Here is a 72,089-nt window from a genome sequence, read left to right on the forward strand (position 1 = left end):
ATTTGTGAAAATTCTGTGCTTCCATTTGTCAAAATGGTACATTTTTATTTGTCCAGATAGTATGTTTTCAAAACTGCCTTTCCTTTCTGTATTTTAAGGCTGCTTCTCTTCACTATAGCATGCTTCCTATACATTGGTTCTCTAGACTCCTTATTGTCACTGATTTGATATTGCTGAGGGACTTCCTTCATGTTTATATGCAAATGGGAACTTCATTCATGATTTGCCTTGAATAAGATGTCAGTTACTTACAGGCTGGGACATATTGAATGACCATCCCCCATTGGAGTAGACTGATCTAATACCTATCCTATCCTTAAGACCAAAAATTGAGTGTTTCTTTATTCAATTAAGTATTACCATCACCAGAAAATAATAATAATAATTTAAAAAGTGAAACAGTGTCTTAGATGTACCAGTTTCTCAACAAAATAAAGAACATCTTTCATTTTTACTACAGTACAATTTTGTGACCAATAATTAAGAAACTATGGTTTCTTTCATCTAATAATCCTGTTGTACTCTAGTTTGCAATTCCTCTTCCCAATGGGAGCCATTAAATCAGTAAGCATCCCCAAATATTGTCTTTTAACATTACCTAAAAGGACATATACACTATGTTTATGGTTTATTTTGTTCACTGATAGACTTCAATCAAGTTGAATATAATTGTGTTGTTCATTTTGATAGATCTCTGCTTTTCCTTCATGTGAAATTTACAGTTAATGTTACAATTTTTATTTGATAAGTGTTTGCTATCATGAAGGTTGCTAAAATAAACATTCTTAGAGGGTTCCCAGCACCCATGTGTATGTAATTCTGCTGGATTCGTACTTAAGAGGAGAATTCTGTAGATGAAGGCAGATTACTCTAAATGGGGTAACAATTCACATGCTAGCATCAGAAGAGTTTCTATGGCTCGGCATACTATGATCAGTTTTCTTGTTTTACTTTAATCATTTTATTTTATTTTTTTCATCATGATAAATATACTCTTTAATCCCAATTCCCTGTTTCACACATCCCCCACCTACCACCCCTCTGGTAATCATTGGTTTACTCTTTATTAGTTAAAAGTCTGTTTCTTAATTTGTCTCTATCTCTATTTTCCCCCTACTTATTTGTTTTGTTTCTTAAATTTTACCTATTAGTGATATCATATGATATTTGTCTTTCTCTGACTGTCTTATTCCACTTAGCATTGTACTCTCTAGCTCCATCCATGTCATTGCAAATGGTAAGATTTCATTCTTCTTGATGGCTGAGTAATATCCCATTGTATATTTATACCACATCTTCTTTATCCAATTGTCAGCCAATGCACATTTGGGCTCTTTCGACAATTTGACTATTACAAATAATACTACAAGAAATATAGGGGTACATGTGCCTCTTTGAATCAGTATTTTGCTCTCTTTTGGATATATACCTAGTAGTGTAATTACTGGGTCATAACATAGTCTATTTTCTTTAAAGCTTTATTATGTTGCATTTCATATTTAGGTTTGCAAACTATCTGGATTTTTTTTTTATAAATGTGAGGTATGGGTATATTTTTAAAAATACATTCACTTCTAATTAAATTAGTACAATTTATAAAAACTCATCTTTTCTATATTACTCTGTGGTTTTTATATATTCAAGTGAGACCAGGAGCTTGGTATGTACTGGGCTCTCTATTTTGTGCCACTGGTCTCTTTATCTATTGTTGAACTCTTTCCTCTGGTCTGAATTCCCAGTTTATAATGTCCTGATGCCCAGCAGAGTGAGTGCTCCCTCTCTACTTCTCTCCAGCAGTGGTTTGGCTATTGCTGGCTATCTTCATTTCCACAACAGTTTTAGAATCAGGTTGGTACATTACAAACACACATCTTGTACACATACAGATGGGATTTTTTTGTATTGTATTGAATTTGTGGTTCATACTGAGGAAAACTGACACCTGAAAATTATTATTAATATTTTCAATTATTGAAAAATACTGAGTTTTAATCCATGAACATGTCCTTGCAATCCATTTACTTTACCTCTCTAAAACTTTCCTCAAATTATCTTATAGTTTACTGGGTAGACTTCCTGCATGTTTTTTTTTTTTTTTAACTAGATTTCTCTTAAGAATTTGATATATTCGATCCTATTTACATAGTGCTTTAATGTTAACTTATGTTTGCTTCTTTTGTGTGGAAATACATTGACTTTGTTTATTGATTATACATTCAGCACATATATAGGATTAATTTATTAACTCTAGTAATTTCAATGTAGATTCTGGAATATTTCTACATCTACATTTATATATGTTGCCAATAATTACTTTAATACTTATCTTTCCAATTCTCACATTATTTCTTTGTCACTACAGAATCTAGTATTGCCAGTAAAATGATGAATACAAACTGTAAGACACAATCTTTTTCTTGGTCTCAATTGCAGAAAGACACATTTCAATATTTTTACACATAATTGTGTTTATTAGCTCATATTCTAACACGTCTCTTTCTTATTGCCATGTATATGTGTCGTACCTTATGTAAACTAGTGAATGTGGGACCCTTCCTCTCCTCTTTTCATTTATCATTTCTTCATTGTTTTCCCTTATCATTTTTAACTTAATAATATGTAAATTTTTTTTTTTTCTGTAGGTGAGTCCTATGGGTGAGATTAAAAAAAAGAAACCCCAGTGCCTGTCCTGATGGAAAATATTCCTTAACCTCTGATTACCAAAGTAAATTAAAAAGTGTTCTATTACAAATGCAATCTCAGACAGTTTACTGTACATGATTTACATCATACTTTTAGACTATCTTATTAATGTATTTTTTAAAAGATTTAGTTATTTATTTACTTTGGAGAGAGAGGGATTGAGCACGTGTGAGGGGAAGGACAAAGGGAGAGAATCCTCAAGCAGACTCTCCACCAAGTGTAGAGTCCTAAACCAGAGATCATGACCTGAGCTGAAACCAAGTTGGATATTCTCAACTGACTGAGGCAACCAGGCTCTCTTCTTACTAATGTATTTCTCTAAGTATTTAACTGCTTCTTCCATTGTATATGTAAGTTACATAACAACCAGATTTTTTTTTCCCTCTGAAATCCACGATTGTAACGATATCATATGGTAACACAACGTATTATATAGTGATACAAAGCTATTTTAGACATCACAGATCAGACCAGTTACCATGTGAATACTCCTTTAGTGACCACAGTGTCACATGGAGCAGAAGAATCACTCAGTGGGTCCTGCCCCAATTCCTGACCCTTGTTCTAAGCTACAAACCTAGGGTGTGATTTGTTATGCAACAGTAAAAAACTGAAACGGGACACTTCCAAATGGTTATGAAATCAACATTCTTACCTTTCCTTCCATTATTTCTCTAGATGGTTAATATGTTTTAGTCACAGTTATTCTAGGAACATTCTCTTTTCTGAAAGGAGTACCTTAATTGTTCTGTATTTTTAGATGTTATTATTGATGCCATGATAACTCTCTAAATAAGAGAACTAACTGATTTATAAATTATGGATATTATTTAAATGTATAGAGAAGAGATACAATAAATAAATACCTTAAAACAATAAAAAAACTGTATACAAACTACATTATTTTCCAATCAAGTTTGATTGAAAATATATCCAAATGGGTTTTCTGTATTTTAATGGGAAGCATCTAAAGAAGTATAAGACTTTTGCTTCTTAACGGTAACTTTTGTCGGTTTAGTATAATGATTCTCTTTTCTCACTTATCCTCCTTTCATCCAGAAGGACTTGACAAAATAATGCAAAAATATCAGAAACGCTGCTATAGTAATCTCAATTCTATGTTCCACCAAAAGAATAAAAAAATTAAGTCAAGTAATCTTAGAGAATGGGTGAATCCTTTTGGGAACAAAGGAGTCCAATCCCATACATATAGTATGTCTGAAAAGCACAGTACACTCACTTTTTGCATTAATAAAATCTAAGTTAAGAAATTATCAAAACATCACTGGTCATGATGCAGCCATATAGCAAAAGCATATGTCAAAGAGAAATCAGGCTGACTATAGAAAAAAAAAAAAGCAGATTGTGAAAGTTGCATTGCCGTCTTACCAATTTCTAAATATCCATAATCAAAGAGCTTTTTTTGTTTTAGTCTTTCCTTTGGTGTTCTCAAAATCATAACAAAGAAAATTCAGTTTGATGAGTGGTAAAATGTCTCATAAAAGTATAATCATGTAGATATTTAGCAAATATTCTCCAAAGGCTTACCATATTTACAATCGAATAATTTCATGAGAAGAAAAAAAGACTGTTACATAAAAGGAAGAGTATCAAAGACATTCAGTAGACCATCTTTTAATTGCAAGTTCCTGAAATAAAGCCCATTTGCTCTAAGAAAAAAAAATAAAATAAAGACTATAATTTTTAGGTGGAAAAAAAGTATATGGCAACAAATACTAGATAAGAAAAATTACATTTTTTCAGTAAAACATAACAAGTAGTTACTAGTAATATTGAAGGAGAAGTAGAGTGGTGGCCTGAATATGGAATTGGCTGGATACTTAGTTTCTTAATTTCTTAATTGGCATGACCACCTTGTGGATATAATCCTGATATTAGAGTCCAGCAAAAAATAACAAGTTCAACAATGAGTACAGGTAATTATTGTATAGTTAGGTAGGAAAACAAAATGAATACTAATTTTTGATTGCACAATGGCAGAATTAAATAAGAAAACTGACAATGAGTTCAAATCAGCAACTAATACATTAAACTTCAAGGCAACAATTTCCTCAAGGCTATCATGACATCCTTATTTCTCAGAGTGTATATCATGGGATTAAACATTGGGGTGACGATGGTATAGAAAAGAGAGAGAAACTTGTCTGTTTTGGAGGAATGTTTAGCTTTGGGCCGTAAATATGTAATAATTGCAGATCCAAAAAACATGGCCACAATTATGACATGAGATGAGCAGGTGGAGAAAGCTTTGGTTCGTCCTGTTGCTGATGGCAACCTCAGGATGGTAGAGATGATTTTACTGTAGGATCCAAGAATCAATAGAAAAGGGATCATAACAAAAAGCATAGCAACTGTGAAGACTAACATCTCATTCAGGAAAGTGTTCCCACAAGCCAGACTGAGTAGTGGGGGAATGTCACAGAAGAAGTGATTGATTTGGTTGGACCCACAATATGGCAGAGAGAAAATCTGGCATGTCTGTCCTATCTCAACCAGAACGCCTGTGATCCAGCAGGCTGCCACCAGCTGGACACAGACCTTGTGGTTCATGACGAGAGGGTAGTGCAGAGGGTTACAAATGGCAATGTAGCGGTCATAGGCCATCACCATCAGAAGGAGGCACTCTACGTTTCCAAGCATAAGCACAAAACTCATTTGTGTTGCACAGGCAAACAAAGAGATACTTCTTTTTTGAGTCCAAAGATTTGTGAGCATTCTGGGAAGAGTGGCAGATACAAAACAGACTTCCAAGAAGGAAAAATTACTAAGGAAAAAATACATGGGAGTCTGGAGAGCCTGGTCAACCCTGGTTATGAGAACAATAATGCCATTTCCCATCAGAATTATCACGTAGACAAAGAAGAATATTATGAAAAGAAACATTTGAAGATTGGGATAATCAGAAAATCCCAAAAGAATAAATTCCATCATTGAAGTGAGATTTACTTCTGCTGGGTTTTTTTCCATCTGTGAAAACAATAAAATTAGCCAGTTATCTTTTGAGGGCTGTTTTCCAGTTTTTTGTTTGTTTGTTTGTTTTGATTTATTTATTTATTTATTTATTTTAATTTCTAATGGACTAAAGGGACTTGGGGGAATTAGCACATACAATTTCTATTGTTTACTAATTTCCAACTTTTTACATCCTGGGCTCTAAGAACACAACTGAAGTATAATAGAGAATACATGCTAAATTCTAAATATATCAATGTATTTGATATTTAAGGCTAGGTTTGGATTTGGAAGAAAGTGATATGTTCTAGAATTATTAATTTTGAATTTTTGTATGTTTGTGTGTAGACCAAATTAGTCCATTTTTTTCTTCGTATCAACAAGCAGAATTCTGAGGCAGAAACTTTTACATCACATTTTCTCATTGGTATATTACCATCATATTTCAAATTATTATTTTTTTTCTTGTAATTTCTCCACTCTTCCAAGTATAAGGCATGCCTTTCTTTTCACACGGTACAGTTGTAACTGTTACTATTCATGTATGCATGTTATTTGAAACCATCTGGTTTCATTTATTTATCAAAATAAATAGTCTTCAGGTATTACAAAGCAAGATCTTTTATTTATCTTACTCAAAGATGCAGTAAATGTTTTAGTGTTTTTTGAGCTATTGATTACTTAATTAATAATGACAATATTAAAGGAATTACATTGATGATATGGTTTCTAAAACTCTGCCTAGTAAATTTATCTTTCAGTGACTTGCTATCTGCCATTGGCTATTTTCATCTAACAATTTTCATTGTAATAATATTTCAGAGGTGAAAAACATAAAAATCATAATGGAATGCTATAAAATATTTTAAAATATCATTATTAGTTTCCAGAAATACCAAAGACAGAGAATATATATTTTAACCAGAGAGTGAGCAAGTGTATTTGATCATGAGTAATTAATTAATAAAACTTACAGAGACTCAATAATTTCATATATTGAGATATAGGTGGACAATATAGAAATTTAAACAAGAAAGACAATTACATTATACCATCAAACAATATCTGAGAAAACAAAGGACAAAAGTAATTTTAACTAAGTGACCATTGTGTTAGCCAAGAACGTGCAATAAGATCTCTCATGTATTCTAAAATGATCTTGAATTCTATGTTGGTGTCTTCATGGTATATTATAGGTGGAAGTACTTAAGCTCAAACAGTTGTATGACTAACCTAAAAACCCTTCTATTTGGGTCCCAAGATTCATGAGCATTCTGGGAGGGTAATGGATACATAGCAGATTTCCAAGAAGGAAAAGAAAATTCAAAGATTTTATTACAAAAAACTTAAAAAACAAAATCTGCATGGTAACCTGGACAATGGGGCCCAGTTCTTCATTTTTTAGAAATAATGGCACCATTTTCCATCAGCATAAGGATATAGACAACTAAATCCTGTGGATTATCACTGTAAAATCCCCCCTGAAAGTTCCTTGAGGGTCATTCCATTACACTTTCTGAAAACAACCTAGGATAAAGAAACTATATCCCATTCAGCAGAGGCTCTGGAATGTTGGCTGTTGTGGAGACAGACTCTAAGCTTTGCCATATGACCTTACTTTCTTAATTGACTGCACTTTTTGACAATCCTATTATACTTTTCCATGCAGTTTTTTGTTTAGTAACACTTCTTTTTTTTAGATTTTATTTATTTATTTGACAGAGAAAGAGATCGCAAGTAGGCAGAGAGGCATGTGGAGGTGGTTGGAAGCAGGCTCCCCGATGAGCAGAGAGCCTGATGTGGGATTCCATCCCAGGACTCTGAGATCAGGACCTGAGCCGGAGGCAGAGGTTTAACCCACTGAGCCACCCTGGCGCCCCCAGTAGCACTTTTTCATAAAGTGTCTTTTCACATATATTTTCAGACGCCAATTTCAGTCCTTCATTCCTCTGTCTTCACTTGTTGACCTTGAGCTTAAATGCCCCTATTATTAGGCTCAAATTATTAGATTTCTTTAATTGTTAGAACTGTTATCATCTCATGAAAATATCTTTTAGAAGACTTATCGGTGGAAAACATAAGAGGGTTTTATTCAAAAATATTAACTAGAGAACACTGATTCAGATAAAAAAAAAAAACAAAAAACTAAAGGAGATCGAACTTGGGGAAACAAGGATAGCCAGAAATGTGTTCACTACCAGCGGTCTGTACATGTGTGGGTGCAGGGAGAAAAGATGTCTACGTCTGGTTTAACCCTGTACAATATGCACCCTCCATTGCCTTTGTTGGTCCTCCAAACATACTCCCTCAACACCATTTCTAAACTCACCATTCTTTAAACATAAGGATATGGGGCCTCACAAAATGTGGGTCCTTGACCAGTTGCACATGTTCATAACTGCAAACTAGTGGGTTTTTTTTTTTTTTTTCATCTTTGAATCCTTTTTCCAGGATTTATCATTTGTGTAATGTTAAATAATCATTTAAACTTTCTAAATTTTGCTTCTTCATTTGTGAGAAATGAATGGGAGATTATTGATAACATTATTACCTATCAAATTTAAGCTGATTACTTATTAGCTGGGATTAAATAATTACAATTAGGATTATATTTTGTTCTTTGTATTCTCCAGTGTCACAGTTCATTGCCAGCAGAATTTCATGTCATAGAGTTATTGTATCCTCTTGTGGGTGATCACTCTTTTCCACTCTTCTCTTTCTCAGGGCCAGACTAGTGAGGAGAAGGAGGCTCTGGAGAGTGATTTTAAGGGGGAAAGGGGGGAAATCATGCTCACGTCTGCTCTCGGGCCTGTATCTCCGTCTGAGTCCCTCCTTGATTGTTGCGTGCCCATGTCTTTTGGCTGACCGCAAGGTCCACCCAGCCTGTCCCTCATCTCTCCATCTCTCCATCTTGATGGGATTGGACATGGTTCATGAAACTTAGCCCCTGTGCAATGTCATAGGTGAGGAGTACAGTCCTCCACTGGTGGACGGAACTGAAGCCTGGCCACTCCACTGCTAGATTGAGACCTGGTGCAAGTTACTCTGTTCTCTCGGTCAAAAGTGATCCTGCTGTTGTTCCAATGCTTTGTGTCATTATGTGAATTAAATCATTTAATATACGCAAAAAAACTGGAAGAAGCCTTGGCATTTATAAAAGTTAACACATATGCTAGTTATGACCATTATAACTAAAAAATAGGTTTTATTCTTCTGCATTATATTCAGAGTTCTACACAACTTGGAAAAATGCCCTGCAAAAAACTTTTCTTTGTGTCACACAATTATTAGAGAAATGCAGTGAGATTTTAAAGTGATCACCAAATGTTATAGAAATCCCAAACAATTGGGGTGCCTGGGTGGCTCAGTAGGTTAAAGCCTCTGCCTTCGGCTCAGGTCATGATCCCAGGGTCCTGGGATCAAGCCCCACGTCGGGCTCTCTGCTCCGCAGGGAGCCTGCTTCCTCCCCTCTCTCTCTCTGCCTGCCTCTCTGCCTACTTGTGATTTCTCTCTCTCTGTCAAATAAATAAAATCTTTAGAAATAAATAAATAAAATAAAATAAAAATTAAAAAAAAAAAGAAATCCCAAACAATTAAACACTCACGTCGCAAATTCTCCTGAATTCTCTGCCAATATGTAGAGTTTTTAAACTCTTAACCTTGCCTACAGGATGCATAACTGTTCAAGATTTAGTGCTGCAATTTGCTAAATTCCTTTTGTTGTCCTTTCTTTCACCGACACTAAATTATCTGATAGGAAGGACTGTGATCCCTTTCCTATTAGAGATACATACAGATCACAAAAAAAAAAAAGAAGAAAGAAAGAAAAAGAAATACAATATATGTATCAAGATGCTCAATATTCGATTCTACAATGAACCGAAGATGTAGACACTATTTAAGAATCTTCACTCTTAAAAGGGATAAAAGAATTAATGCAAGAAAGAACAAGAGTCTAATGTTTGTGCATCACTTTAAAGAATGGCAGCATTTGGTTTAAATAATTTCACTCTAATTATTTCAATGTAACAGCCTCCAGTGCTGAATAAAATATAATTTCTAGTTGGACAAACCCTACGTTTTCACACTTAAATCATCAAGGTAAAACATGAACCATGTAAGATTTGCATATGCTACTCTCATGAGGCAACAGAGTAGAAAGAGCAAATTTTTACTTTGTGTCTCTCACAAAATTATCTATATTATTCTCCTTTCCTATAAATGTTTAATTATTTACTCATCAAGAAAAAAATAAAAATGTTCTCATATAGCTATTTTTTAAATTCAAGCTTCTACTTTCTGGAAATATCCAAATGATTGAGGGACTGGGCAATATTACTCTAAATCAGTTTGATATTTACCATATTAACATCTCTACTGACTTTACTTATGTTTGTATATTTACTATTGATAAGCAAATGAAACTCTGTAATTAATTATAAGATCATTTTTTCTTTATTTTGAAGAATAAAATATTCCTTGAATTCACATAAAATTATGATTGTATTAGCTGAATTATTTTATTTTAAAATCTTTTAGTACAATGTCATCAAGACTAAAATTATGAAATAAATGTGTATTCATTACCAGATCTTGGCTCAAAATTAAGTTTGACCCTATTATGTGTTTACCATACATATCAGTTATTCAAGTTTTGAGTATTCAAAGAGATTTAATATCAGTATTTAATTATTATTTAACTATAAATTCTATTTAATATCAGAAATATGTAGGACTTGCTTTAATATGACACATTTTCTATATATATTAAATCTTAATTTTTAAACTTAAACGTATTATAAGTGAAGCTTCCAACAGTATGAAATAGTTCATATTTACCTTTCTTAGTAGGGATGATGCTGATTTTTTCTCACTGTAGAGGATTTAAATATTCATATTACTTTAGATGATATCACTTAGTCCATCAAAGACATTCAACTATAAATTGTCCTGTTCTTTCCAAAAATAAAGTGCTCTTTAAATAAAAGGTAGTCATCTTTACACTGTGGGTTCTCTCCAACCAGAAATGCTTAACTCTCTAATTACATGTATCATTTTGGCATTCTGTAATTTGTTACATTTTTTTCCAGATAGCTCTCACTCACTCTACCCAGAATATTTTCTCTTCAGCCTCTCCATGGAATAATGCACACAGTGTGTCTTATTTGTTACTATGAATAGAGTACTGAGCAATATCATTTAAGACCATCCAAAACTGATATACATCCAATTCATCCACTGTTATGAATACTCCATATAGAGCTTCTGTTTCTGTTAGACTCGTTCGCATCACTTTCTTAAACCATTTCTTTTCTTACTATTCTCTATATTTGGGGTTCTGCCTGTGTAATAGTTGTAAATGTCCTGATGACAGATACTGTTTTAACCTGTTCTTTTCTTGACTTCTTCATGAGCACCAAGGCAGCCTGAGAGCTAGCTGTTGGATGTATTATATCTAGTTTAAAAAATTAATTTGGGGGGATGCCTGAATGGCTCAGTCTATTAAGCTCTCAGCCTTTGGCTCAGGTCATGATTCTGGAGTCCCAGGATAAAACCCCACATTGGGATCCCTGCTCAACGGAGTGTGCTTCTCCCTCTGCCCCTCCCTCTGCTCATTCTCCCTCCCTCTCTCTCTCTCTCATAAATAAAGATAATCTTAAAAAATAATTTTGGAACCAATATGACCTTTGGTAGGGGAAAATTCTTTTTCATACAGCATTTTGTCATCTGCCTCTCATTTTATTTCCAGTCTGGACCCACTTGTTTTTTTAAAGATTTTATTTATTTATTTGACAGACAGAAATTACAAACAGGGAAAGAGATGGGCAGAGAGAGAGAGGTGGGGGGAGGCAGACTCCCGACTGAACAGATCAATGCGGGGCTTGATCCCAGGACCCTGGGATCATGACCTGAGCCAAAGGCAGAGGCTTTAACTCACTGAGCCACCCAGGCACCCCCTGAACCCACTTTTAAGTGGAAATACTACCAAACAACATGTAGCATAATTATTATTTTTTTTTTCCCCAGCTGTGTGGGAAAGATGCCAGGCAAAGCATGTCTCTAAGCTTCAATTCTGGAAAAGACAATGACTTCCAACACTTAGATTGTTTAAAAATCATGGCTTGGGTTCAATTCCTCAAAAATAGGATGTTGCTTCTTGTTATTTAATAAATAGTGATTTCTACAAGTTTATGATTAGAAAGAGAAAATATTTCCAAGAGAGAGAACTCCTATGGTAATGTGATAACAGAGAGTGATTAGGAAAACTAATTATGAAATATTAGGAACACATGCAGGGGAACATGGAAGGCAGGGAGGAGGAGGGCGACAGATTTCACAGGGAAGACAGACATGACAGAGCTCAGGAAGTGAGTGAGAGGAGGGCCAGGCAGGTGTTACTGAGAATGTACATCCAACAAGTAGCTCTGCCGAAGGGTTCGAAGCCTCATAATACTAGTACCAGGTGTGGGTATGGAGATCTTCTGATGCCATAGAGTAGAAAGATAGCAAAAGATTCCAATACGAATGAGAATTTATCATTCAATAAAGCTCACCTACCAAATTGGCAAGACGTGGACATTTAAAATACATGTTACTGGGACAGCATGGAAAGCTTTGAAGAAAAAATACAGATTTTCAGTAAAACATCATACTACAGTAAGGAAATCTGAGCCAAAGGTTTAAATATTTTAGAAGATAAGATAATGAAAGAGTTCTAAGTTTTTATAATTTTTAAAGTTTTTGTAATATCGAAGCACAGAAAGATTATGTAGCTTTGGCTCAAGATTAAAAATGCAGGACATAAAAATTGAACAAAAAAGAAAGCAACTACATAAAAATAAGTAATTCTATGTGGTAGAAACAAAGCTGAACCAAAAATAAAATCAAAATACTATTGATAATGTTGATAAAATGTAATATCTCAGATAAGGTGTTATTTGCCATTACAAATAACATCTTCTTAAATATCAAGAATTCTAAAAAGAAAGAAAGAGGGGGAAAAAAAAAGAAGGAAGAAATGAAGGAAGGAAGGAACTAAAGGAAGGAAGGAAGGAAAAAAAAGAAGGAAAACAGGTCAAGTAAATGAAGTAAAACTTTATAGAAAGGGGAGGGAAATCATCCTTTCAACATATGAAAGAATACTCAATTTCATTCAAGAAAAAGGAATACAGTTTTAAAGGACACAGATATTTAGTTTGTAAGAAACCCTAGGACACCTGTCCAATGTAATTGCTTGGAAACACACATTTTATATACTAATGGTGAGTGTGCACAAGCCCTGGGGGGTGGGATGGACACCATCACTTATTCCTTGAACAATACAACTTGCACAGGTATGAATTTGTGCAGTTTTGTCTTTGGAAACATTGTAAGCAATTCTGCTGGATACATACCTAAGAGTAAGTGTCTCTAGATGAAGGCAAACTTCTTCAAATTGGAGTACCCATGTTTTAATATCCTTTTATTTATTTTTCTTTCAATTCCTTCAAATTATTTTATAGTTTATTGGATAGACTTTCCATACATTTTTATTAGAATTTTAATATTCAAGTATTTGACATATTTGATCTTATTTGTTTTGCACAGTGGTTTTTGTACATTTTAAATATCTAATTATGTTTGCTTCTTTTCATAAAAACACATTGATTTTTATTTATTGTCTGTATTCAACAAACATGTTAAAATCACTTATAAACTATAATAATTTCATTGAAGATTCTGGATTGTGTTCTGTGCATACATACATTTATGTCTTATGACAATTGTAGTGAGTATAAAAATTTTTACTCTGCCTTTCTTCACCTTTTACACCCGCACTTAATTATTTTTTTTCTTTTTTAAAGACTTAATCACATGTAGGATTCTACTGTCTAGATGAAAGTGTCATTGGTGAGATAAATGAGATGCATAATGCCAGTTACAATGGGAAAATGTTTTGTAATCTTTGATTACCCAAAATAAATTAAACATCACTAAATACTGCAAATACAGTTGTTATGCACATGATTGTATTTGATTTATTTCATTATTGTATATAATCTTAACAATGTGTTTCTTTTAATTTAACTGGTTTTCCCCAATAGAATATAAGTTACACAAAACTGGATTTTTGTCAAGCCATTTTGTACATTGTAGATTAGACTCATCGCCATCTGAGTACCCCTGAGTGACCACAGTCAGGGCAACATGAGATAGAATGATCATCACCAGCTGTCTCCTGCCTTAATTCCTAACCTCTACATTTATGAGATACAATAAAGTGATAATACTCTAAGTTAAAAAGTCTGTGTTTTTTTTTTTTTTAATGCAGCAATGGAATACTGGAACAGAGGCATTCCATAACTTATAAAACCAACTTTCTTGGTGAATTTTCTTCCATTATTTCTCTAGATTGGCACCATATATAGACATTTGATCATCAGTTACTACTAACATTCTGAGCTCTGAAATCATGGTCTTAATTCATTGGTGTTATATTTGTAAAATGATATTGGAACCATATCTATCTATATATTTATATATTTATTTATTTATTTAATTTATTTTTTGTGGTTTTTTTAAATTTTTTTTTCAGCATAACAGTATTCATTGTTTTTGCACCACACCCAGTGCTCCATACAATCCGTGCCCTCTCTAATACCCACCACCTGGTTCCCCCAACCTCCCACCCCTCACTCCTTCAAAATGCTCAGATTGTTTTTCAGAGTCCACAGTCTCTCATGGTTCACCTCCCCTTCCAATTTCCCTCAACTCCCTTCTCCTCTCTAACTCCCCATGTCCTCCATGCTATTTGTTATGCTCCACAAATAAGTGAAACCATATGATAATTGACTCTCTCTGCTTAACTTATTTCACTTAGCATAATCTCTTCCAGTCCTGTCCATGTTGTTACAAAAGTTGGGTATTTATCCTTTCTGATGGAAGCATAATACTCCATAGTATATATGGACCACATATTCCTTATCCATTCGTCCGTTGAAGGACATCTTGGTTCTTTCTACAGTTTGGTGATCGTGGCCATTGCTGCTATAAACATTGGGGTACAGATGGCCCTTCTTTTCACTACATCTGTATCTTTGGGGTAAATACCCAGTAGTGCAATTGCAGGGTCATAGGGAAGCTCTATTTTTAATTTCTTGAGGAATCTCCACACTGTTCTCCAAAGTGGCTGCACCAACTTGCATTCCCACATTTTGGGACTTCATCAGGATCAAAAGCTTTTGCACAGCAAAGGAAACAGTCAACAAAACAAAGAGGCAACCCACAGAGAGACAACCCATATCTTCTTCTCCCAAGAAGATATTTACAAATGACAGTACAGACAAAAGATTGATATCCAGGATCTATAAAGAACTCCTCAAACTCAACACACATAAAACAGATAATCATATCAAAAAATGGGCAGAAGATATGAATAGACACTTCTTCAATGAAGACATACAAATGGCTATCACACACATGAAAAAATGTTCATCATCACTAGCCATCAGGGAGATTCAAATTAAAACTACATTGAGATATCACCTTACACCAGTTAGAATGGCCAAAATTAACAAGACAGGAAACAACATGTGTTGGAGAGGATGTGGAGAAAGGGGAACCCTCTTACACTGTTGTTAGGAATGTAAGTTGGTGCAGCCACTTTGGAGAACAGTATAGAGATTCCTCAAGAAATTAAAAATAGAGCTTCCTTATGACCCTGCAGTTGATGTATTTTTTGAAACAAATATAAAGTACATGACAGAGGGGGAAGGAACAAGGATATCCACAATAATTTTTCTTAGGGAAATACTATTGGGACATCAACTATTAAATAAGAAAGACGAATTACCAGTGAATTTTTTGTTGTGGAGAAAAGACTAGCTCACTAAATATGAGATTTGATGAAAAAAATTAGTTTCTTATGGGCAGCAAAAATACTGTGAATATATCAGAAATCCAGCACAAAGCTACAAGCTCAGGTATGAGTAAGGATAATGGATGTACACAGTTTTCCCATTCACTAGTTATGGATATTTGTATCATTTCTAGCATTGGAATAAAGTGAATAAAGCTGTTATAAATATTGCAATAAGGACTTTGTGTGAACTATGTTTTCTTTTGTCTTGGGTGTGATGTTAAAGCACACAAAATAAAAATCTGCAGTGGCTTGTAGATCAACTAGCTAACTAATAAAATAAATTTTAAGTTGATTTATGATCCCCAAGTGGCATATACTCAAAGGCTGGCTGATAATTAATTTTTCCACTTAATAAATTTCCCAAATTATAAATATAGTCATTTATTTCTATTATCTTCATTCTCACTGTTACCTCCCATCAAATAAATTAAAGCAATTTTCTAATATATAGCTCTAGTGACCTAAGTATAATGGAAGCATTATACTGGAAGCAGTATATGGAAGCAGTTCCCCTACTATGTTCCCTGGAATACCCTCATTCAATTCTTAATTCAACACTGAGTTGACTAGAATTTTCTATCTCAGATCTATATTTAAAATGTAGAATCTAGTTTGACGTTTAAGGTCATAGCTTCTAAAAATATTTTATAAGTGATAAAAATCCTTTCCTCTTACCTGTGGAAGTGAACTGCTCACTTGGCTAAGGTACTCTATAAATATTAGGCTTTTGGACTTGTATGCCAGGTTCTCAAGCTTTTCTTGAAGTCCACAACAATGCCCCGAGGACAAAACACAGTAGTTCTCTTTTTATTGTTTATTTTTTTTTTATTTTCATCTGATTGAGTTATTAGGATCTTTATATCTTCTGGATGTATCCAGATATATACCCGCTCTTTATCAGGTAGCTGTCTAGCAAATGTTTTGTACAAGTATGTGGTTGGCTCATTCCCAGGACAGTGTCTTTTACTAAGCTAAGATTTTAATTACAATGGACAGTTCATCATTTTTTCTTCTCCTTTGATTCCTTTTGTGTTTCATATACAGAGTTGTGTCTAACCCATGGTCACACAAATATCTTTTCCTCTCTCTACAAATGTTATAAATAAGGTTTTATATTAAGGTCTAAGATCCATTTTGAGATGAGGTTTTTTTATATGGTGCAAGGAATGAGTCACTGTCTTTTTTTTTATGTGTAAAGTTATTCTTCATATCCAAAATGATTTTTTTAAGATTATTTATTTATTTATTTGACAGAGAGCACAAGTAGGCAGAGAGGCAGGCAGAGAGAGGGAGAGAGGAGGAAGCAGACTCCCTGCTGAGCAGAGAGCCCAATGCGGAACTTGATCCCAGGACCCCGAGATCATGACCTGAGCCGAAGGCAGCGGCTTAACCCACTGAGCCACCCAGGAGCCCCAAAATGATTTTTTTAAGACTATCTTTCTCCATGGATTTCCTTAGAAACTGTCAAAAGTTAATTGATTATATTCTGTGAATGAAATTTTGAAGACCTAACTTTTCACCCATGCCATACTCTTTATTATTTTAGTTTTGTAATAAATCTTGATGAACTCATGTGAATCCTTCTAACACTATTGTACTATTTCAAAATTGTCTTGACTACCTTATTTCCTTTGAAATTATATATGAATTACCCTGTCGTACTATATAAAATATAAAATGGTCTTTACGATGCACCATATCTCCTGTCCATACTTTCTATTCATGTATTTATATCCTATATCCTCTGTTATACTTTCAATGAACTTAACTTCATCTCTTGTACCAATTAGATGTATAGCCCTTTAAAAGTTAAATAAGTATGGTAAGCTTTATTAAGTGATTTTGAAGAGTGTTCTAGGTTACACTTTTCATATTATTTCATTATGTACATGCTTACAGAATTTTAAAGAATTAAACAGGTGTTATTCCCAGGAAGAGGAAGCTGGATTTTCAGAGAATTTAAGTCATCAACCCAATGGTACTTATTAATATCAGAATTATTAATGGTACTTATTTAATATCAGAACCAAGATACGTTGTGCTGCATTAGATTTCTATTCCAGCCTTATGCATATTTTTTTTCCATTAAGGATCAGTTTATTCCAGAAGCCAAAGTGCACCATGTAACCATTTTTCTCATGTAGTTAATTACTCCAGAACTAGTCACTTACTCATTATGGAAAAGAATTAAGTCATCTTGTTACTTCTCTGTCCCAGAAGAGAACTACTGTGTTTTGTCCTCGGGGCATTGTTGTGGACTTCAAGAAAAGCTTGAGAACCTGGCATACAAGTCCAAAAGCCTAATATTTATAGAGTACCTTAGCCAAGTGAGCAGTTCACTTCCACAGGTAAGAGGAAAGGATTTTTATCACTTATAAAATATTTTTAGAAGCTATGACCTTAAACATCAAACTAGATCCTACATTTTAAATATAGATCTGAGATAGAAAATTCTAGTCAACTCAGTGTTGAATTAAGAATTGAATGAGGGTATTCCAGGGAACATAGTAGGGGAACTGCTTCCATATACTGCTTCCAGTATAATGCTTCCATTATACTTAGGTCACTAGAGCTATATATTAGAAAATTGCTTTAATTTATTTGATGGGAGGTAACAGTGAGAATGAAGATAATAGAAATAAATGACTATATTTATAATTTGGGAAATTTATTAAGTGGAAAAATTAATTATCAGCCAGCCTTTGAGTATATGCCACTTGGGGATCATAAATCAACTTAAAATTTATTTTATTAGTTAGCTAGTTGATCTACAAGCCACTGCAGATTTTTATTTTGTGTGCTTTAACATCACAGTGTACTCAAGCTTGCTGATTTCTTAAAGAAATTAAAATACATGTAGATGTTATATTGTATTGATTCTAGGGGATAGCATTTCCGGAATTAGAACATGTCACAAAGAGTCTGTAAAATGGACAAGTGGAAGTAGGTTAAAATGTGTGACCAAGACTCCTAGACTTTAATCCTCCTTCTATTAGTAATTTATTGTGTGGGTTACATTAATTTACAGTTCTCACCGGTCCATAGTGTTCTCATCTATAAAAGGATCCAAATTATTTACTTTGTAGGTTGTATAAGATGAAATACACAAAATCACTAACCTCTTTTGACCACTTTATAATTTGTGGTAGCTGCCATCATAGTTTGGTTTCTTCTCAAGCTTAGTGTTTATAGTAGAGTTCTCATTGGTGTCCATACGGTCTGTTTCTAACTGTGTTAGGGCTGAGGAACTCATTTGACTTTAGTTTGGGATCTATATTTTTGCCTTTCAAGCTTCTGTCTCAAAGCAAAATCAGCTAGATAAAAACAATGAGTTTTAATTTCTTTAAATATTTGACAGAAAGTCCTGTTTAAAGAGCCATCTTGGATGAAATTAATTAACCTCATATTTTGTGTCTACATAATTTCTCTAATGGGGCATTATTTAGCATAACATTTACCTTCATTCATAAACTACCTTCCTGTCCTACACATATGATCAGATATCAAGAGTTATGGGAAATTATTATGGATAAAATGATGAGGAGGATTTAAATAAACATACCATTATTTTATTGAAATGCCCAAAGTCATGCAGTGACCTAGATGCATTTTTAAGATATATGATACCATAGAATATTGGGATCCACTGGATTTAGTCTCATGAGAATGGTATTTTAATATGTAAGTGTCATATAACACACATATGACTAATAAAAGAAGAAACACTTGGGATCTTTCATTGTTCAATGCTTGGATGATAAATTGATTTTATAACTCCCTATTTATTTTGCTGTAGTTAAATAAAATCTGGAAGTAATATATCATATGTATGTATCCCTCACATATAACAATCCCTTTACTAAAACATATTTCAGTGCATGTCATATAAAGCACTCTGCAATCACATGATATTCATGTAGCTGAACAAGACATGCGCAAAAATTTTGGTCCATCTTACTTATTCTTTGGTTAGGACGATAAAGTTAGTATTCCCCGGTCATATTAGGTGTAAGTCTGAGATTTAAATACAAAGATTTAGACTCGAAGTGTAATGTTCTTTATCTTCCACAGCTGTGCTACCTGAGACACATCAGGTAAGTAAAGATTAGAATTATATTGAGGCTGGAATTTCCCATACGTATGTCAGTCAACATGTATTTTCTTAATGGATTCCTTAAGTAGACCACCTATTAGTCCAGTTTTTAAAATTTTCTTATATATTTTCATTTCTTTTCACTCTGCTTCTTTCTATCTGCTTGATTCCTATTTTGTATCTGATTCTTCTTAGTAAATGTTTTTGTATGCAATACATAAATTCTGGAAAGAGAAAGAGAAAACAAAAAACTTGTTTAAATATAAATGTATGTTTTGATGGTTAAACAAACAATACATTAATATGTTTTAATGTTGCTAGTTGATGGTTTTATAAATTATTTCATTCACATAACCATTTATACTAAGCTACATTTTTTTTAAAAAGCATTTATGTGTGCATGTGTTCTCATGAGTAAAGTATGAATTATCTGAATTGACACAGATGTCAATATTTAGCTTAATTACCTTTTTTTGCTCTGTAATTCTCTGAGGATCAGATAAACTTTTTTTTTTTTTTTTTTTTTGGTTTGGTAATCCCATATTTAAAAAGCTATTTGTTCTATATATTTAGAAAAATTTCCACATGAATCTGGGAGGAATTTTTGAGAGAAAATAAAGAAATGTGGATTTCTTCTCTTTCTAATAATAGTTTTAAGCTGATTTGCTCATTCTATCCTTGATGTACGGTGTCTCAATATTACAAAAATAAACTATGTTTCATGTTAGGAATATAAATCCTTGCTACTCACTGAATTTAACGCAGTCTATGCACTACAGATTTTCCACTCCTTTATAAATACTGGTCTTTGACTTACTGAGGAAAAACAGGATTCACCATGCTAGAGTCTTGTTTCTAAATATGGTAGGTCCAATATTTAATTATGTTTCAGAGTTGGAGGCTTTCAGTTCAGATACTAGTGACACCTCAACATTCTGTTTGTTATACACTTTCCTTTCTTCAAGCTCCATTGAGTAAAAGACAGTCTGACAGCACAGAAAGAGCAATAATTATTACACTATGTTGTGCTTATGTAAGGATTTTATTGTTTTTTTTTTTAAGATTTTATTTATTTATTTGACAGACAGAGATCACAATTAGGCAGAGAGGCAGGCAGAGAGAGAGAGAGAGAGAGAGAGAGAGGGAAGCAGGCTTCCTGCGGAGCAGGGAGCCCGATGCGGGGCTCGATTACAGGACCCTGAGATCATGACCCGAGCCGAAGGCAGCAGCCCAAACCACTGAGCCACCCAGGCGCCCCAGGATTTTATTGTTTTAGTGATCACTTCTATAAGCAGTTTTATTGTCTATTACCAGTTGAAATTTATTTTATAGTAAATATAGAAAGTCTATAAGCAACTGTAACCTAGAAGAGGAGTGACCATGAATTATCTTTCATAGAAATGTATCTGAAAATATACCCAAGGACTTTTCAGGGATGATGACTATATGTGCAGAGAAAAATCTTGAATTAATACTAAGTTAAAATTTGAAAAACAATAACAGTAAAATAAACACTGACAATAATAAACAGGTCAAGCAAGGGCAACTTACTGTTGTGTGTTTTAAGAAATGAGAAGAAAACAAACAAACAAAAAAAAACAGTGCTCTGTTCTTGTTTGCAAACAAGGTACTTCTAGTTTCATAAGGTCTTTGGTTCTGTTAATTACCTTTCTCAAGAAATGTTAATGAAATGACACAATAGCCAGGAAAACAGACATAAAACAGTTTGGTTGGAAAAGGCTGCCCCATATGACAAGTTGAAAACTAAGTCTCTTTTCTTAGCAATCTGGAAAACTTAGAAAATAAATAATTTTCACACTGATTTTTCATGTAAACCCAACCCAATCTTGTGATGTAAGTGTATTTGCTCCCATTTCACCAATTACGGACATTAAGGAAAGGCATTCCATGCACCGTGGAATAGCTAGGATTAGGACTCAGATGTCTATTTTCTATTACATATTTTTGTATTCAAAAACTCCTATATTTAAGTGTCTTTCTGAATGTGAAAATGATGTAATATGAAAACAAGAGGTATTAAATTTAACAGAAAATAAACTGGAAGTTAAATCATGTAAGGTGCCACTATTTTTCAAATAGCAAGTTTGGCCAACAATGAAATCAAATAATGTATTTAATCTGTTCATACAGGGTAATGCATCCACTTGGACCACATGTTTTCATCTCTGCCTATCCCTTCAGGACCAAAGGTATCCACACGTCCTTGTAAGAGACGGTTATGAGGATATGACTGAGTAGATTATATATTCAAAGAAAATTGTTTTTAAAACCTATAAATAAAAATCGAAATGTCGGCCGTGCCGTCAGATTTACATTTTTACAGGATTCAGATGGAAAATGTGACTCAAGTCACCACGTTTATTTTGATGGGCTTCACAGATGATTTTAAGCTGCAAGTTTTCCTATTTTTACTATTTCTAGCAATCTATCTTTTCACTCTGGTAGGAAATTTGGGAATGGTTATACTAGTCATTGGGGATTCGCGGCTCCACAACCCCATGTACTATTTTCTGAGTGTGTTATCATTTCTGGATGCCTGCTATTCCTCAGCTGTTACCCCCAAAATGTTAGTCAATTTCTTATCAGAGGATAAAACCATTTCATTTCTTGGATGTGCAGCAGAGATGTTTCTCTTTATTACTTTTGGGACCACGGAATGCTTTATTTTAGCTGCAATGGCATATGATCGCTACGAGGCAATCTACAACCCTCTCCTGTATTCTGTTAGAATGTCCCCCAGAGTCTACGTGCCCCTCATAATTTCCTGCTATGTTGCTGGTATCCTGCATGGTACTTTACACACTGTGGCTACTTTTACTCTATCCTTCTGTGCATCCAATGAAATTAAGCATGTCTTTTGTGACATCCCTCCTCTCCTGGCCATTTCTTGTTCTGACACCCACATAAACCAGCTTCTGGTCTTCTACTTTGCCGGATCTATTGAGATATCCACAATCGTGATAGTCCTGGTCTCTTATGGTTTCATTCTGTTGGCCATTCTGAGGATGCATTCTGCTGAAGGGCGGCGGAAAGTCTTCTCTACATGTGGCTCTCACCTAACTGGGGTGTCAATTTTTCATGGTACAGTTCTCTTCATGTACGTGAGACCTAATTCCAGCTACGCCTTGGATCATGATATGATAGTATCAGTATTTTACACAATTGTGATTCCCATGCTGAATCCCATCATCTATAGTTTGAGGAACAAAGATGTGAAAGACGCAATGAAAAGAGTATTTGGTAAAAACTGGTTTGCCCATAAAGTCTGCTTTTCACGGTAAGCATCAAATTGAAAGAAATTACGGCTGATGTAATTGTCTTCATATCAAAACACTATGAATAAATTGTTTTGTTTTTATTTATTGGTGTCTTTCTATTCATAATGGACATTTTTAAGTAAAGATCAGAGTCAACTCATTGCCAATGGAGTTTTTACACATGCAGAAATTGTGTCATCCTTTTGCTTCTCTGGACTGAATAAAGGGAAACCCATCTAAGACGGAGTGAGGAGGCCAGGAAGAGGAGCATTACACCCTACCACTTGTGGTCAGCAACAGAACAAATGGGAAGGGATGGGTCTTGTATTCCCAGCAGAAAGAATTCCACCCTTTACTAATCCTAGCAAGAGGAAGAGAGGTTTCCTCCTCCCCTGCAATAGTCCAGCCAATGCAAAACCACTGTTCTTGGAAATCTCAATTTAATCCAATAGACTTTTGCTTATAACAATCCTTCCCAGCTCCCCACTTCCTCTATAAAAGAAGAACTCCTCTCTTTTGTTATCTGGATTTGCCAATGTTTTTACATAGCCTGCATAGCCCAAAGTGCAATTCTCTGCTACTCTTGAATAAACCCATTTTATAAAGTAATCAGCTGTTTTATTTTTATGGTTAGCTCTCCTTAATCATATATGCACATAAACATGCATGCATATAAAATATCATGCTGATGCTGGTAGTACTGGTTTGCTAGGGCCACCATAACAAAGGTACCACAGACAGGTTGCTTAAACAACAAATTTTTTATTTTCTTTCTCTTCTGGATACGAGAAGCCTAAGATCAAGGTGATGCCAGGGTTGATTTCTCCTAAGACCTCCCTTCTACATTTGTAGATGGTAGTCTTCATTCTTTGACTTTAAGTGATCTTTTTTTCTCATGTCAGCATCTTAATCTCTTCTTCTTACAAGGTAAATAGTCATATTGGATACAACATCATTTGAAGTTAATTACTCCTCAAAGACCCTGTCTCCATATACAGTTATATTATGAAGTATTAGGGGATAAGATTTCAACGTACATTTATTAGGTTTATTTACAGGCACATATACACATACATACTCATGGAGACACATATGCATGTCAACTTTACATTAGGTTATATAGTATTATCTTTCATCTCCATATAACTCAGATTGGATAGGCACCCATAGTTGGAATTGTAAGTAAACATTATACTTTTTTCTGACTAACTTGAGCAAATATCACTTCATTCATAGCAAAACCACCCCTCACATAATCCCAATTCACTTTTCAAAGAGTCATTCGCATCTGATTCCAGATCAAACACTCTGCTCTAACCTTGAATCTGTGGTTGGCAGCAATCTGATCCCAGCCTGACTCTGGGTCCACAGAGAATGTGTTCAAGTGCCTGGTGACATTACCATATTCTTTTTTTTTTTTTTAATTTTATTTATTTATTTATTTTACAGACAGAAATCACAAGTAGGCAGAGAGGCAGGCAGAGAGGCAAGCAGAGAGAGAGAGGAAGGGAAGCAGGCTCCAGGCTGAGCAGAGAACCTGATGTGGGGCTCGATCCCAGGGTCCTGGGGTCATGACCTGAGCTGAAGGCAGAGGCTTAACCCACTGAGCCACCCAGGCGCGCCTGACATTACCGTATTCTTTGTGAGAATGTATTTCTCCCACCTTTATTATTTCATTCAGAGGATGGACATTGAATGCACTTTTACTTCTACATAGAACACAGAGACCAGGCTTTAGCATTAATCAAAATTATACTTAACCTCAAGAATAACAAAAGACATGAATAATTCAGGGTGAGATATAACCAGATGACAGACTTGGGTCTTGACACAACCAAGCCTCAACCCATCTTGACAGGTATCTCTACATGCTTGGTTCAGACTCAGCTTTGGCCCTTCTCCACCACGCTGGCATGCCACTACAGATGGCATCACTCCTCAGGGCCTGGGCCTGAGAACCAAGGCACAGAAGACAGTCTCTTCCATACACACCTTTAGCTCTGCTTTTGAAAGGCCTTATTTGCTCTGTAAGGATATATCACCTCCAAAGTTGATTAGAGACACACCTCGGAGACAATGTGGATTTAGTTCCAGACCACTGTAATGAAGAGAATATCACAATTAAGCAAGTCAAATGAGTTTTTTTTTTTTTTTTTTTGAGAGGGGGGAGAGTTCAGTCCTATAAAAGTTATATTTATACTATACTGTAGCTTGAGTGTGCAGTATCATTTGTCTAAAAAACAATGTTCATACCTCAAGTTAAAAATACTTTATTCCTAAAAAAATATGAACCATCATCTCAACTTTCAACAAGTTATAATCTTTTTGCTGGTGGAGGGTCTCGCCTCTGTGTTGACAGCTGCTGACTGATCAGGATAGTGGGTGGTGAAGGAGGGGCGGCGGCTGTGGCAGTATCTTAGAATAAGACAACAGTGAAGTTTGCTGCATTGATTGACTCTTCCTTTCATGACGGATTTCTCTGTAGCAGGTGATGCTGTTTGGTAGCATTTTACCCGCAGTGGACGTTTCCAAATTGGAGTTAATTCTCACAAAAACCTGCTGCTGCTTTATCACTAAAGTTCATGTACTATTCTAAATTCCTTGTTGTCGACTCAACAATCTTTACAGCTTCACCAGGAGTAGCTTCCATTTCCAAAGACCACATTCTTTGTTCATCCACACAAAGCATTTCCTCATCTGTTAGTTTGATCATGAGTTTGTTGCAATTTAATGACATGTTCACGCTGCCCTTCTAATGCTGCCTCTCTTGCTATTTCCACCACAGGTGCGTTCCTTCCTTCACTAAAGTCTTGAATCCTGGTACTTCCTGCACTAAAGGCATTGGGAATGGTGAGTCCTTTCTAGAAGGCTTTTCAGTTTATTTTGTCCAGATCCATCAGAGCAATCACGACGTATGGCAACTTTATCTTTACAAACCACATTTCTTAAATAATAAAACTTGAAAGTTGTCGTTCCTACCTGACCCATGAGCTGCAGAATGGATGTTGTGTTAGCAGGCACAAGAACAACATTAATCTTGCCCATCTCTGTCAGAGCTCCTGGGTGATCAGATGCTTTGACAATGAGCAGTCATGTTTTTTTTTGTTTTTTTTTTTTTTCTTAAAGATTTTATTTATTTATTTGACAGAGAGAAATCACAAGTAGACAGAGAGGCAGGCAGAAAGAGAGGGAGAGGGAAGCAGGCTCCCTGCTGAGCAGAGAGCCCGATGCGGGACTCGATCCCAGGACCCTGAGATCATGACCTGAGCCGAAGGCAGTGGCTTAACCCACTGAGCCACCCAGGTGCCCGAGCAGTCATGTATTGAAAGGAATCTTTTCTTTCTGAATAGTAGGTCTCAACTGTGGGCTTAAAGTATTCAGTAAAAACCATGTTATAAATAGATGTGCTGTCATCTAGGCTTTGTTGTTCCATTTAAAGAGAGGCAAAGTAGATTTAGCATGATTCTTAAGGATCCTAGGACTTTCAGAAGGGTAAAGAGGATTGGCTCAACTTAAAGTCACCAGCTACATTCACCCCGAACAAGAAAGGCAGTCTGCCCTTTGAAGCTTGGAAGCCAGGCATTGACTTTTCTCTAGCCATGAAAGTCCTAGATGGCATCTTCTTTCAATGGAAGGCTGATTCATCTACATTGAAAATCTGTTGTTGGGGCACCTGGGTGGCTCAGTGGGTTAAAGCCTCTGCCTTCGGTTCAGGTCATGATCCCAGGGTCCTGGGATTGAGCCCCACATCGGGCTCTCTGCTCAGCAGGGAGCCTGCTTCCTCCTCTCTCTCTGCCTGCCTTTCTGCCTACTTGTGATCTCTGTGTGTCAAATAAATAAATAAAATTTAAACCAAAAAAAAAAAAGAAAGAAAGAGAATCTGTTGTTGAGTGAGGTCACGGTCATTAACATCATAGCTAGATCTTGTGGATAACTTGCTGCAGCTTCTCTCTCAGCAGCTACCTCTTCACCTTTCACTTTGATGTTATGGAGACATTTTCTTTCGTAGGTCTCATGAACAAGCCTCTACTAGCTTCAGACTTTCCTTCTGCAGCTTCACTTCTCTCAGCCTTCGCAGAATTGAAGAGAGTCAGGGTCTTGCTCTGGGTAAGGGAGTGTTACAGCTGCTTTGATCATCTATCCCGACAAGTCAAACTTTCTCCACGTAGGGAGGAAGGCTCTTTCACTTTTTTATCATTTATTTGTATGTTCGCCAGAGAAGCATTTTTAATTTCCTTCAAGGACTTTTCTTCTGCATTTACAACTCAGCTGTTTGGTGCGAGACGCCTACCCGTCAGCCTATTTTGGCATTGACCATGCCTTCCTCACTGACCTTAATCATTGCTAGCTTATTATTTAAAGTGAGAGTTGGGTGACTCCATCTTTTAAATGAATACTTAGAGGCCATTGTAGGGTTTTTAATTGACCTAATTTCAATATTGCTGTTTCAGGGGATAGGGAGGCCTGAAAGGAGGATGAGAAACAGGGGAACAGCTGGTCAGTGAAGCAGTCTGAGCACACACAACATTTATTTGATGAAGTTCACTGTCTTATATGCATACAGTTCACAGCAAATTACAAATGTAACATCAAAGATCAGATCACAGAGTCCCATAACATTTGTAATAGTGGTGAAAAAAAGTTTAAATATTGCAAGAGTTACTAAACATGATACAGAGACATGAAGTGGACAAAGGCTACTGGAAAAATGGTTCCAAAAGGCTTGCTCAGTACAGGGTGGCCACAAACCTTCAACTGGTATAAAAGCAGTGCCTTGAGAAGCCCAACAAAGCAAAGGACCTAAAGAGAGGTGTGCCTGTACAGGAAGCTTGGTAGGGCACCATGTCCAGAGAGTTCCCGACTTCTTCACTCCAGAAACATGTTCTAAATATTGCCTTCACCAGAGGTATTCCAAAGATAAATGACCACAACCTCCTGACCTGCTTTGACATATTCCATCAGAAAATTTTAAAGGCCTTCCTCAGTTCAAATGCTTCAGATTAGTACTACTTGCTCTGTGGAGTCAGCTGAGATAAAAAATGCCTATAAGTTAATGTTCTGTCTGCCCAAAAATTTGGCAGTATTTTGCAGCTAAAGAGCTCATCCTCACCTGGGACTCCCCTCTGGTCAGGCTGGTCTCCTCATTCAGGAATTCAGGCTGAAGCTAGAAACCCCACCTTTCTCCATGGCGTTCATAGGACTAGGGACATCCTCCAGACCCCACAAGGGTTTTGCTCTTTTCAATAGCTTTTCTAGAATATTCCTATTTCTTTCATCCTTCTCAGACTGGTATTCCATACGTAGTGTCTAATACAACAACATGATAAAGCCACACATTTTAGAAAGAAATGAAATTCTGATGTTCATATATTGACTGAATGCAAAGTTTAGAATACCAGCCCTTTGCACCCCGATACCCATCCTTTCTTCTGCAGCTACAAACATCTTTCAGAATTTTAATATTCCAAACACGATAGACAACTTCAATCTTATTGGGGGAGGAGGCAGTTCTAGAGTTGACATTGATAAAAAATAAAAATGAAAGGTCCTCTGATATTTGTTTTGTTTTGGTAGCACTTTCACATGGAAGTTAAGAACATCTCTAAGATCTATTTTCTTAGGATATGTTTCTCTCTTTCTCAGAGATAACTTTTTTTGTTACAATTGAACACTATTATGACCTTGATAATTATTTCTTAATATATGTGTTTTTTTTTTTTCATTTTTCTATTTTAAGTTGAGGTTTTATGCCAGGGAAAATTGCAGAGAAGTTGTGTTATATGTACTCTCTCTTCCTTCTACAGGACTCTGATGATAAATGTAGCAGGGGGAAGCAGAAGGTGGAGGGGAGTAAAGGTACTCTGTATTTTGAAAGGAATATGATGGGAATCCTGGTGGGAGTACCCAAGGGCCTAGAATCATTGGTGCCAGAAGTTTACAAAATTCAGGATCTTGTAGAAGAAATGGTTGTGGAATGGTATTGTTTTATAAAATTTTGTTTCTTTCTTTTTTTATCTTTTTAAAAGATTGTATTTATTTATCTGAGAGAAAGTGAGAGGCGAGTGAGATCCCAGAGGGAGAGGAAGAGGGAGGAAACAGACCCCCCCACTGAGCAGAGAGCCAGATGCGGGGCTGGATCCTAGGACTCTGAGATCATGACCTGAGCCAAAGGCAGATGCTTAACTAACTAAGCTACTCAGGCACCCCAGATTTTGTTTCTTTAATGTTCAAATTTACTCTTTCCTGTCTTTCTGCACAGTTATTTCTTTGTCATTAAGACACTATAAAATTTATTTTAAAAAAAGGAAAAGAGGGGTACCTGGGTGGCTCAGTTCATAAAGTGGCTGCCTTCAGCACAGGTCATAATCCCCAGAGTCCTGGGATTGAGTCCTACATGGGGCTCCCTGCTCAGTGGAGAGACTCCTCTGAGAAAGAAAGAAAGAGAGAAAGAAAGAAAGAAAGAAAGAAAGAAAGAAAGAAAGAAAGAAAGAAAGAAAGAAAGAGAGAGAGAGAGAGAGAAAGAGAGAGAAAGAAAGAGAGAAAGAAGGGAAATTGCTGATTTTTCCTTCAAGAAGGGAGGAAGAGGTAAGACAAGTAACTTACACAGCCCAGAACAAACATTCTACAAAAAATTTGTTTCAATGACTCAAATACTTTTATCTGCCCCCACTTGTGTCCTCTATATACTTTTACAATCTATATATCTATATTGAATTTACAACCAAGTCTCCTAATTAACATAATAAAATTATAGGGGATTAGCTAGTATTGTAGACTAAGACTGGATTCTGGAACAGAGAGATAATGTGTCCCCCTTTTTCATATGTGAATTTAGTTTTAGGGAATTCGCTAATGAATCACCAATAAAAATCAATTCTGTAACACATCAACCCGACTCACTGCTGTTAGATTCATATCCTTCCTTTCTTTATGTGACGCCACCTGATGATTCTAATGCAATTGTTGTTCATGAGCAGATAAAATATCAGTAGTTTAGCCTTTGTTATTAATCATCCTTTCAATCTAACAAAGTTAATTAGATGTCTGTTATTTTTCATATAGTATGTTGGGGCTGGAGATATAAAAATGAATAATCTTTTTGTGAAACAGAAAATGTTGGCCATATTCTGGAATCCTAAAAAAGAGCAACAATAGCAACTTTTAATAACCTCTATGTGTTATTTTCACTATTTCAATACCAGAAATTAAGTTTAAAATTCATTTAATATTTAAAAATAACAGCCAAATTTATTTCACAGGAGATAAAAAGAATGATAGCACTTACATAAAAGAATTAAGAGTTGTAGCAAAAATTAGAGAAGCACCAGCATGAGTATATGGGGACTGTGATAAATAAGAAACAAGTTTTATAAAGTTATGTTTTTGAGTTATAGTACAATCCATTTCCAAGTGATAGTACAATCCATTTCAGTAGGAATTTTTTGAGTGCCACCATAACATCTTTATTTCTCAGACAATATATCATGGGGTTGAACGTTGGCGTCACAATAGTGTAAAAAAGAGAAAGAAACCTGTCTGTTCCTGTTAAATTACTGGACTTGGGGCTCAAGTACGTTGTGGTGGCTGATCCAAAGAACAAAAGCACAACCATGAGATGTGAGGAACAAGTGGAGAATGCCTTGGCTCGCCCAGCGGCTGATGGCAACTTCAGGATGGTTGAGATTATTTTCCCATAAGATCCAAGAATCAACATAAAAGGAATAGTGACCACTAGAAGAGCAACCGCATAAACCAACATCTCAATTATAAAAGTATCCCCACAGGCAAGCTTAAGTACTGGAGGTATGTCACAGAAGAAGTGATTCAAATGATTAGACCTGCAGAAGGGTAGAGAGAAGATCAGGTAGGTGAACCCTATGTGTACTGGAATTCCAGTGACCCAGCAGCTAACTGCCAGTTGGATGCAGAGCCTGTTGTTCATGATGAGAGGGTAGCGTAAGGGGTTGCAAATAGCAACATACCTGTCGTAAGCCATTGTAGTCAGAATGAGGCACTCAGTGAATCCAAACACCAGAAAGAAATACATTTGAGTAGCACAGGCCAGAACAGAAATACTTCTATTTGGTCTCCAAAGATCTGTTAATAATCTGGGGGCAGTGACTGACACATAGCATATTTCCAAGAAAGAAAAGTTCCTAAGGAAAAAATACATGGGAGTCTGGAGGGAGGGATCGACCTTAGTTATTGTGATAATGAGGCTATTTCCCATCAGAATAATCACATACATGATCAAAAACACTCCAAAAAGAAATCCTTGGAGGTCAGGAACATCAGAAAAGCCAAGCAGGATGAAATCCATTAATGGAGTCTGATTCCCTTGCAGAGGATTTTGTTCTGTGGATTCCATCTATAAACAAAATGATTTTGAGGCTTAGAATTCACTTCAATGGCTGGGCTCAGTTGCAGAATGGGACATATTAAATAGGCGATTTCAAATCCACTGACAAAGGATAGATATTGAGCTTTTTTGTTTTTTTTTTATTTTGTTTTGAATTTTTGATAATAAATGTCAAACATAATACCCTAAATTCCAGTAGATAAAAACAGAAAGTAATCAACTCTAATCTTCCTGCTAATATTAATAGTATATACAAATGAACAACACACCAAAACAGACAATAACAAAACAAAAGCAAAACATGTCAAATAGCCTATTCTCCTGTGTTAGTTAATACAGGACATTCTCTAATGAGAAACGTGTCTCCTTCCTTGTCAATCAGGTATCTAATGCACTTGTATGTTTTTCTACCTATCATCTTTTTTATTTTTTAATTAACCTATAATGTATTATTTGCTTCAGGGCTACAGGTCTGTGATTCATCAGTTTTACACAATTCACAGCACTCACCATAGCACATACCCTCCACAATGTCCATCACCCAATCACGCCATCCCTCCCACCCCCAAATCCTCCAGCAACCCTCATTTTGTTTCCTAAGTTGAAGAGTTTCTTACAGTTTGCCTCCCTCTCTGGTTTCACCTTGTTTCATTTTTCCTCTCTTTTCCTGTGATCCTCTGCCTTATTTATAAAATTCCACATATCAGTGGGATCCTACGATAATTGTCTTTCTCTGAGTGACTTAATTTGCTTCGCATAATAGCCTCTAGTTCCATCCACATTGTTGCAACCAAAAATTTGATTATTTTATGTTTGGTTTGATGTTTCCCCTGTGACCTGCATCTCACATAACCAGAGGTCAAGGTGGTCAGTAAGAATGCATAGCCAGGCCCAGCTCAGACCAGCATGGGATGCTCATTATCTGGGAAAGAGACTGAGACTCTGATCAGGCAAACAGGGAATATTGCCCACTGTCCATGATAGAAAACAATTTCATTTAAGATATCATACACTGTTATATTAGAAATCATGCATCATAGCAAGTCATAAGTTTAGAATGTAAAATAAATCATGTAAGATTTGACTATAATATGTCCTTAAACCTACCATGGCCCCCCAAATCTTAGTAATTCTGCTTATATTCTAAATGGTATGACTTTGGGGATGCCTGGGTGGCCCAGTCGGTTGAGCGTCTGCCTTTGGCTCAGGTCATGATCCCAGGGTCCTGGGATCAAGTCCCACATTGGGGTCCTTATTCGGCAGGGAGCCTTCCTCGAGCCTTCCTCTCCCTCTGCTTGCTATTTCCCCTGCCCTTTCCTTCTCTCCCTCTCAATCTCTCTTTCTCTCTCCCTCTCTATTTCTCTGGCAAATAAATACATCTTTTTTTTTTTTAAGATTCTATTTATTTATTTGACAGACAGAGATCACAGGTAGGTAGAGAGGCAGGCAGAGAGAGAGAGAGAAAGAGAAGCAGGCTCCCTGCTGAGCAGAGAGCCCGATGCGGGGCTCGATCCCAAGACTCTGGGATCATGACCTGAGCCGAAGGCAGAGGCTTTAACCCACTGAGCCACCCAGGTGCCCCAATAAATAAATCTTTAAAGAAAAATAAATGGTATGACTTTAGGAACAATTAGATAAGTTTAGGGTCTTTATAGGATAATTAAATAAGGAAAAGGAAAAATAAATTAGGCAAGAGAATTTGATCTTAGGGATCATATACCTGATGCCAGACAAAATGAAAATCCATTTTTGTGTACCCTTTCTTATCTCTGAGTTGCTGAATATATATAATACATATTATTGATATACACTATATTATTCATTTAAATGTGTATTATGAACATGCCAATTGATATACATTTTGTAGTATACATTACAGCTTCTGGTGGATAAGTAGAGTGTATTATGAATATAAAATATCCAGTTGACCCTTGAGCAATGAATGCACCAATCCCTCTCCAGGCAGTCAAAAGTCTGCATATAACTTTTGACTCCCTCAAAATTTAATTGCTAACATCAATAATCCATTAACTCATTTTTTGTATATGTATTATATGTTATATGTATCATCTACTGTATTCATACAATGAAGTAAGACAGAGAAAAGAAAATGTTGCCAAGAAAATCATAAGGAAGAGAAAACAATTATGGTGTGTACTGTAAATATCTGAGTAGAATGGATCAATGACGTTCAAGCCCATGTTGTTCAAGGACCAAGTGTGTTCTAAATACCTACAGCTGACTAACCACCAGGAATCACAGGGCTAAAGGCAGAGTAGACAGATCCCAGCCAGCTCTTTCAAGAATCAAACTTTTCGTCCGCCTAAGTTAGGTCTCTCTGCCATGCAGTGCACCTTAGACCCCATATTCCTTTTTGTGACCTCCATCTAGTCTTCATTAAGGCTAACCTGTGACCTTTTTCACAGATTGTCACATACTCTGAAACCCAGATTGCCATGGGTTTTGAAGTCTCTTTGTCAGTTTCCCAGGTTCCAAATTGGCCTTCCTTCCTCCACTGTATGGCCGCCCTTTCTTTTAAGACCTGATTCCTTTCACCTGTGACAGATCCCAGATGACCAAAATAATTTGCAATGCCTACTTTATATTTCCTTCTTCTCACTGATCCTAAATGTGTGGTTTATTAAAGGTAAATACTGAGCGTCTTCACTACAAAGTAGACTAAGGACACTAATGACAAATAAATGAGCTCAGTTTCCATCTTTACAGAGATTACAGATGGCTGGGAAAGTGCATGGTCTATGAAGAGAGAATTACAAGGTGTTCTGGGAGCACCAGTCAATTTCTTATGAATATGGTATCTAATCTAGTACTTCATTAGATTTTAAGGTATCAGAGAAATCATTTTGTGATTTTCACTTTTAAGTAAAAATAGTAAAGCATATCCCAGGAACAAAAAGGTCCTTGTGTGCTCCTCAGTTTCATATCCCAATAGCTAATCAATTTCTTGCATGAGTGAATGGTTTTTAAATATTTCTTCACGGGTAATGGCAAAATGAAGTTTTCCTACTGATCTCAGCAGTCATGTTGCATTCAACTAGATTCAAATTCACTGACCAAACAATCTCATGTTGAGTGACTTACAACAGAAATTAGGTATATGGCAATATGTCCTTAGTTTTATGACCAGAGTTCATTTTTCCTTGTTGGAAAGTATATGCTATAAAGATAACATGAAACCCAGGGAGCTGTCTTGAGGACTAAGCAGCTTGGATTGTATTAATCACTTTACTTAGACTCTATTACAAGTATCCTCCTCATTGTGTTTATCATTATGACATAAATTTATATATTTTTTTCTTCTTTTGAATTTTGCTCGTCTTCCAACTTCTCTGGAGTAGAGCTTTCTTAATCCGGGGAGGAGAGGTTGTATGGGGTAGTATTTTACAGGAAAACTAAGATTCACAGTAGACTCTTCTATGCTGGATAGATGCTAACATAGAAATATTAGTAAATAAAGAGTTGAAGATTTCATGTTAAAATTGCAAAAGGCCATTCATTGTTAATAAAGAGAAGAAATCAATTTCAGAAAAGAAAGTAGCCAGAAAAAGTTATTGCTGAGGATGCTTTCATATATTAAATGGGATTTGAGTTAAGCTTTGAAATTTAATTTTGCTTATACATCTATAACAAAGCCTGCTTTTCTTATTTGCTGAAAGTACAATGAAAAAGTACTGATGAGAGGGGGGAAAAAAAAAAACCCTGAAAATAAAAGTCCAGTAAATTAAAGTGGGTTTCCCCAAGATATTGCTGCTAGTTAGTAAGAATGGGAATAGCTGTGGACAGTAGAGAGACCTGATTATTTGAAATTCTTTTTATTATTGTGAGGTTTTGAACATTTATTATGTGTTAACCACCCTGTTAATGACTTTCCCCGTATTAGCTCATGTATTACATTCTGAATGAAGTAGGTACTGTTATTACTCCCATTTTGCATAAAGAAGGAGAGGCATACAGGGATTAAGTTAATGTGCCCAATGTCGGGAAGCTAGGATGTGACCTGACTTCAGACTCAGCCATGTAATATCAAGGTCCATTTTCTTTTCTTTTCTTCCCTTCTTGTCTTTCTTTTCCCTTCTTTCCTTTTTTTTTTCTTTTCTCTTCTTTTCTTTTCTATGTGTTTATTATGATCAGTGATCCAGCATATAGAGCATCATTAGTTTTTGATGTGGTTTTCAATGGTCCATTTTCTTAATCAAAACTTAATGGGCTTCATAGAATGGTGTGGTTGGTGACAGATTGTAGCTACACTTGTGATGAGCACAGAACAATGTATAGAGTTGTTGAATCACTATGTGGTGCATTTACAATTAATGTAATTTGTGTGTTTGTGAATCAACTGTATTAAAAAAAAACCTCAGTGGGTATATTTATTAATATATTTTTTATTAAACAGGGTAAAATAATTAAAGCTTACCTTTTAGTGGTGCCTGGGTGGCTCAGTGGGTTAAAGCCTCTGTCTTCGGCTTGGGTCATGATCCCAGGGTCCTGGGATCAAGCCCCACATTGGGCTCTCTGCTCCACGGAGAGCCTGCTTCCTCCTCTCTCTCTGCCTGCCTCCCTGCCTACTTGTGATCTCTCTCTCTGTCAAATAAACAAACAAAATATTTTTTTAAAAATTAAAAAAAAAATAAAGCCTACCTTTTTGGTTTATGAAAGAAACACTGTGTCACTCTTTTATAGAGACTGTGGTCTTATCTGATGTAACTTTTGGTTTTGAATAATTCAAAGAAAAATTTCCGGCCATCCTTGTTTTTTTGTGAAACTTATACTTTACTTAGCTAGGTCAGTGGAGCTCTGGTAGAAAATAGCTCCTTATTCATTGAAGAACATCTTCTCTCCATGACATGTTGAATTTTTAAGCTCAACAATCTGTCGAGTGGTAACTTAGAGAGTAACCCAGGTTGTCTCTGATTGGATCAGTGCTGCCTTGAAGGTGCTGTCCCTATGGATATGATCTGTGGAACAGTAGCCTCCTGGCCACTCCTCTCTACTTTTCTCCCTAGCTTCTTCATCTTTGGAGAATAGAAGAATTCCCCTACAAGGACATTCAAAGACTTAAAGTTGGTTTATATTTATGCACAAAATCTCAGAATACTAAGTTCGAAATTATTAAAATGCCATTTCTTAAACTCAAATAATGTGAGTGAAATTATCTAGATTCCATGCATCATCTAAATTGTTTACACGTTAAGGTCCTCTCTCTGCACATGCTATAGGTGGAATTTTTTAGTTACATAAACACACATAAGAAAAAAAAAAGTGAATTTTGACAAGAAGACTCATACACTGAATTTCAAGTTTCTCTATATTGTGAAGCTGAAGATGGGAAAATGATATCATGAGGGCTTTAACGCTATTAGGAGAGAAAGATAAATTTTTTTGTTGCTATAATTTTCAACTTTACTATGTTAGAAATGGTGGCTTACTTCTGTTTTTGTTTGAACTGTTTTGGCCAGCAAAAATAATTGTTCATGTTGGCAGAAGTGGAACATTTGCCAGCATGAAAAAGCACTATTTAGAATAATGTTTAGCATAGCATAACATATATTTTCTTAGTTTAAAACACAGGTGACAACAACATTTACATTTGTAAAATGTACACAAATGCCCTGGAATCAAGGAGCTAAGGACAAGAAGAGAAGGTCAAATTCAGAAATAAAAATGATATGGGTCATGTGTCATGGGATATGACACACTAGAGGAACACAGGTTTGGTAGTCTAGAGAGTACAAAGTTTTCTGTGCTTCATGTAATGTATAGCACAACACCTTACGTGGTTAGATACTTATGAATGCTTCCATACATAAAGAAAAGCTGAATGTAGTAGCTAATTATTTTGATAACATCAGTTTTTATAGAGTAAATTCTCCTCACATTGTTTCTAACCTTTGCTTGATATCTAGAGCTCTAAAAATTGATTTAACATTTTTTAGTATATTCTTTGCTTTATTAAAGACATGGTGATTCACAGAGGTCCTTGTCCCCCATTATAGAAGTCCTCTGTAGTCCTTTTATTTCTTCTTTTTTTAATTGAAAAAAAAATAGATCACTTATTAATATCATTCATCATCACATGGATCCGTATATTTTTAATGCTATGGACAGAAAGCTAATTTAGTACTCATCACTAGAAATATCTTCATATATGTATTATTGGTATGAAAGATTTCCTATAAGTCAAATTGGTGGCAAATAAGACAAATGTAAAACATTGCCTTTTTTTTTTTTTTTTTTGATGGTGGTGGAATGTCAAATTTCACCATTGAAGAATCATTGTAAGAATTAGGGATATTTTCACATTAAATACATTATGCTCTGTGCATCTGAACAGATCAATAGTAGATAGCTACTTCATATAGGTCTCATATGAAGTTATCAGCCTATCGTAGGGGATAAATTTAACACACATACATTTTTTAAAGCGAAACATAAAAATTAAGAAATAAGAAAAGAGTGTATGTTACAATTTTGTTTGCATGTTAGAAAAAAAAAATTACTGACCATAGCCACTTAAAAATAAAACTTGTGTCTTGTCACTCTGCTTCTAATCTCTGTTGGTACCATTTTATGAGCCTATGTAGGGTGTCTGTATTGGACCCTACCAGTGAAGGTTAAAGTTTGTGACTGCAATCAGCTGTAGAAATATCTTTAGCATTTGCTTCTTAAATATGAAGTTCCTTTTGACTATTCTCACCAAATCTAGCATTTAGGATAATTCTGACACACAGTTCTCTTCTGCAATACATGATTTGGGCATGATAATGTTATGATGTGTGAAATCTAACCTCAATCTTTATTTTGCATGTTTTTAATGCTGCTTTTTCTGTTTCCAAACTAAATAAACCTTCTGTTTCCATATCCTCTCCAAATCTGTAACTTCTTTTTATCTAGCTGTTTCTCTCATCAGTATATAAATGAATTTGACACACTCTCAGCACAACCGTAGCTAATAAGTTATATTTTGTTAATTTTACTTTATAACACATGGTTAAAATGTTCATACAACTTCAGGAGGTTGAGGGTTTGGAGCCCAGTTTGGAAACTCAGCTTTTGACATAAATCTTTATCCAGTTGATCTTCTATTTGCAAAAACTCACCATGACCTGGTCCATATTCACTACCTTCCTCTTTAGGGAAGATCTGGGTGTAAAATTTTGTTAAGTGACTGAAATACATCAAGAATTCTTCTGAGACTTTGGAAGGGTACATGGACATACACAATGTTGTCACATTGAAGATTAAAATCACTGGATGCATGGGTGCCTCAGTGGGTTAAGCCTCTGCCTTCGGCTCAGGTCATGATCCCAGGGTCCCGGTATCCAGCCCCACATTGGGCTCTCTGCTCAGCGGGAAGCCTGCTTCCTCCTCTCTCTCTCTGCCTGCCTCTCTGCCTACTTGTGATCTCTGTCTGTCAAATAAATAAATAAAATCTTTAAAAAAAAAGATTAAAATCACAAAATTTAAAGAGAACCTTAAAGATAGTACACACCAATTCTCCAGTCAAAATAGTAAATTATAGGTATGCTTGGGTAGCTCAGTGAATTAAGCCTCTGTCTTTGGCTCAGGTCATGATCTCAGCGTCCTGCATTGAGCTCTCTGCTCAGCTTCCCCCCTCTCTCTGCCTGCCTCTCTGCCTACTTGTGATCTCTCTGTCAAACAAATAAATTTTTTTTTTAAATAGTAAGTTATACCTAAGTTGAACAACAATGACCACACTTCTGCTTTCTGTTGCAACACATTCTATTTGATGTTTTCTATGTTTTCAATAAACATACTTGTTTTAAGATTGTTTCTATAAAGCTGTATATTTCCATGAATTTATACATTTTCTTTTTTTTTAATTTTAAGATTTATTTATTTGTTTGGTGGGGAGGGGCAGAGAGAGAGGGAAAATCTCAAGAAGACTCTTCACTGAGTGTGGAGCCAGATGTTGGTCTCGATCTCATGTCCCTGAGATCATGAGTTGAGCTGAAATCAAGAGTCAGAAGCTCAGTAGACTGAGTCACCCAGGTGTCCCAAAGCTATAAATTTTCAATACAGCTCTTTGTACATTTCTTTTCTACAGATTACATCTTCTCACATCAGCTCAATGAGTTTTTTAAAAAATATTTTCCTGTTCACCCAGCATTTTGGCATTATCTTCTTGACAAAATTTCACTTATCTCTATCCTCTGTAGGCTTATTATGAGTTAACAAAGTACCTTTTATTTTAGCAGTGTGAAATTAAATGAATTATTACTTCACTTGTTTCAACACCTAGCCTTTACTTAATTATTGTTTACAAATGTATACCTGCCATTTTTACTGGATTAATGGAAATTATATCGTCCATGTTAAATTACGCTTAACAAAATAAATCCAAAATTATTCTTATACATAATATAAAACTGCACAGTTTTTTGTTTGCTCACATGCAGGATTTCAATAACAATAACTTTTCTTCTTTTGGTTGTTTATTTAGACCTATATGATTCTTGAATACTTATTCTTCATTATTTCCAAATTGTCTGCTCACTCAATATAATAATTGGAAATCTCAGTGGTTTCACAGGTTAAATTTATTTTGAGTTAATTAAAATAAACCATTCTTGGTATATTTTTCACATAAATGTGTTGTACACTATACAAAAAAATTATGATAATTTAAAAATAATTTTAGTAGTTTATGGGTTAAAGAAATAATCAGAATTTACATAAGAAACCCATATTTAAGTAATTAAAAAGCAGACAAGACAATTAAGTGCTTATAGCCCCCCAAATATAAAGTATTTGTAGACTCTGTAAATAAGAAAAAGTGTAAAAAAGCTGCATTAGAGAGCAGAGAACATGACGTAAAATAGGATGTGTCTAAAAATCAAATCTCAGGATAACTGGATTTTCTCTCCCAAACATTCTTTCAATTATTAAATTTTACTTGAAAATAAAACATCTAGTGGAAGGGATATATTATTGCCATTTACTTATGAAATATCTTGGTCTTAGTATATGATCCCACCAAATACTGGGGACAGGTAATGTGGAATGAATCTAGCCAGTGAGCAGCCAGCTGGTGCAGAAGATTGTAGGCAAGCTACTCAGAGGATGGACAAATGATCTCAGAGAACAAACTGTCATTCTGTTGCCAGGTGTCCAGGCCAGGCAACCATTCAGGACCTGTGAGTGAGAGTAAAGTTCACAGGTGCATAGACAACACTCATGACATCACAAACACCTGTCTGGGCAATTGAGAGATATCTATAAGAGGAAATCCATAAGCTTATTATAAAGAATATATGTCAGATTCATCCACTGAAAGTTGACCTACCTCCTATGGAACTATGCACTGATTAAACTCGGCAGCAGTTGAATGCAGGTGTATGTAACTTGGTCCTATGTGTCAGCCCAAGAGAATGGAAGGGAAAGAAAGGTTAAACATTTTGAAGACCAGACAAGGGAATATGAGAGTTTTAACTGGTGTATTCTAATGAGATGATACCTTTCCTGATATCCCATTTTGTACAAGCTCACATTTCTTTATTAATGAATAGATATGTATATGCAGATAATGGTATGGGGGAAGAAAGATGGTGAGTTGATAGCTGTAATTAAAACTGTAGTCCTGAAATTTGATTTAAGCCTCTCCCCCCTAAGATAATTCAATAAATTAAAATGTAAATCTATTTTAAATTCAAATTGTTTTACACATAAGTGATACATAACAATCTTTTACAAACCACAAATGGTGAAATAAAGATGCAGAAGAAAAATAAGTGAGCAATTATAAATATTCTATATAGTGAGTTTCGTGTGATATTAGGACTTTTGATTCTAAATACTGTGTCTCTTTCATTCTCTAACCAATATTTCATTAGAAATAATTTGAGAAAACCCAGCAAAAATAGACAATAATTACATGAAATCCCTGAGTCCATATATAAGACTGGTGAATCATTTGTACATAAATGGGTCCCTGCACTCGAGAATTAACAGAAAGCAATTACTTAGAAATATACTAATGAAAACTGTAGGATTCAATCAACTTAGAAAATTCATTTAATACCTAGTTCAGAAAATTTACCAAGCATATCAGAGAAAGGAAAGGAACCTTGTCCTGGTAGTTACATTCCATAAAGCTTTCTTTACTTCCTTATTCCTGAGGCTGTAGATCAGAGGATTCAGCATGGGGATCACCACCGTGTAGAACACAGAAGCCACTTTGTCCTGATCCAGGGAGTAGCTGGAACTAGGTCTCAGATAGGTATAGATGGCAGTGGCATAGAACAGAGTTATAGCTGTCAGGTGGGACCCACAGGTTGAGAGGGCTTTGCGCCTCCCCTCCCCTGAATGCATATGGAAGATAGAAAAGAGAACGTAGGAATAGGAGGTGAGGATGACCAGCAAAGCCCCAACCATATTCACACCAGCAAATGTAGAAAAGATGCTTTCATTCAGGTGTGTGTCTGAACATGAGAGCCTAAAAAGTGGAGGGCTGTCACAGAAGAAATGATGAATGACATTGGACCGGCAGAATGACAAGCTGCTCACATAACTTGTGTTAACCATGGAGTTCAAGAATCCTGCTGTAAAAGCCCCTGCTGCCATTTTGAGGCAGACAGTCCTGGACATGACCAGGGAGTAAAGTAGAGGGTTGCATATGGCCGCATAACGGTCATAAGCCATTAACCCGAAAAGGATGCACTCAGTTGTGGCCAAGGCGATGAAAAAGTAGAGTTGCAGAAAGCAGCCAGCAAAGGAGATGATTTTCTCCTCTGATAACATGTCCACCAGCATCTTAGGGGTGATGGTGGAGGAGTAACTAACATCCACAAAGGACAGGTTAGCCAGGAAGAAATACATGGGTGTGTGAAGTCGGGAATCAATCCTGATTAAGAGGATCATCCCAACATTCCCCAGAACTGTAAGTGTGTAAATCACCAGAAAAAGCAAAAAGAGGACAATCTGTAGCTCCATCGTGTCTGCTAATCCCAACAGGATGAACTCGGTCGGTGAAGAGTGGTTTCTTCTGGTCATTAGTTGCACATATAGTATGCTTAAACTTGCATTAGGTATAAATATTTTCCTCTCCTAAATTTATAAGAAATAGAAATGTTAATGAGGTCATTCACCCATTGGGGGAAAATCACAAAATAGGATAATACAACACAGTAAATTGAGTGATGGAGGAAGAGGAAATTGGGCGACAAATAGACCAGCCTTTGAATTTAATGAACAAGTGTCTGAACTGAATCAAGATTGGGGAATCTCTCAACTCACTAGTGCAGGACCACACACTCCCATTCAGTTTCCCAAAAGCTACTTACATGATTCTATTGTCTCGGTACAATCTATGTCCAAATGAAAGGATAAAAATATCCTTGCTGACATGTCTTCATTCACTGAGCAGGTATGTGAGTTTAGCTCCATTTTTTTCCTTTCCATTTATCCGCAAAACCACTCTGAATATTCTTCAACTCTAAAATTCATGCATTCCTTTCCAGAAATCACTCGTGAGTACTTTAAGCAGCCACCCGACTGACCAATTCTAATAATCAGTATTTAGACTCCTATCATATATTTTAAAAATGATTTTCTTATGTTTTAAAAGTCATCCAAAAATCTGTTCCGATTACAAAGTTCACTTCTAAATAACATCCTTAGCAGGAGACATGCAACCTGTCCAACTCAGTGAGTAACAGCACAAAATCCTGATCACTTTCTTCCCAGTGTCTTACCTGGGGAGTCTAGGATTTACTTTTTTTATGAGATGCTCGCCAATCCAATGGAGTTTACAGAAAAAGGAAGAAAATTTCATTTTTAAAAGTAAATTAAATATAGTAGGCATTCAATTTACTTTTTTGTAAACATTTGAAATGGCTTGTGAGTAAATACACATTGCCACACTTTTATTTTGTTTTCATAAGGAGGAATGAATAACCATGGGACTAGATTATAGGTAATTGTGAGTCAGACCTCTAGAGATAGACACTCCAGTCTCAAAAGTACACAGTATATGATCACAGGTAGATATATGGAATCAAACATTATATGGGGCTTGCATCACAAAGTAATTCCTGATCTCTATGTTACTTTAAAAAAGTCTTAACTGAAGTAAAAAAATTAAGTGACAATACTTATAATTGGTTGTTGATACTGCTTCTCCCTTTCTATTTTTAGCTTATCCCAAATGGATACAAAATCCAGTACCAGGGGTGCCTGGATGGCTCAGTGGGTTAAGCCTCTGCCTTCAGCTCGGGTCATGATCCTGGGTCCTGGGATTGAGCCCCGCATCGGGCTCTCTGCTCAGCGGGGAGCCTGCTTCCCTTCCTCTCTCTCTGCCTGCCTCTCTGTCTACTTGTGATCTCTCTCTGTCAAATAAATAAATAAAAATCTTTATTTAAAAAAAAAAGAAGAAAATCCAGTACCAAATTATTTTGCTTCCTTTGTTATTTTAGTAATTGAAAAAAAAAATTCTGTTTCCTTTTGTGTGAAATTGTGTTTGTGTGTGTGTGTGTGTGTGTGTGTGTGTGTGTGCATGGACACACACACACACATCCTTTGTCTGAGTAAGTGTATCTCTCATTCAACTCTCTCTTGAGTGACATTAATGAGAAGGAGAAACTAACTTAAGTGCGCATTATTTAAAGAATACTAAATCTTGGGCAAATAATACAATGGATAAGAGAATGAACTCATGTTTTTATGATTTCAGAATTGTGTTAGATTTTGAAAATATTGCCTATGACTCTGTACCTAGAAGAGGATGAAATGACAGATTTTCCAGATCTACATACAAGAAAATCTATGTGAAATAAACCTCATATGGGGGTCCATATGCATGGAGAGCCTATTTGCATTGAGAACTCAAAACATATAGCTCTTTCCATTTAAATCTTCAGTTAATTCTCCCTGCCAGTCTTTGAGGTTGACATTATTATTTTATGCATTTTGCAGCTGAAATTTCAGATAATTAAATGATTTTTCAATAGACAAACTGTTAGAAAGTGGGAGAATCAACTGGAACACAATCTTAGCAGAAGAAAATAATACCCAGATACCTAATTTCCTTGTCCCGTCCCCTTTTATCCTAGTCACTTATATACACATACATGTATAATGTGTGTGTAGGTGCACATCTTCTATTAAATACCTATTTGTCGTTTACAATTGTACACTTCTTATTTTCAATAGAGCAATAAAAATTACATTGTGCATGTTAGTTTACATTTAACAAACTAAATCAAAATAAATTGAGTGCTCAGATTAAGCTCTCTGTACACATTTTTTTCTGCCTAAATGCAGGACTTCATCTTCTAATAACATCATCTCTTTCTCTTATGCTGTGTTTTTGGATGTGTGTGATTGTTGATATTGATTTCTTCATTTCTTCCAAATTGCTTGCTTATTTTTTTCAACTTTGTGATGCTAACAAGTTTTGTAAGGTAGGCTCCCTTGGCCTCACCTAATCACTGATGAAAATTCTGGCCAAAACAAAGTCTAAATGCATACAATTTAAACATCTTTCATTAATTTTAGCAAATAAATTACTCAAAAATCATTAAATAAGGAGGGAGGAGTCAAGATGGCAGAGAAGTAGCAGGCTGAGACTACTTCAGCTAGCCGGAGATCAGCTAGATAGCTTATCTAAAGATTGCAAACACCTACAAATCCATCGGCAGATTGAAGAGAAGAAGAACAGCAATTCTGGAAACAGAAAAACAACCACTTTCTGAAAGGTAGGACCGGCGGAGAAGTGAATCCAAAGCGACGGGAAGATAGACCCCGGGGGGAGGGGCCGGCTCCCGGCAACGGGCGGAGCAACGGAGCACAAAATCAGGACTCTTAAAAGTCTGTTCCGCTGAGGGACATCGCTCCAGAGGCTAAACCAGGGCGAAGCCCACGCGGGGTCAGCGTGGCCTCAGGTCCCGCAGGGTCACAGAAGGATCGGGGGTGTCTGAGTGTCGCAGAGCTTGCGGGTATTGGAACGGGAAAGCCGGCTACAGAGACAGAGCCGACAGTAAGCTCACAGCTCGGTGTTACCTTGAACCGGTCGCAGGCTCGGTGAGCTCGGAGCGCGGCCGGAGGTCAGGCAGACGGGAGTAACTGGGCGCTGTTCTCTGAGGGCGCACTGAGGAGTGGGGCCCCGGGCTCTCGGCTCCTCCGGGCCGGAGACCAGGAGGCCGCCATTTGTATTCCCGTCCTCCGGAACTCTACGGAAAGCGCTCAGGGAACAAAAGCTCCTGAAAGCAAACCCGAGCGGATTACTCACCCCAGCCCGGGTAAGGGCGGTGTAATTACGCCTGGGGCAAAGACACTTGAGAATCACTACAACAGGCCCCTCCCCCAGAAGATCAACAAGAAATCCAGCCTATACCAAGTTCACCTACCAAGGAGTGCGGTTTCAATACCAAGGAGAGCAGCAGAATTCCAGACGAGGAGAAAGCAAAGCACGGAACTCATGGCTTTTTCCCTGTGATTTTTTTTTAGTCTTGCAGTTAATTTAATTTTTTTCTTTTTCATTTTTTGTTTTTTTTTCTCGCCTTCTGGTTAAATTTTTTTTTTAACTTGTACCTTTTTCTTTTTTAACGTTTTTTAACTAGTTTATCTAATATATATATTTTTTCTTTTTTATATTTTTCTTATTTGTTTTCTTTTTTTTAATTCTTTTCTTTTTTTTTTCTTTTTTCTTTTTTTTTTCTTTTTTCCTTTTTGAACCTCTTTTTATCCCCTTTCTCCCCCCTCACGATTTGGGATCTCTTCTAATTTGGTTAAAGCATATTTTCCTGGGGTTGTTGCCACCCTTTTAGTATTTTCCTTGCTCCTTCATATACTCTTATCTGGACAAAATGACAAGACAGAAAAATTCAACACAAAAAAAAGAACAAGAGGCAGTACCGAAGGCTAGGGACCTAATCAATACAGACATTGGTAATATGTCAGATCTAGAGTTCAGAAAGACAATTCTCAAGGTTCTAGCCGGGCACGAAAAAGGCATGGAACATAAAAGAGAAACCCTCTCGAGAGATATAAAAGCCCTTTCTGGAGAAATAAAAGAACTAAAATCTAACCAAGTTGAAATCAAAAAAGCTATTAATGAGGTGCAATAAAAAATGGAGGCTCTCACTGCTAGGATAAATGAGGCATAAGAAAGAATTAGTGATATAGAAGACCAAATGACAGAGAATAAAGAAGCTGAGCAAAAGAGGGACAAACAGCTACTGGACCACGAGGGGAGAATTCGAGAGATAAGTGACACCATAAGACGAAACAACATTAGAATAATTGGGATTCCAGAATTAGAAGAAAGAGAGAGGGGAGCAGAAGATATACTGGAGAGAATTATTGGGGAGAATTTCCCCAATATGGCAAAGGGAACGAGCATCAAAATTCAGGAGGTTCAGAGAACGCCCCTCAAAATCAATAAGAATGGGCCCACAACCCATCACCTAATAGTAAAATTTACAAGTCTCAGTGACAAAGAGAAAATCCTGAAAGCAGCCCGGGAAAAGAAGTGTGTAACATACAATGGTAAAAATATTAGATTGGCAGCTGACTTATCCACAGAGACCTGGCAGGCCAGAAAGAGCTGGCATGATATTTTCAGAGCACTAAAAGAGAAAAACATGCAGCCAAGAATACTATATCCAGCTAGGCTATCATTGAAAATAGAAGGAGAGATTAAAAGCTTCCAGGACAAACAAAAACTGAAAGAATTTGCAAACACCAAACCAGCTCTACAAGAAATCTTGAAAGGGGTCCTCTAAGCAAAGAGGGAGCCTACAAGTGGTAGATCAGAAAGGAACAGAGACCATATACAGTAACAGTCACCTTACAGGCAATACAATGGCACTAAATTCATATCTCTTAATAGTTACCCTGAATGTTAATGGGCTAAATGCCCCTGTCAAAAGACACAGGGCATCAGAATGGATAAAAAAACAATACCCATCTATATGTGGCCCCAAGAAACTCATTTTAAGCCCGAAGACACCTCCAGATTTAAAGTGAGGGGGTGGAAAAGAATTTACCATGCTAATGGACATCAGAAGAAAGCAGGAGTGGCAATCCTTATATCAGATCAATTAGATTTTAAGCCAAAGACTATAATAAGAGATGAGGAAGGACACTATATCATACTCAAAGGGTCTGTCCAATAAGAAGATCTAACAATTTTAAATATCTATGCCCCCAACGTGGGAGCAGCCAACTATATAAACCAATTAATAACAAAATCAAAGAAACACATCAACAATAATACAATAATAGTAGGGGACTTTAACACTCCCCTCACTGAAATGGACAGATCATCCAAGCAAAAGATCAGCAAGAAAATAAAGGCCTTAAACAACACACTGGACCAGATGGACATCACAGATATATTCAGAACATTTCATCCCAAAGCAACAGAATACACATTCTTCTCTAGTGCACATGGAACATTCTCCAGAATAAATCACATCCTCGGTCCTAAATCAGGACTCAACCGGTATCAAAAGTTTGGGATCATTCCCTGCATATTTTCAGACCACAATGCTCTAAAGCTAGAACTCAACCACAAAAGGAAGTTTGGAAAGAACCCAAATACATGGAGACTAAGCAGCATCCTTCTAAAGAATGAATGGGTCAACCGGGAAATTAAAGAAGAATTGAAAAAAATCATGGAAACAAATGATAATGAAAATACAATGGTTCAAAATCTGTGGGACACAACAAAGGCAGGCCTGAGAGGAAAATATATAGCGGTACAAGCCTTTCTCAAGAAACAAGAAAGGTCTCAGTTACACAACCTAACCCTACACCTAAAGGAGCTGGAGAAAGAACAAGAAAGAAACCCTAAGCCCAGCAGGAGAAGAGAAATCATAAAGATCAGAGCAGAAATCAATGAAATAGAAACCAAAAAAACAATAGAACAAATCAATGAAACTAGGAGCTGGTTCTTTGAAAGAATTAATGAAATTGATAAACCCCTGGCCAGACTTATCAAAAAGAAAAGAGAAAGGACCCAAATAAATAAAATCATGAATGAAAGAGGAGAGATCACAACTAACACCAAAGAAATACAAACTATTATAAGAACATACTAAGAGCAACTCAACGCCAACAAATTTGACAATCTGGAAGAAATGGATGCATTCCTAGAAACATATAAACTACCACAACTGAACCAGGAAGAATTAGAAAGCCTGAACAGACCCATAACCAGTAAGGAGATTGAAACAGTCATTAAAAATCTCCAAACAAACAAAAGCCCAGGGCCAGACGGCTTCCCGAGGGAATTCTACCAAACTTTTAAAGAAGAACTAATTCCTATTCTCCTGAAACTGTTCCAAAAAATAGAAATGGAAGGAAAACTTCCAAACTCATTTTATGAGGCCAGCATCACCTTGATCCCCAAACCAGACAAGGATCCCATCAAAAAAGAGAGCTATAGACCAATATTCTTGATGAACACAGATGTGAAAATACTCAACAAAATACTAGCCAATAGGATTCAACAGTACATTAAAATGATTATTCACCACGACCAAGTGGGATTTATTCCAGGGCTGCAAGGTTGGTTCAACATCCGCAAATCAGTCAATGTGATACAACACATCAATAAAAGAAAGAACAAGAACCATATGATACTCTCAATAGATACTGAAAAAGCATTTGACAAAGTACAGCATCCCTTCCTGATCAAAACTCTTCAAAGTGTAGGGATAGAGGGCACATACCTCAATATCATCAAAGCCATCTATGAAAACCCACCGCAAATATCATTCTCAATGGAGAAAAACTGAAAGCTTTTCCGCTAAGGTCAGGAACACGGCAGGGATGTCCATTATCGCCACCTCTATTCAACATAGTACTAGAGGTCCTAGCCTCAGCAATCAGACAACAAAAGGAAATTAAAGGCATCCAAATCGGCAAAGAAGAAGTCAAATTATCACTCTTCGCAGATGATATAATACTATATGTGGAAAACCCAAAAGACTCCACTCCAAAACTGCTAAAACTTATACAGGAATTCAGTAAAGTGTCAGGATATAAAATCAATGCACAGAAATCAGTTGCATTTCTCTACACCAACAGCAAGACAGGTGAAAGAGAAATTAAGGAGTCAATCCCATTTACAATTGCACCCAAAACCATAAGATACCTAGGAATAAACCTAACCAAAGAGGCATAGAATTTATATTCAGAAAACTATAAAGTACTCATGAAAGAAATTGAGGAAGACACAAAGAAATGGAAAAATGTTCCATGCTCCTGGATTGGAAGAATAAATATTGTGAAAATGTCTCTGCTACCTAAAGCAATCTACACATTTAATGCAATTCCTATCAAAGTACCATCCATCTTTTTCAAAGAAATGGAACAAATAACTCTAAAATTTATATGGAACCAGAAAAGACCTCGAATAGCCAAAGGGATATTGAAAAAGAAAGCCAACGTTTGTGGCATCACAATTCCGGACTTGAAGCTCTATTACAAAGCTGTCATCATCAAGACAGCATGGTACTGGCACAAAAACAGACACATAGATCAATGGAACAGAATAGAGAGCCCAGAAATAGACCCTCAACTCTACAGTCAACTAATCTTCGACAAAGCAGGAAAGAATGTCCAATGGAAAAAAGACAGCCTCTTCAATAAATGGTGCTGGGAAAATTGGACAGCCACATGAAGAAAAATGAAATTGGACCATTTCCTTACACCACACACAAAAATAGACTCAAAATGGATGAAGGACCTCAATGTGCGAAAGGAATCCATCAAAATCCTTGAGGAGAACACAGGCAGCAACCTCTTCGACCTCAGCCGCAGCAACATCTTCCTAGGAACAACGCCAAAGGCAAGGGAAGCAAGGGCAAAAATGAACTATTGGGATTTCATCAAGATCAAAAGCTTTTGCACAGCAAAGGAAACAGTTAACAAAATCAAAAGACAACTGACAGAATGGGAGAAGATATTTGCAAACGACATATCAGATAAAGGACTAGTGTCCAGAATCTATAAAGAACTTAGCAAACTCAACACCCAAAGAACAAATAATCCAATCCAGAAATGGGCAGAGGACATGAACAGACATTTCTGCAAAGAAGACATCCAGATGGCCAACAGACACATGAAAAAGTGCTCCATATCACTCGGCATCAGGGAAATACAAATCAAAACCACAACGAGCTATCACCTCACACCAGTCAGAATGGCTAAAATCAACAAGTCAGGAAATGACAGATGCTGGCGAGGATGCGGAGAAAGGGGAGCCCTCCTACACTGTTGGTGGGAATGCAAGCTGGTGCAGCCACTCTGGAAAACAGCATGGAGGTTCTTCAAAATGTTGAAAATAGAACTGCCCTATGACCCAGCAATTGCACTATTGGGTATTTACGCTAAAGATACAAACGTAGTGATCCAAAGGGGCACGTGCACCCGAATGTTTATAGCAGCAATGTCCACAATAGCCAAACTATGGAAAGAACCTAGATGTCCATCAACAGATGAATGGATCAAGAAGATGTGGTATATATACACAATGGAATACTATGCAGCCATCAAAAGAAATGAAATCTTGCCTTTTGCGACAACATGGGTGGAACTAGAGCGTATCATGCTTAGCGAAATAAGTCAAGCAGAGAAAGACAACTATCATATGATTTCCCTGATATGAGGAAGCGGTGATGCAACTGGGGGCTTAAGTGGGTAGGAGAAGAATAAATGAAAAAAGATGGGATTGGGAGGGAGACAAACCATAAGTGACTCTTAATCTCACAAAACAAACTGAGGGTTGCTGGGGGAGGGGGTTTGGGAGAAGGGGTGGGATTATGGACATTGGGGAGGGTATGTGCTTTGGTGAGTGCTGTGAAGTGTGTAAACCTGGTGATTCACAGACCTGTACGCCTGGGGATAAAAATATATGTTTATAAAAAATAAAAAATTAAAAAAAAAATCATTAAATAAGACAATATTTTGGTTGACAACTATATATTTGGATAATGAATTTGAATTAAAATTCAACAAAAAAAAATGAATGAGGGAGACAGAAAAAGAGAAAAGCAATTACATAGTGTATCAAAGAGGCAAACACACTATTATATTCATGAAGAAGAGTTTAGTAAATATTGCCAAGGACTTACGACAGAAGAGAATGGTAAATCACCACTCTATATAATAATGAGAAGACTCAAGGTTTTTGTAGTTTAAATTTATTTTGAGTTACATAAATATATATAATAATTGTACATTTTTACATAAATGCAATAAACAATAAATGAGAAATTAGGATAATTTAAAATGTTTTTATAGGTAGTTTTGATTAAAGACATAATCAAAATGTACATAAGAAACATGTGTTCATCCTTGTCGTGTTTCTGATCTCAAAGGCAAGGCTGTCAGATTTCCCCATTAAGGATGATATTCATTGTGGGTTTCTGGAAAATTTTATAACGTTGAGGAATGTTCGCTCTATCCCTATACTTTGAAGGGTTTTTATTCAGGAATGGATGCTGTGTAGCTGGACACAAAATCTATGTATAGAAATCAGTTGCTTTCTTATACCCTAACAATGAAAATATAGAAAGGGAAATTAGAGAATTGATTCCATTTACTATAGCACCAAGAACCATCAGATATCTAGGAATAAACCTAACCGAGGAGATAGAAGACCTGTACTCAAGGAACTATAGAAAACACTCATGAAAGAAAGTGAAGAAGACACAAAAAGATGAAAGAGCATTTCATGCTTATGGATCAGAAGAATAAACATTGTTAAAATGTCTATACTGCCTAGAGCAATCTATACTTTCAATGACATCCAGATCAAAATACCACCAGCATTTTTCAAAGAGCTGGAACAAATAATCCTAAAATTTGTATGGAACCATAGAGACCCTGAATTGTTAAGGAAATGTTGAAAAAGAAAAACAAAACTTGGGACATCATGTTGTCTGATTTCAAGCTTTACTACAAAGCTGTGATCATCAAGACAGCATGGTTCTGGCACAAAAACAGATGCATAGACCAGTGGAACAAAGTAGAAAGCCAAGATATGGACCCTCAACTCTATGGTAAAATAATCTTTGACAAAGCAGGAAAAAATATACAGTGGAAAAAAGACACTCTTTTCAATAAATGGGGCTGGGAAAATTGGACAGCTATATATAAAGGTATAAAACTCAACCATTCTCTTACATCATATAGAAAGATAAACTAGAAATGGATTAAAGACCTGAAAATGAGGCAGGAATCTATCAAAATCCTAGAGGAGAACATAGGCAGTAACCTCTTCAACACTGGCCACAGCAACTGCTTTCAAGACATGTCCCCAAAGGCAAAGGAAACAAAAGCAAAAATGAACTTTTGGGACTTCATCCAAATCAAAAGTTTCTCCACAGCAAAGAAAGTAGAGAACAAAACAAAGAGGCCCCCCACAGAATGGGAGGAGATAATTGCAAATGACACTACAGACAAAGGGCTGATATCTAAGATCTATAAAGAACTCCTCAAACTCAACACACACAAAACAGATAATCACATCAAAAAATGGGCAGAAGACATGAATAGACACTTCTCCAATGAAGACATACAAATGGCTAACAGTCACATGAAAAAATGTTCATTGTCATTAGCCATCAAGGCGATTAAAATCAAAACCACATTGAGATTCCATCTTATATCACTTAGAATGGCCAAAATCAACAAGACAGTAAACAATAAGTGTTGGAGAGGATGTGGAGAAAGGGGAACCCTCTGACACTGCTGGTGGGAATGCAATTTAGTGCAGCCACTTTGCAAAACAGTGTGGAGATTCCTTAAGAAATTATAAATAGAACTACCCTATGACTCTGCAATTGCACTACTGGGTATTTACCCCAAAGATACAGATATAGTGAACACTGAATCCCAAAGTTCATAACAGCAATGGTCACAGTTGCCAAACTGTGGGAAGAGCTAAAATGCCCTTCAACAGCAATATGGTCCATATATACAATGGAGTATTATACCTCCATCAGAAAGGGTGAATACCTAACTTTTGTATCAACATGGATAGGACTGGAAGAGATTATGTTGAGTGAAATAAGTGAAGAAGAGAGAGTCAATTAACATATGGTTTCACTTACTTGTGGAGCATAAGGAATAACATGGAAGACATTGGGAGATGGAGAGGATAAGTGAGTTGGGGGAAATCGGAGGGGGAGACAAACCATAAGAGACTGTGGACTCTGAAAAAAAAAAACTGAGGGTTTTGGAGGGGAGGGGCCGGGGGGTAAGATGAGCCTGGTGGTGCGCATTAAAGAGGGCACATATTGCATGGAGCATTGGGTGTGGTGGATAAACGATGAATTTTGGAACACTGAAAAAAAAAAAAAAATTCAAACTAAAAAAAAAAAAAAAAAAAGAAAAGAAAAAGAAATGTGTTCAGGGACACCTGGGTGGCTCAGTTGGTTGGACGACTGCCTTAGGCTCAGGTCGTGATCCTGGAGTCCCGGGATCTGGCTCCCAGCTCCATGGGGAGTCCGCTTCTCTCTCTGACCTTCTCCTCGCTCATGCTCTCTCTCACTGTCTCTCTCTCAAATAAATAAATAAAATCTTAAAAAAAAAAAAAAAAGAAATGTGTTCAAAGAATTAAAAAAAGCAAAGCAAGGTAATTACTTAATTATTGTTCTCAAAGTTGGAATTACCTGTAGACTCTGTCAAGGAGATTCAGTAATTTTGGAGAGGTTAATTAGAGAGCAGAGAACATAACCTCAAGTAGGATATGTCTAAAACCCAAATCTCAGAATAACTGAATTTTATCTTCCATTATTTCTATTTGTAGGTTTTAAAAGAAATTAAATCACTGAATGAGAGGAATATAATATTAGTATTTACTTGTGAAATATCTCAGTCTGATCTATGAATCTGTTAAATACCCAGGACAGAGAAAAGAAAGATTCCACTCAAGAAGCCTCTAGCTTGTGCAGAAGAATGCGAGAAAACCACCACTTAAACAAAGAGCAAATTATGTCTATGACAAGCTGATCATTATCTACAGGGTGTGCAGGGCCAGGTAACCACCGTGGACCAGGCGAGTGAGCGTATGGCTGATGGTTGCATAGAAAATACCAATGACTTCACGAACACCTGTCTGGGCAAGTTCACTTAACATGGATCATAGGAAACATTGGAATATATTTTGGACATCTTTGTGACAGTAAACAATGCATGTGATATCTACATACCAGAAGACATGGACATCACTACCTCTATCATGTGCAACTTCAGTGGAAAGGGTGAATGCCATGGGGAATTTCTGCCAAAAACTCTATGTGTGTCTGTCTCCTGTGCAAGCTTTGGTATCCATCAGTTTCTAAATAGCCAAATCCCTGTAGCTAAATTAAATTTATTTGCAAATGATACACAATTTTTGAGCAGAAAATCCATGAGTTTATTCTAAAGAATATAAATTAGACAATACACTGAACATGACCTATGCCTTTTGCAACCATGCACAGATTAAACTTCGCCACAGTTAAATGTGTAGGTGGTTTTCTGTTTATGTGTCAGGCAGGGAGAGAGAAAGGGAGAAAAGGCTTAGAAAGTTTTGAAGTGAAAAAAAGTTGAGTATGGAAGGATTACATGAAGATTTTATGGCCTTATATAACTAGTAATTTACCTGATGCCTCACTGTTACATATATTTGAATATTATAGACTAATTACTCAGAAAATATTCTAAAGAAAAACTGTAGTCTTGAAGCAGCCTTCAAAAGACAGTTACTCTGTTTTGTTCAGAAATTCAACTGAACCACCACAGAAATGTAGAACTCCTGGTCCTGGTAGTTACATTCCATAAAGCTTTCTTTACTTCCTTATTCCTGAGGCTGTAGATCAGAGGATTCAGCATGGGGATCACCACCGTGTAGAACACCGAAGCCACTTTGTCCTGATCCAGGGAGTAGCTGGAACTAGGTCTCAAATAGGTATAGATGGCAGTGGCATAGAACAGAGTTATAGCTGTCAGGTGGGACCCACAGGTTGAGAGGGCTTTGCGCCTCCCCTCCCCTGAATGCATACGGAAGATAGAAAAGAGAATGTAGGAGTAGGTGGTGAGGATGACCAGCAGACTTCCCACGATATTCACACCAGCAAATGTGGAAAAGATGCTTTCATTCAAGTGTGTGTCTGAACATGAGAGCCTAAAAAGTGGAGGGCTGTCACAGAAGAAATGATGGATGACATTGGAACTGCAGAATGACAAGCTGCTCACATAACTTGTGTTAACCATGGAGTTCAAGAATCCTGCTGTAAAAGCCCCTGCTGCCATTTTGAGGCAGACAGTCCTGGACATGACCAGGGAGTAAAGTAGAGGGTTGCATATGGCCACATAACGGTCATAAGCCATTAACCCAAACAGGATACACTCAGTTGTGGCCAAGGCGATGAAAAAGTAGAGTTGCAGAAAGCAGCCAGCAAAGGAGATGGTTTTCTCCTCTGATAACATGTCCACCAGCATCTTAGGGGTGATGGTGGAGGAGTAACTAACATCCACAAAAGACAGGTTAGCCAGTAAGAAATACATGGGTGTGTGAAGTCGGGAATTAGTCCTGATTAAGAGGATCATCCCAACATTCCCCAGAACTGTAAGTGTGTAAATCACCAGAAAAAGCAAAAAGAGGACAATCTGTAGCTCCATCGTGTCTGCTAATCCCAACAGGATGAACTCGGTCGGTGAAGAGTGGTTTCTTCTGGTCATTAGTTGCACATATAGTATGCTTAAACTTGCATTAGGTGTAAATATTTTCCTTTCCTAAGTTTATAAGAAATAGAAATGTTAATGAGGTCATTCACCCATGGGGGAAAAGCACAATCTAGGATAATACAACACAGTAAATTGAGTGATGGAGGAAGAGGAAATTGGGCGACAAATAGACCAGCCTTTGAATTTAATGAACAAGTGTCTGAACTGAATCAAGATTGGGGAATCTCTCAACTCACTAGTGCAGGACCACACACTCCCATTCAGTTTCCCAAAAGCTACTTACATGATTCTATTGTCTCGGTACAATCTATGTCCAAATGAAAGGATAAAAATATCCTTGCTGACATGTCTTCATTCACTGAGCAGGTATGTGAGTTTAGCTCCATTTTTTTCCTTTCCATTTATCCGCAAAACCACTCTGAATATTCTTCAACTCTAAAATTCATGCATTCCTTTCCAGAAATCACTCGTGAGTACTTTAAGCAGCCACCCGACTGACCAATTCTAATAATCAGTATTTAGACTCCTATCATATATTTAAAAAATGATTTTCTTATGTTTTAAAAGTCATCCAAAAATCTGTTCCGATTACAAAGTTCACTTCTAAATAACATCCTTAGCAGGAGACATGCAACCTGTCCAACTCAGTGAGTTACAGCACAAAATCCTGATCTCTTTCTTCCCAGTGTCTTACCTGGGGAGTCTAGGATTTTCTTTTTTTATGAGATGTTCTCCAATCCAATGGAGTTTACAGAAAAGGAAGAAAATATCATTTTTAAAAGTAAGTGAAATCCAGTAGGCACTCAATTTACTTTTTGGTAAACATTTGAAATGGCTTGTGAGTAAATACACATTGCCACACTTTTATTTTGTTTTCATAAGGAGGAATGAATAACCATGGGACTAGATTATAGGTAATTGTGAGTCAGACCTCTAGAGATAGACACTCCAGTCTCAAAAGTACACAGTATATGATCACAGGTAGATATATGGAATCAAACATTATATGGGGTTTGTATCACAAAGTAATTCCTGATCTCTATGTTACTTTAAAAAAGTCTTAAGGGAAGTAAAAAAGAATTAAGTAATAATACTTATAATTGGTTGTTGATACTGCTTCTCCCTTTCTATTTTTAGCTTATCCCAAATGGATACAAAATCCAGTACCAGGGGTGCCTGGGTGGCTCAGTGGGTTAAGCCTCTGCCTTCAGCTCGGGTCATGATCCTGGGTCCTGGGATTGAGCCCAGCATAGCGCTCTCTGCTCAGCGGGGAGCCTGCTTCCCTTCCTCTCTCTCTGCCTGCCTCTCTGCCTACTTGTAATCTCTCTCTGTCAAATAAATAAATAATAATCTTTATTTTTTTAAAAAAAGAAGAAAATCCAGTACCAAATTATTTTTCTTCCTTTGTTATTTTAGTAATTGAAAAAAAAAAAATTCTGTTTCCTTTTGTGTGAAATTGTGTTTGTGTGTGTGTGTGTGTGTGTGTGTGTGTGTGTGCATGGACACACTCACACACATCCTTTGTCTGAGTAAGTAAGTGTATCTCTCATTCAACTCTCTCTTGAGTGAAATTAATGAGAAGGAGAAACTAACTTAAGTGTGCAATATTTAAAGAATACTAAACCTTGGGCAAATAATACAATGGATAAGAGAATGAACTCATGTTTTTATGCTTTTAGACTTGTGTTAAATTTTGAAAATATTGCCTATGATTCTGTACCTAGAAGGGGATGAAATGACAGATTTTCCAGATCTACATACAAGAAAATCTAGGTGAAATAAACCTCATATGGGGGTCCATATGCATGGAGAGCCTATTTGCATTGAGAACTCAAAACATATAGCTCTTTCCATTTAAATCTTCAGTTAATTCTCCCTGCCAGTCTTTGAGGTTGACATTATTATTTTATGCATTTTGCAGCTGAAATTTCAGATAATTAAATGATTTTTCAATAGACAAACTGTGAGAAAGTGGGAGAATCAACTGGAACACAATCTTAGCAGAAGAAAATAATACCCAGATACTTAATTTCTTTGTCCCGTCTTCTTTTATCCTAGTCACTTATATACACGTACATGTATAGTGTGTGTGTGTGTGCACATCTTCTTTTAAATACCTATTTGTTGTTTACAATTGTACACTTCTTATTTTCAATAGAGCAATAAAAATTACACTGTGCATGTTAGTTTACATTTAACAAACTAAATCAAAATAAATTGAGTGCTCAGATTAAACTCTCTGTACACATTTTTTTCTGCCTAAATGCAGGACTTTATCTTCTAATAACATCATCTCATTCTCTTATGCTGTGTTTTTGGATGTGTGTGATTGTTGATATTGATTTCTTCATTTCTTCCAAATTGCTTGCTTTTTTTTTTTTTTCAACTTGGTGATGCTAACAGGTTTTGTAAGCTAGCCTCTCTTGGCCTCACCTAATCACTGATGAAAATCCTGGCCAAAACACAGTCTAAATGCATACAATTTAAACATCTTTCATTAATTTTAGCATATAAATTACTCAAAAATCAATAAATGAGACAATATTTTGGTTGACAACTATATATTTGGATAATGAATTTGAATTAAAATTCAACCAAAACAAAAGAATGAGGGAGACAGAAAAAGAGAAAAGCAATGACATAGTGTATCAAAGAGGCAAAAACACTATTACATTCATGAAGAAGAGTTTAGTAAATATTGCCAAGGACTTACGACAAAAGAGATAAAGAGATAAGAGATAAAGAGATAAATCACCACTCTATATAATAATGAGAAGACTCAAGGTTTTTGTAGTTTAAATTTATTTTGAGTTACATAAATATATATAATAACTGTACATTTTTACATAAATGCAATAAACAATAAATGAGAAATTAGGATAATTTAAAGTGTTTTTATAAGTAGTTTTGATTAAAGAAATAATCAAAATGTACATAAGAAACATGTGTTCATCTTTGTCGTGTTTCTGATCTCAAAGGCAAGGCTGTCAGCTTTTCCCCATTAAGGATGATATTCATTGGGTTTCTGGAAAATTTTATAGCGTTGAGGAATGTTCACTCTATCCCTATACTTTGAAGGGTTTTTATTCAGGAATGGATGCTGTGTAGCCGGACACAAAATCTATGTATAGAAATCAGTTCCTTTCTTATACCCTAACAATGAAAATATAGAAAGGGAAATTAGAGAATTGATTCCATTTACCATAGCACCAAGAACCATCAGATATCTAGGAATAAACCTAACCGAGGAGATAGAAGACCTGTACTCAAGGAACTATAGAAAACACTCATGAAAGAAAGTGAAGAAGACACAAAAAGATGGAAGAGCACTTCATGCTTATGGATCAGAAGAATAAACATTGTTAAAATGTCTATACTGCCTAGAGCAATCTATACTTCCGAAGACATCCAGATCAAAATACCACCAGCATTTTTCAAAGAGCTGGAACAAATAATCCTAAAATTTGTATGGAACCATAGAGACCCTGAATTGTTAAGGAAATGTTGAAAAAGAAAAACAAAACTTGGGACATCATGTTGTCTGATTTCAAGCTTTACTACAAAGCTGTGATCATCAAGACAGCATGGTTCTGGCACAAAAACAGATGCATAGACCAGTGGAACAAAGTAGAAAGCCAAGATATGGACCCTCACTCTATGGTAAAATAATCTTTGACAAAGCAGGAAAAAATATACAGTGGAAAAAAGACATTCTTTTCAATAAATGGGGCTGGGAAAATTGGACAGCTATATATAAAAGTATAAAACTCAACCATTCTCTTACATCATATAGAAAGATAAACTAGAAATGGATTAAAGACCTGAACGTGAGGCAGGAATCTATCAAAATCCTAGAGGAGAAAATAGACAGTAACCTCTTCAACACTGGCCACAGCAACTGCTTTCAAGACATGTCCCCAAAGGCAAAGGAAACAAAAGCAAAAATGAACTTTTGGGACTTCATCCAAATCAAAAGTTACTCCACAGCAAAGAAAGTAGAGAACAAAACAAAGAGGCCCCCCACAGAATGGGAGGAGATAATTGCAAATGACACTACAGACAAAGGGCTGATATCTAAGATCTATAAAGAACTCCTCAAACTCAACACACACAAAACAGATAATCACATCAACAAATGGGCAGAAGACATGAACAGACACTTCTCCAATGAAGACATACAAATGGCTAACAGTCACATGAAAAAATGTTCATTGTCATTAGCCATCAAGGAGATTAAAATCAAAACCACATTGAGATTCCACCTTATATCACTTAGAATGGCCAAAATCAACAAGACAGTAAACAATAAGTGTTGGAGAGGATGTGGAGAAAGGGGAACCCTCTGACACTGCTGGTGGGAATGCAATTTAGTGCAGCCACTTTGGAAAACAGTGTGGAGATTCCTTAAGAAATTAAAAATAGAGCTTACCTATGACCCTGCAATTGCACTACTGGGTATTTACCCCAAAGATACAGATATAGTGAACACTGAATCCCAATGTTCATAACAGCAATGGTCATAGTTGCCAAGCTGTGGGAAGAGCCCAAATCCCCTTCAACAGCAATATGGTCCATATATACAATGGAGTATTATACCTCCATCAGAAAGGGTGAATACCTAACTTTTGTATCAACATGGACACGACTGGAAGAGATTGTGTTGAGTGAAATAAGTGAAGAAGAGAGAGTCAATTAACATATGGTTTCACTTACTTGTGGAGCATAAGGAATAACATGGAAGACATTGGGAGATGGAGAGGATAAGTGAGTTGGGGGAAATCGGAGGGGGAGACAAACTATAAGAGACTGTGGACTCTGAGAAACCAACTGAGGGTTTTGGAGGGGTGGGGCCGGGGGGTAAGAAGAGCCTTTTGGTGGGCATTAGGAGGGCACATATTGCATGGAGCACTGGGTGTGGTGGATAAACAATGAATTTTGGAACACTGAAAAAAAAAAAAAATTCAAACTAAAAAAAAAAAAAAGGAAAAGAAAGACGCCTGGGTGGCTCAGTTGGTTGGACGACTGCCTTAGGCTCAGGTCATGATCCTGGAGTCCGGGGATCGAGTCCCGCATCTGGCTCCCAGCTCCATGGGCAGTCTGCTTCTCTCTCTGACCTTCTCCTCGCTCATGCTCTCTCTCACTGTCTCTCTCTCAAATAAATAAATAAAATCTTAAAAAAAAAAAAAAAAGAAATGTGTTCAAAGAATTAAAAAAAGCAAAGCAAGGTAATTACTTAATTATTGTTCTCAAAGTTGGAATTACCTGTAGACTCTGTCAAGGAGATTCAGTAATTTTGGAGAGGTTAATTAGAGAGCAGAGAACATAACCTCAAGTAGGATATGTCTAAAACCCAAATCTCAGAATAACTGAATTTTATCTTCCATTATTTCTATTTGTAGGTTTTAAAAGAAATTAAATCACTGAATGAGAGGAATATAATATTAGTATTTACTTGTGAAATATCTCAGTCTGATCTATGAATCTGTTAAATACCCAGGACAGAGAAAAGAAAGATTCCACTCAAGAAGCCTCTAGCTTGTGCAGAAGAATGCGAGAAAACCACCACTTAAACAAAGAGCAAATTATGTCTATGACAAGCTGATCATTATCTACAGGGTGTGCAGGGCCAGGTAACCACCGTGGACCAGGCGAGTGAGCGTATGGCTGATGGTTGCATAGAAAATACCAATGACTTCACGAACACCTGTCTGGGCAAGTTCACTTAACGTGGATCATAGGAAACATTGGAATATATTTTGGACATCTTTGTGACAGGAAACAATGCATGTGATATCTACACACCAGAAGACATGGACATCACTACCTCTATCATGTGCAACTTCAGTGGAAAGGGTGAATGCCATGGTGAATTTCTGCCAAAAACTCTATGTGTGTCTGTCTCCTGTGCAAGCTTTGGTATCCATCAGTTTCTAAATAGCCAAATCCCTGTAGCTAAATTAAATTTATTTGCAAATGATACACAATTTTTGAGCAGAAAATCCATGAGTTTATTCTAAAGAATATAAATTAGACAATACACTGAACATGACCTATGCCTTTTGCAACCATGCACAGATTAAACTTCGCCACAGTTAAATGTGTAGGTGGTTTTCTGTTTATGTGTCAGGCAGGGAGAGAGAAAGGGAGAAAAGGCTTAGAAAGTTTTGAAGTGAAAAAAAGTTGAGTATGGAAGGATTACATGAAGATTTTATGGCCTTATATAACTAGTAATTTACCTGATGCCTCACTGTTACATATATTTGAATATTATAGACTAATTACTCAGAAAATATTCTAAAGAAAAACTGTAGTCTTGAAGCAGCCTTCAAAAGACAGTTACTCTGTTTTGTTCAGAAATTCAACTGAACCACCACAGAAATGTAGAACTCCTGGTCCTGGTAGTTACATTCCATAAAGCTTTCTTTACTTCCTTATTCCTGAGGCTGTAGATCAGAGGATTCAGCATGGGGGTCACCACCGTGTAGAACACCGAAGCCACTTTGTCCTGATCCAGGGAGTAGCTGGAACTAGGTCTCAAATAGGTATAGATGGCAGTGGCATAGAACAGAGTTATAGCCGTCAGGTGGGACCCACAGGTTGAGAGGGCTTTGCGCCTCCCTTCTCCTGAATGCATACGGAAGATAGAAAAGAGAATGTAGGAGTAGGTGGTGAGGATGACCAGCAGACTTCCCACGATATTCACACCAGCAAATGTTGAAACGATGCTTTCATTCACGTGTGTGCCTGAACATGAGAGCCTAAAAAGTGGAGGGCTGTCACAGAAGAAATGATGGATGACATTGGAACTGCAGAATGACAAGCTGCTCACATAATTTGTGTTAACCATGGAGTTCAAGAATCCTGCTGTAAAAGCCCCTGCTGCCATTTTGAGGCAGACAGTCCTGGACATGACCAGGGAGTAAAGTAGAGGGTTGCATATGGCCACATAACGGTCATAGGCCATTAACCCGAAAAGGATGCATTCAGTCGTGGCCATGGTGATGAAAAAGTAGAGTTGCAGAAAGCAGCCAGCAAAGGAGATGGTTTTCTCCTCTGATAACATGTCCACCAGCATCTTAGGGGTGATGGTGGAGGAGTAACTAACATCCACAAAGGACAGGTTAGCCAGGAAGAAATACATGGGTGTGTGAAGTCGGGAATTAGTCCTGATTAAGAGGATCATCCCAACATTCCCCAGAACTGTAAGTGTGTAAATCACCAGAAAAAGCAAAAAGAGGACAATCTGTAGCTCCATCGTGTCTGCTAATCCCAACAGGATGAACTCGGTCGGTGAAGAGTGGTTTCTTCTGGTCATTAGTTGCACATATAGTATGCTTAAACTTGCATTAGGTGTAAATATTTTCCTTTCCTAAGTTTATAAGAAATAGAAATGTTCATGAGGTCATTCACCCATGGAGGAAAAGCACAATCTAGGATAATACAACACAGTAAATTGAGTGATGGAGGAAGAGGAAATTGGGCGACAAATAGACCAGCCTTTGAATTTAATGAACAAGTGCCTGAACTGAATCAAGATTGGGGAATCTCTCAACTTACTAGTGTAGGACCACACACTCCCATTCAGTTTGTGCAAAAACAGTATGTGTTATTCTGTTCTTTCATTCCAGCCAACATCCATATGCAAATGATAAAAATATTCTTGCTTCAAATTCTCTCACTCTGTGAACAGATATGTGTGTTTAACTGAATTTTATTTTACTTTTTTTTACTCAAGACCACTCTGAATATTCCAAACCAAAACTCCCAGAAATTGTTTTTGTCTACCACAAGTAGCAAATATAATGACCATTTCAAATAAGCAATATTTTGACACTTATTATCGTCTTATTCATGATTTTATAGTGTTTTAAAAGGGAAGGGAATGAAGCAGTTTTTCTTGTTACAAATACACTCTCAAGTACATCAATTAGTATGAGACATGCTACTTATCCAACTCCTTGAATAACTATATCAGATCCTGCTAAATTCCTTCCTAGTGTCTTACCTGTGTAGTCTATTTTCTTTTTTTATCAGGAGTTCTTAGTTGAAGCTTAAAAATCAAAAGTAGAAAATTTTTATTTTTTAAATGAAATGCAATGTAAATTCAAATAAACTATTTGTTAGAATTTGAGACACCTTCTTTACAAATACATATTACCAAGTATTTATGTTGATTTTTATAAAAAGAAATGGGTAACCATGGGAACCAGATTATGGATTTTAATTGTGAGTCAGTCCTCTAAAGGCAGAAACTCCAGTCTCAAATGAGAACACATTATGATCACTTGTATATATATGGAATCAAGCGTTTGTGGACTTTGCATCATAAAGGCATTCTTGATCTCTTTGTTACTTTAAAGTTTTGCCAAAATAATTGATGAATCACTATATTACATCCTATATATTAACTACATTGGAGTGTAAAAACAAATTTAAAATAGTCTTTCCCAAAGTAAAAAAAAAATCATAATTTTAATTGGCTATTTATGTTTAATCTCTCTTTGCAGCTTATCCCTAATGGGTACATGGCCCCAAACCAATAATTATTCTTACCCTTTTCAATAATTGAAATGATTATTTTTCTTCCATTCCCTGTGTGTGTGTGTGTGTGTGTGTGTGTGACCTTTCCCTTTGTCTTGGCAAGTTTAACCTTTAATCGAACTCTTTTTGTGAGCAAACTTAATAACAATAAGAAATTAAATCCATTGTACAGTGTTTAAAGAAATAGTATACCATGAACAAATAAGACAATCGATCAGAAAACCTAACTTCTTTTTTATGATTTTAGAATTGTGTTGGATTTTTACAGTTAATGTCTGTGACTCTGATCCTATAAGGGAATGAAACAGTAGGTTGTCCAGATCTAAATACAAATAAAGCAAAATGGAAAAAAGAAACACACACACACACACACACACACACACGGAGCATCCATATACACAGTCTATTTCTATAGGGAAGTCACAATATATTAAAATTTTTGGCTTAAATTCCCCATTAATCCTTCACACCAGGCTTGGAGATTACACTATTATTTTACACAATTTACAGCTGAGGTTTCAAGCTATGACATGACGTTTCAATAGACAAACTGTTAAGAAGTGGAAGAATCAATTTGAGGACAATTTTCAACAGAAAGAAATAATATCCAGCTACCTAACTTTCTTGTCCCATCTCATTTTATCATAGTCACTTAGAATATTATAAATATATATATATGTATACAAGATTATAAATATATATATATATACACATACACACACACGTATGTTACATATATACATGGGCACACATATGTGCGTGTATCTTCCAGTGAATACAATCTTCCGATCATCAGAGCAGGCAGAGTACTCCTGCATCTAAAAAAGTTTTTAGCATCATGCAATATATTGCTTAAAAACTTGACTTGTATGGATGTCGCTTATACCACTAAAAACTACCTCTTAATTGATCTCTAAAAAATACATAATATTTGTTTAAAATGTATGAAACCTAATTAACAATTTAAGAAATGGAGTACTTCAAAATATTTGTAATTAAACAACCTGAAATGTTAATTAATTGAGCCAGGAGGGGATGCAGCATAGTGAGTCATCATGGAAACAAGGGAAGAGGAGAATGTTACGAACAAAGAAGAAATCAATACTTTTACACCCAAATAAAAACAAAGATTGAAAAAGGAGATAAGATTCACTGAACAGAGGATTATCATTAAAAATTTTGAAAAAAGTTTCATTGAGGAAGAAACTACAACAATTAAAAAATCTTTCAATTTAAAATTTGGTTAAAAATGGTAAAATATTGAGTTGGAAGCTATCAGTTTTTTTAAGTCGGGTTTGATGCACCACAGTTTTCCTACAGTAAATTATCACCGTGTTTAGGTGCACAGTTTGGTTGAATTGTGACAAACACAGTCTTGCAACCATTACCACCATCAAGACAGGTTCAAGGCTACTGCCAGTTCAATAAATTCCACAATTCCTCCCCCCTTATGGGCAATCCTATCCCTTTCTCCAGCCTCTGACGACCAGTGGGAAACCACTGATACAGTTTATGTCATGTTTTGCCGTTCTCAGGATGTGATCTAAACACACACAGTTGCTGCATGTGTTTATACAAATACGGTTGCTGGAGGAGGACATTGAAAGGATGTGACCTCCAGTTGACTTGTGAGCTGAACCTAGGCAACTGGGCGCTCCTTACCCCTCTCCTGTCCTTGAAATGCACCTTCTGCCCATTATTTCAATGTTAGCAGCCAATTCAAGGACGTAGCCTTGAGACTGATGTTGAGACCACTTGAATTGAAAACATGATTGAATCCAGGTAAGGCCTCTAGATAAACTTTTAAGATTCTGGTGAGCAGGTGTAGCAGTCTACTTGTTTTGTTCTCTCTCAAGACAAGTACTATACGTAGGTTCCCTTGTTTTTTAAACCTGCCACCAATCTGCAGTGTTCTGCCTCTTGCATAGTTCTATCCTTGTCATCTGTGTCGGGGGCCAGTTTGCAAATCAAACATAGTGTACAGCATTTTGAATCTGGTTTCTGTCCCTCATTGTAATTTTTGAGATTCAAGGATGTTATTTTTTATCCATTCCCACCCCCCTTATATTACTAAGTAGTAGTCCATTCTGTAGATAATGTCATTAGTTGATGGCTTCCAACTTAGAGCAATTATGTACAAAAATACTGTTCCTCTATGTTTTTATTTATTTTGAGTAAATAGGGGTAAAATTGTTGGGACTTATAGTCAGCATAAAAGACTGTCAAACTTTGGGACACCTGGGTATCTCAGTCGGTTAAGTGTTTGCCTTTGGATCAGGTCATGACTCCAGGGTCCAGGGATGAGCCCCGAATCAAGCTTCCTGCTCAGCGGGGAGCCTGCTTCTCCCTCTCCTCTCCATTTGTGCTCTTTCTTACAATCTCTGTCACCATCTCTGTCTGTCTGTTTCTCAAATAAATAAATAAAATCTTTTAAAAAACCTCACAAACTTTAACATAATTATCATGTTGCTTTTTATTGCCAACAATTTTTGAGAATTCCTGTTTCTTCTTCTTTTTTTTTTCTTTTTTACTTTATAGGGGTTGTGTGGGATCAGTGGAGAAGAGCAGAGCAAGAGGAGGAGGGAGAGAGAATCTTAACCAGGGTCCACATCCAGTGCTGGGCCGCACTTGGGGTCTTGATCTCACAACCCTAAGATCATGACCTGAGCTGAAGTCAAGAGTCAGATGCCTATCCCACAAACCCAGCCAGGCGAGACTCTGTTGCTTTAAATAATCAACATTTGGCATTTTCTTTCTGTTTTTCCTTTTTTAAAAAGTTTTAGCTATTTTAATAGTTACGGATGTATTTCTCATTGTGATTTTAAGTCCATCTAGAGACCATTTTGAACATTTTTCATTTTTCATGTGCTTATTTCTGCCTTCATTTATTCTTTGATGAAATATCTATAAAAATCTCTTGCCTATCTTGTTATTTGGTTTTCTTGTTTATTGTCATTGAGATGGAAGAATTCCTTGTATATTCTGGATACAAATCCTTTAAAATATATGCTCTTTATCAATATTTTTTCTAGTTTGTAGCTTGACTCTTTGTATTTTCATAGTATCTTTTTGAAAATTGATATTATTTTTTATTAAATATAGTTTATTAGCTTGTTATTTATATATTTGTGCTTCCTATTTAATATTTAATCAATAAATATTTGTGGATAAATAAATAACAGTGAATAAACTTGATTATATTTTAAACTGTAAATTTAAAAATAATTAAGTTGTTTCTTATAAATGATTAGATTCATAATTCATCACTTCTTAGATTATAAAATTTTATCTATGTAATTTTTCTAAGAATCAATCTCAAAAAGCTAAATTTTATTCTAATAACCTTATTCAAATTAATAAAGCAAATACATGTAATAAATTATGAATTGATATTATAGGAAAATAAGTTTTTAATTTATTCATTTCTGTCACTGAAATGCATTTGTGGATTTTATTTACTTAGAATAATGAAAAATATGTTGATTCATTATGTAACTGTAATGTCTATTGATTTCTCTTGAGATTCAATAAGAAATAACATAATTAGGAAGTATTCTGATGGTCACCCTTATATTTTCCCCAATGCAAAAGGTAATAATTCACAATTTTCAAAGGGATTTATTACAATAAAGTAAAAACAGTTGGCAAGGAATCTACGTTTCCTTATCATACAGTGATTATTTTTCTCTCAGGATAATCATCACCATGCTACTTATCCCTTCAGTAATAATTGAACTGTACATTTTTTTAATTTAAGCTAAAAAGTGCACCAAAGGTTATTGTTGATGAGATCTATAGGGCATTTGCTTTGAATGGTTGATCTATCTCAAAAAAGAGTAGGATCAGCACTGTAAATTTGTGGCTTAAAAACCTGAAATGGCAATGCTTTCAAAAATAGTGGACAATCACCTTTAATGACATGTCTTCTTTTGCAATTTTCAAGACTTAGTTGTTTGAATTTTTGTTCCAAAAGTTCTGTCATTGCGAAGGTTTCATTGTTTTTGTTGTTGTTGTTGTTTTTACATCTTCCTTTATGTTAATAATGATGCAAGACAAGCCAGGAAAATTGCATTTGGAAGCCAGACATAATTTTAATTAAGACCAAAAGTTAAATGGTTAAATTAACAACCTATGATCAAATCCAGTAAACAAATTTAGTGATATTACTTTAAAATTAAAAATAAAAGACACTGATGTTCAATGTTGTCAATTTTAGATAACAATTCAATACAAGGTATGGTTAGCAGAAAAAAAATGTAAAAGGTATGTGGAATAGTTTCATGGAAAAGAGTAAGATAGCAAATTATGAAGATTAATAAAAACATTTGTCTGAGTTGCTAAATTTAGGATCCATATCTGATCTGAAAATGAGTTGTATATTCTTATCCCTGAAGAAAAAATTTAATGTAATTTTTTTAAGTCTAACATTATTAAAGGTCCTTAGAAAAAAATAACCCAACAATAGGTAACTCAAAACATCTGTAAAGAAAATTATAACACATTATTAAAAGATTTTAAATAAATAGGAATAGTGACACCATGTTTACAAAGATGGCTCAATATTTTAAAGATATGTTTCACAAAATTAATCTTTAAATACAGCACAATTCCAAAGAAAATTGCAAAAATATTCTGAAAGTAGCGACTAATTTAAATATTTATTGAATAACCCAAAACTAAAAGATTAAGTCAATCCTGAAGAGGGATCTAATAGATATAATGCCATTATATGATGGAAAACTTACCAAGGAAGAAAGTTTCACATAGGCTGATGATCAGAACAGGATCCAGAAACAGATCCACATGTAAAGGAAAATTTAATATGTTAGACTACACCAAGGATGAATGGAGAAAAAAAATATATATATATATATGAGAAAGATGTATTTATATGTTTTAGAGAGAGAAAGAGAGAGAGAGAGGGGAGGAACAGAGAGGGAGAAAGAACCTCAAGAGGACTCACCACTGAACATGGAGCCCAATGCAAGGCTTGAACTCAGGACCCTGAGATTGTGACCTGAGCTGAAACCAAATCTCCAGTGTTCAACTGACTGAGACACCCAGGTGCCTCAAGAGCATATATTTAAAAAAAAAAAAAAAAAGTCAGGAAAATATACTGTCTGCATTTAAAAAAAAAAAGATCCCTACTTAATACAATAGGCAAAAAATAATAATTCTAGATGTGATAAAAATTTAAATATCAGGGCACCTGGGTGGCTCAGACATTAAGCATCTGCCTTCAGCTCAGGTCATGATCCTAGAGTCCTGGGCTCGATCGATCCCCCACTATGTTAGCCAAAAAAAAAAAAAAAAAAGTTAAGCGACTAACCATAACAATATTAGTAAGTATATGGAATTTAAGGTATTATGTGCTTTTTTTGAGAGTATAAATACAAGCAAGAAATTTAGAAATCATTTTGTTACGATTTAAAGCTGAACATAGGTATACTTTGTATCCAATCAATGCCACATCTCAAGATGTAGCCAGACTTGTACCTGTGCACCAAGTGACCTGTAGAGTAGCGTTCACAGCAGCATTAGTCATGATAGAAAGTAGAAGACAATTTAATTATGGCCGTAAGGAAAAATAATACTACAAAACTGTAAAATTAAAGAGTGAAGGAATAATCATAAACATAAGATAGGGTTAGAAAGATAATATTGAGGAAAAGCAAACAATATAAAGGACAAACTGAATGCCATCTCATTTGTAATATTCAAAAGCAAATAAACATAGATGTATGAAAAATATATGTAAAAGCATGGATGAATTGATTTTTTTAAAGTAGCTAAGGAATGAAAAGTACAGCAGAATGTTAGTTGTCACTGTCAAGGAATCAGGATAATAGGTATGATCACAGAGAATTTTCAATTTGGACAATACTCAAAGTCTTTCATTTTTATTTAACTTGGAAGGTGAGTTTATACATATTCATTTAATTTGGTTTTCTAATATATATTTTATATTTTTGGAATAGGTTAAATTTCACATTTTATGTACTAAAGAATAAAGATGTTTGAAATATTAATTAAAAGGAAAAAAGAAAATTACTTAAGGAAAATTTTTGAATTTAATACTTATGTCCTAGGTGCCTGAGACTACCAGCAGGATTGGTGATTTGCTTACAAAACTCAGAATCACTGTTATGGTTATGGTGTATTACAGCTACAGAGTTAGATTAAAATTGGCAAAAGAGAAATGTGTATGGGGCAGTGTCCAGTAGAAACCAGGCATAGCTTCCACTTGCCCAGCCCTGGTGAGGTCACACAGACAGCATTTGGTTCTCTGGGCAGTGTTACCTAACGACTCATGAATTTTGTCAACCAGAAAAGCTTAAACAAATCTTAGTGTACAGGATTTTTTTTTTTTTAAGTAAGCTCCACACCCAGCATTGAGCCCAAGATGGGGCTTGAACTCACGACTCTGACAGCAAGATCTAAGCTGAGATCCAGAGTCAGATGCTTAACTGACTGAGCCACCCAGGTGCACCAATGTAGAGGGTTTTATTGGACGGCAGGATATAGATTTGAAGAGCCCCATAACTGCCCTTAGCTACATACTCTCCAGCTTCTCCACCACAGAATTCAAACTGATCCAACCTAGCCCAGAGTGTGTTCCAGGAAACCCCAGATGTATGAAAACAGGCATTTATCTCAAATCACGTCATTAGCTTAAAATGGTATGGGATGCTAGAATACAAAGATGCTCCTAAAAGGTAGGATATTCCAAGGTTTCAGAAGTTATCTCCCAGGGTCAAATATCAATCTTTGAAGAGCTTTGGAATACACAGAGTTCGTGCAATCCAGGCTGACTGAATTGGCCTATTACTGCACAGTTCCAACATGAAAAACGGTGAGAGTGATTCTTACAAAATTGTAATTTGGCTTTTTAGTTTTGCCAGGATAGAAAATGAATGTATTTTCTAAATATTAGTTAATTATTCTTTATGAGTATAATCAGTGGATTACTTCTACTTTTTTTTTTTTTAAGATTTTATTTATTTATTTGACAGACAGAGATCACAAGTAGGCAGAGAGGCAGGCAGAGAGAGAGAGAGGAGGAGGAGGAAGCAGGCTCCCTGCCCAGCAGAGAGCCGGATGCGGGACTCGATCCCAGGACCCTTAGATCATGACCTGAGCTGAAGGCAGAGGCTTAACCCCACTGAGCCACCCAGGCGCCCATGGATTACTTCCACTTATAACTGCTATTCCTAATATGGTAATCCTACAGCACAGTCCATGATACCCTATATGTAGCTTTTCAGTGATATAATGCTTTATCTACTTCCCTAGCCCACACAGGAAAAACAAACATCCTGAATTGCTTTGTTTTTTTTGACAGGGAAAACAAAGAACTTTTAAACATTTTGTCTCTAAATGTGTAAATCTCAGGTTCTTGAAAAATAAAAATTAGTTTGCCTCTCACTATCCCATGAAAATGTACAACTATTCACAATACTGAAGACCAGAATGTTATATGACATATGCAAATATCAGCAATCTAGAAACCTTGTTTCT

General features: G+C 36.1%; 6 protein-coding genes across 6 annotated transcripts; 1 reads left to right on the forward strand and 5 right to left on the reverse strand.

Annotated features, from left to right (window-relative positions):
• Nucleotides 1-4,758: 4,758 nt before the first annotated feature.
• Nucleotides 4,759-5,700, reverse strand: LOC116600209 (olfactory receptor 10AG1-like). Its single transcript, XM_032360327.1, has one exon. The coding sequence runs from the start codon at nt 5,689-5,691 to the stop codon at nt 4,759-4,761; it is 933 nt and encodes a 310-aa protein (XP_032216218.1). The 5' UTR covers nt 5,692-5,700.
• A 16,279-nt stretch (nt 5,701-21,979) lies between these two features.
• LOC116599924 (olfactory receptor 5T1-like) lies at nt 21,980-29,940 on the forward strand. The gene is made up of 5 exons (XM_032359860.1): nt 21,980-22,968; nt 25,734-25,798; nt 26,958-27,055; nt 28,753-28,925; nt 29,790-29,940. The coding sequence occupies exons 1-5, from the start codon at nt 21,980-21,982 to the stop codon at nt 29,938-29,940; spliced, it is 1,476 nt and encodes a 491-aa protein (XP_032215751.1).
• A 383-nt stretch (nt 29,941-30,323) lies between these two features.
• Nucleotides 30,324-31,316, reverse strand: LOC116599925 (olfactory receptor 10AG1-like). Its single transcript, XM_032359861.1, has one exon. It carries the CDS (start codon nt 31,314-31,316, stop codon nt 30,324-30,326), a length of 993 nt encoding a protein of 330 aa, XP_032215752.1.
• A 10,077-nt stretch (nt 31,317-41,393) lies between these two features.
• LOC116600359 (olfactory receptor 5F1-like) lies at nt 41,394-42,338 on the reverse strand. Its single transcript, XM_032360538.1, has one exon. The coding sequence runs from the start codon at nt 42,336-42,338 to the stop codon at nt 41,394-41,396; it is 945 nt and encodes a 314-aa protein (XP_032216429.1).
• A 12,842-nt stretch (nt 42,339-55,180) lies between these two features.
• LOC116600361 (olfactory receptor 5F1-like) lies at nt 55,181-56,024 on the reverse strand. Its single transcript, XM_032360540.1, is given in 2 exon segments — nt 55,181-55,219; nt 55,221-56,024. Coding segments are annotated over 2 exon segments (843 nt in total).
• Nucleotides 56,025-62,501: 6,477 nt separating this feature from the next.
• Nucleotides 62,502-63,345, reverse strand: LOC116598061 (olfactory receptor 5F1-like). Its single transcript, XM_032356258.1, is given in 2 exon segments — nt 62,502-62,540; nt 62,542-63,345. Coding segments are annotated over 2 exon segments (843 nt in total).
• Between the last annotated feature and the right edge of the window lie 8,744 nt (nt 63,346-72,089).

This window comes from Mustela erminea, chromosome 9, assembly GCF_009829155.1.
Source record: "Mustela erminea isolate mMusErm1 chromosome 9, mMusErm1.Pri, whole genome shotgun sequence".
NCBI classification, from domain to species: domain Eukaryota; kingdom Metazoa; phylum Chordata; class Mammalia; order Carnivora; family Mustelidae; genus Mustela; species Mustela erminea.

Coding starts and splice junctions, on each gene's coding strand:
- LOC116600209 (XM_032360327.1), bottom strand. CDS start 5,691: ATGGAAAAAAACCCAGCAGAAGTAAATCTCACTTCAATGATGGAATTT.
- LOC116599924 (XM_032359860.1), top strand. CDS start 21,980: ATGTCGGCCGTGCCGTCAGATTTACATTTTTACAGGATTCAGATGGAA. Junction 25,799..26,957: donor CACTAAAGGCATTGGGAATG/GTGAGTCCTTTC, acceptor TTTCTTTCGTAG/GTCTCATGAACAAGCCTCTA. Junction 28,926..29,789: donor GAAGAAATGGTTGTGGAATG/GTATTGTTTTAT, acceptor ATTTAGTTTTAG/GGAATTCGCTAATGAATCAC.
- LOC116599925 (XM_032359861.1), bottom strand. CDS start 31,316: ATGGAATCCACAGAACAAAATCCTCTGCAAGGGAATCAGACTCCATTA.
- LOC116600359 (XM_032360538.1), bottom strand. CDS start 42,338: ATGACCAGAAGAAACCACTCTTCACCGACCGAGTTCATCCTGTTGGGA.